Source organism: Budorcas taxicolor, chromosome 7, assembly GCF_023091745.1.
Source record: "Budorcas taxicolor isolate Tak-1 chromosome 7, Takin1.1, whole genome shotgun sequence".
Lineage (NCBI taxonomy): Eukaryota > Metazoa > Chordata > Mammalia > Artiodactyla > Bovidae > Budorcas > Budorcas taxicolor.
Window position 1 is genome coordinate 95,033,403 of NC_068916.1, and position 72,089 is coordinate 95,105,491.

The 72,089-nt window shown below is 40.5% G+C and overlaps 1 protein-coding gene across 1 annotated transcript; it reads right to left on the reverse strand.

The window, feature by feature from the left end:
- Positions 1-3,839: 3,839 nt before the first annotated feature.
- On the reverse strand, positions 3,840-54,549 carry PCSK1 (proprotein convertase subtilisin/kexin type 1). The gene is made up of 14 exons (XM_052643657.1): positions 54,370-54,549; positions 51,149-51,253; positions 47,075-47,185; positions 44,765-44,911; positions 42,719-42,795; positions 36,331-36,419; positions 32,974-33,146; positions 31,738-31,950; positions 29,182-29,282; positions 12,237-12,470; positions 9,796-9,953; positions 8,339-8,472; positions 6,435-6,596; positions 3,840-4,217 (listed from the first exon to the last, which is right to left on the reverse strand). Exons 1-14 carry the CDS (start codon positions 54,547-54,549, stop codon positions 3,840-3,842), a joined length of 2,262 nt encoding a protein of 753 aa, XP_052499617.1.
- Between the last annotated feature and the right edge of the window lie 17,540 nt (positions 54,550-72,089).

The window sequence follows — 72,089 nt, forward strand, 5'->3', positions numbered from 1 at the left end:
CTGGACAGCTCTGCTTCAGACTGTGAGTTGCCTGGATTTAGTTCCAGAATGTGAGTTTGCCTCGTATACATTTGTTCTGGAAACAGGCAGAAGGGGCTGTAGCTCCCAGAGACATGCTCTTCTTCTAGCACTGACGCACTGAAAAGCAAGATTTAAGATCCTTGATCACCTCCTGTCTGCTAATACTTCACTGACCAAAGCAGATCAAGCTTAGCATCCATAGGCCACGAAAGTACACTGTCCACCAGGGCAGAGAGAGTAGCGTGAATAATAATCACCATCATGTGTATTAGTGCTATAGCCTTGCAAAATTATCATCAGGCGGTTAGGGAATGCTCTTCCTTCTTCTGGGTTTAAATTTATATTTAGGAATTAATGTCTGTCCTTGGGACATGTGTGTGTATTTGTGTTTATACTTGCAGCCTGCACATGGTTAATCCAGGCCTTACTAAGTAGACATTCGAAAGAAATCAAACTATCTTTAATCCCCCTGGTGGAAAGACTTTGAAGATGGCTAGATGTGGAGAACAAAAACCAGTTGAACAGTCCTTCTGGAATTCTTGAGAAATCGTTTTGGTTTTACTGAGTATTTATAACTTAGGAAGGGGTAATGGAGTCTAGGGAGAAACCAACCTCTGCATAGGAAGGCGTCACATTCTGAAATGGTGGGTGGAAAATCCTGGAATAAGGGTTTGGAGCAGGAGAGAAAATGGGCTGAGAATAGGAAGTCAGAATTAGAAATTGGGGGGCTTCTGACAAGGGGCCGCTGGGAAGAATTTAATGCTGAGTTGCTGTAATCTGGCCGATAAACAAAGTCACAATTAGTAGACTGTTGCAAATGACTGCTCTCACATGCTGTCCCTGTAGGTTTTTTTTTTTTTTCCTCAGCACTTCAGTTAATGCTCAGTCACACAACTTTGTGTGTTGTCACTGAAAAAAAAAAAAATAAAGTGAAAGACTGTCCTATAAAGCAAGGTGAAATATACCTATTAAAGTAGATTCTTAAATTGTCTTTAAGAAAGCCCATTGAACTTAATGTAAACCTTCACCTTTTAGTTTTTACAGTTCATTTAGGAAATATAATAAGAGAAGGAGATCCTGTTTTTGTTGGAAACATAAGCTTCTATTTTCTTTTTGACTTAGTGAGGAACCATTTATTCTTCAGATTTATAAGCATATTGTACATATTCTGGTTAATACATCAAGCGTATAATGTGGGAGTTCCTTTAAAAATGCTAAGACCACACATGTTAAACTCAGCTACACATTATATTAGGTTATGAGACAAATGTCATTTTTAATACCACAACATAAACATATTACACCTTTTTTTTTCTCACTGACAGAGGAACATGCTTTTCAAAAATATTTTATTGGATGAAATGTTCTTACTCTCAGGAAAATTTTGGTTTTTAATATAATTTATTATGCCTTTTAAAATTCTGTCTGATAAAAGCATTTGGTAAAGCATTACAAATACCTGTAAAGAAAATATAGTTTAAAATTCTGAGGGAAATATTATATAAGTTTCCTCTTTTTACATTTTCACAAAAATCCACACAGGCACTAAGAAAGACTGACGAAAATATTTCAAGTCTGAACAATATGTTCCAGGTTGGAAACATTCAAACATGACTTTATTTAACTATTAAAGCTTCTCTTGATTGAACCTTTGGCTATGGTCCAATGGTTGGTTGGGGTTTTAACCAGAAAAAGATACGGTTAGAAGGATGAAAAAGAAAGCTTCATACAAATTAGCACTAGTTTGGGAGTTTTCATCTGTAATTTTTTATTGCCCTCTTGGGCCTTAGCTTTATTTTTTCACTGATTTATTTTTAACTCATTGAAAACTTAGTTATTTTTTTATAGTAACTCTCTGATGCTTTTCAGCTTCATGCAATACCTTTGGATGTGCTGCAATTTTCCAAAATTCTATTTAACACTGTGAATCATACAACATGTAATACCTCCATGATAGAGAGATACTGCTATTCCTTCAGGGGGACATCCTCAATACATCGTGCATATTGCTCTAGAAATACCCTCATTCTGCACAATCGGGGGTGAAAGTCTGTCTTACCAAATTCACTTTAAAGCAAGTGACAGACCCTAGGGCTCTCCTGATCTAGTTCAATGGAGTTCTCTTCCTGGTCCAGCGGCCTAAGGAAGTTCAGACTTCATGGAAGGATCGCAAACAGCCGACTGAGTGGGAGAGTGCAGGTACTGTCAGTGACTGGAGCCTTTGTGAGAGCGGGAAGCTAGGGGCTTGGCAATTCGTGAATTAGAATAAGTGAGCATCTGGGTGAGGTGAGATAAAACATGTACGTCAAATAAGATTTCAGAGGTATTTTCAAGGGTCTAAAATACCTTTTCTTTTTTGGCCAATAAATTAGATCGTGACAAATTCTTGTAATTATTATCATACAGTTCCTATCTGAAAGAAGTTGGGGATATTTTTTTCCTAATGCTTTTACACTGTGCATATTCATTTAGTGCAGGAATAGGCAAAATCAAATGCCTATTGAATGCGCACCGGTCAGGTGGCTGTGATAAGCAGCATGGGTGAAGAGGGCACCATGGGGACGTGCGTCCAAGTCTATAACTGCTAGGCAGCTGCTACTCAGCTCCGGCCAGCTGTTGCTACGAGGGAAGATGCACTAACAGTCAGGTTTTATGTGAAATCTCATAGTTTCAATAATCACTCCCATTTTTAAAACATTTAACTTGACAAACAAAATCTAGCTGAGGGTCAGATGCTGCCTGTGGGCGGCCAGCCTGTGTCCTCTGAGTTGAAGCTTGGAAACAATTTGAGAATTTGGAGACTATTATCCATAAGACTGGAGAAGCGCCTTCGGTGTCAAGGAAACTCAAAGATCCAGAAAAAACTGCTCTTTATGCAGTTTAAAACACAACAAAACCTTCCATTGGCTCTCCCTGTGATGAACACGTTCCTGTTATTACATTCCTTTTCCATGTTATGAGTGGTGGTTTCCTGTTATGACTATTTTAAAAAAAATTATGACTAGGAATTGGCCAAGTCCCTAATCAAGTTTGTTCTAAGAAAGCGGTATCAATAGCTCTCTCAGTATTTAGTTTGTGGCTGAGAAAGGAGAAGGCGGGGGGGAAGAGGGGAAGGCCAGCGCTCACAGCCTGAGTCGCAGTCACCTTCAGATCCATGGAGGCCTCTCCATGGTACACCAAGCAAAGAATATTCTGAAACTGCTCACACCAGCCAGTGCAGGGTTTGAGGCCTGTTTCTGGATCTGAATAACCCAGCCTTTCCCCAAAATGACCTAACGGCCTCTTCCTGAATGAGCAGCACTTTGGAGCAGAAAAGCCTGGGATATGAATCTAATTAAGAGCTCCTTCATTAGAGACTTTCCAAGCCCTTCTTTGGCATCAAAATTTGAAGAACTGTATGGCAAAGACAGGGAACAAGCTATTAGAAACTGTCTTCCTTCCTCTCATTTTTTTGCAGGTTGCTTTTTCAAAGTAATCTGTTGCCCTGTGTACCTTTTATTCTGATACATGAAATGGGAGGTCTGAGTAGGCGTTCTCGTGTGGTATGAGAACCAGGTGTGAACTGTGGCCCCAGAAAGAACAAAACATTTGACTTGTGCAAGCAGGGAAGACGAGCTTTGTGCAATCAATTCAGGAAGTTGGATTTACTGCATGATCTCCTAGCTTTCAAATATCCAGTTTAGGGAGAAAAAGAAAAAGTACTGCAAAGGATATTAGAAGCAGAAGAATCAAGGACAAAACACCCACTTCAGACACAGGCAAAATCTAAGGGGGGAGGAAGAAGCGTGACTATCTCCAGCTTTGGACCAGCACATATTTTAATTTTCCTCCCTCAGAAGGTCCACCAGGGCTTGGAGCAGCCGGTCGTCCCTGTGCTTATAAGGTTTCGTGTTGTAGAAGCCATCAACATAGTCGTTATACAGACTGTCCTCAGAGTCTTTAAGCTGGGAAGGTTTGTTCAGCCTTTCCAGGGCTTCATAGAAATTTTCGTAAGGGATGTTGGGCTTCGCACTTGGGGGCTTCTTTGGTGATTGCTTTGAGGGTGAGTTTTTGCTGAAAGCGCTCTGCAGAAGTCTCAGCATGGCCTCAGAAGGGGCACTCTCTGCCAACTCATCCCTTCTGCCCCCGACTCTACTGCTGCTGGGGCTTTGGGATGCCTGAGCGTTCTCATTCAGGCCCTCTTGTGTAGGCTGCTCCTGAAACACAGAAAGCCACCGGACAGGGAGAGAAAGCTTGTTATTTAGGAGCCAGCAAGGCAGCTACAACACACATCCACTGCCTGTGCCTCGCAAGGCCGTCTGGGGAATAGAGAGAGTGCAAAGCTTGGACTCACACTAACTGGGGTTTCAGTCTGCATTTTCCCATTCACTAATGCACCTTTGAGGTGAAGTGAAGTGGAAGTCACTCAGTCGTGTCCAACTCTTTGTAACCCCATGGACTATCCAGTCTATGGAATTCTCCAGGCCAGCATACTGGAGTGGGTAGCCTTTCCCTTCTCCAGGGGCCTTGGCACCTCTTTAATCTCCCCATCATATGGCAGGAAGAATTCCTCCATTTCTTGTGGGTTTTGAAGCCTGAATGGAATGATGTAGGTGAGTGCGTACGCCTGTTGGTTTCCTTTGCTTTTCAGCCTGCTATAGTAGAATGCATGTTAGGAAATTTGATAACATTGAATTCATTCACTTTAATGTCCTAAGTTCTGGATGGAAAAGTTAATTGTAAAAGATAGTATGGTCTTATCCTATGGAAAATCCACAGTTTGCCACTCCCTTTCCTCCCGTCCGTGTTTTGGGAAGGAGCTGCTGATAAGACAGGCAGGAACTTCCTGCAGAGGCACCAGTAATGCTGTCGTGTGGCAGCTCTCTGGAGGCCTCTTGCTCTGTTAGGAGCTGCCCTTTCAGCTGCTGAATTGTCAGAAAGGGTCTGGGAAGAGACTTGGGCAGTGGTCCAGGAAAGGGGGACACTGGAGAGATCAGAGAAATGTTTCTTGGTCACCTGTTGTGGAAGTATTTCACTATTTTAACAATCAAAAGAAAAGTGAAACTGAGGTCGCTCAGTTGTGTCCAACTCTTTGTGACCCCATGGACTATAGCCCACCAGGCTCCTCCGTCCATGGGATTTTCCAGGCAAGAGTACTGGAGTGGGTTGCCATTTCCTTCTCCAGGGGATCTTCCTGACCCAGGGATTGAACCCAGGTCTCCTGCAGACATTTTACCATCTGAACCACCAGGGAAGTCCTAAACAATCAAAGGGTTCTGTTAATACCCCTTAGGGAATCTTGGAGGAAAAAGTTCCTGCAGGGCGCCCTCTGCCTCCAGGACTGTGCCGAGGAAGCCTCCGGGGTAGGGCCCCAGTGGAAGCTATTTTGCAGAACGTAAACGGGGCCGGAATATGAGCTGAGGCCATCACACAGCTAGTTTATACATTTCTTGAATGAAGAATGTCTTTGTATCTTCCAAAACACCCGTCACAGAGCCAGGCCTGTTCAGGGAATGTTGTCCTGGAAACTCTGATAACCTACCTGCTACAATCTGAGGCAGAGTGCCAGAGGCGTGGGGGACACATAGATAAAGAAAATGTGTTTTCTGCCCACCATCTGATAAGGGAGAAGCCAGTGGCTTCCGGCTGAGACCCGGGAATGTAACTGACTGACTTCAGCTTTCCTCAGCAAGTTTCTGAGAAAAACCGAGATTCTGTAGCTCCCCTTGGAGTTGCCAAGAAGCATCAGTTAAGGAATTAGTAAAGAGAAGCATGCATGATTTGGTCATTTGACCTTTGGTCTTCTTTCTGTAAAATGGACATACTGAGATCTATCCTTTTTAGGTTATAAGCATTATAAGTTAAATGAGACAGTGTGGAAAATCCTTTAAAATTAGGTGTAATACAAACATTAGGTATATGTGAGCATACAAAAAGATAGCTTTCTTTAAAATTTGATACTCTTGTAAATGGAGAAAATTCATGTTTGAGAATTGAATAATATTGAATTCATTCATTTTAATTTCTAAATTTTGGATAAAAGAGGAGGTGAGACAATTTTCTATCAAAAGTAAAGTTCACTTCTACTTCCTTTCCTCCCAACCCATTTTTTAACTCACGTCCTGCCTAAAAGTTAGGGGCAGGTTCACCCACTACACTGTTGATTGTGTGTGCATACTAAGTCGCTTCAGTCATGTCCAAGTCTTTGTGACCCTATGGACCGTAGCCCACCAGGCTCCTCTGTCCATGGGATTCTCCAGGCAAGAATCCTAGAGTGGGTTGCCCTGCCCTCCTCCAGGGGATCTTCCTGACCCAGGGATTGAACCCACATCTCTTATGTCTCCTGCACTGGCAGGCAGGTCCTTTACCACCAGCGCCACCTGGGAAGCCCAGTTCAGAGAAGAGCATGCCAGGAAGAACAGAGCCACACAGACCTCCCTGGGATCCACCACCTTCTCCACCCCTCTTCGGTCGTTCTGCACAGTGTTATAGGACGTGTACACCCGGGGCTCTTTCATGTGCTCTGGCTGGGAAGAGGTCCCGTGCAGGATCAGCTTCCAGTTCACGATTCTTCCTTCGTTTTGCATTCTTCCAGACTAACGAATAAGCATACATAATGTTAGTGTGTGTTCTGAGCAGTATAAAACACACAGCTTCAAGATAGCTGAGAGATTTTATAGTGAAAATCTAATTTTCAAATTCTGTGCATTCCGTGTGTAGAGGTTTGTGTACAAAGACGTAAATCACTAGACTCACTCTTGCTATGAAAATGAGTAGTTGACAGGTTCAGAGATTTACAAACTGGTCGTTTTTAATTTGGAAAGGAGAACTCTCTGCGTGAACCTTCTTTTCTATATTGGGTGTGTTCTTGAAAAGTTGACAGTCCCTTATATAATGGGAATTATATTTACCAATTATCAACTTGTAGAAACATTCCATTGGAATGAAAGTCTGGAGTATTATAAATAGCCTTCAACACTGAGCAGTCCTTAGGAACTGTATATTTGTGGGAATAATAATTTTTACAGGCTCAACAATTATGTTAAAAATAATATGCTAAAATCTAAAATATTAAAAAAAAACTACTCTAAAACAGTAGTCAGATTTTGCAAACTTGATATAAAACAGTCCCATCTTGGTTAACAGATTTTCTTAGCTTCCTTGTGGTGACGCTGAGTTAAAGAATGGAGGCCAGCTTCAGGAACAGAACCATCAACTAAAAACGTTTTCTTCTTCCCCCTGTGAGAGCAGAAATTTTTACCACTTCCATGGCTAAATCACAATTTTAACAGTCTTTAGGTGAAAGCTGTTCTCAGAGAAAAAAGTAACAATGACTGTAGAATTTGTATTAATTTAATTGACATCTTCAAGGATTTAAAATCATTTATTTTTGAAAAGTTATCTAGACATTAAATCTGGTGCTACTGATCCTTATAACACTGCTAGCTCTGGAGAGCTTGAACCCAAAACACCATTCATTTATATGTTCACCTATAGAAAATGCTGGAGAAATGATATAAAAATAAATGAGTCAACTGAATTTGAATTTTGCTCCGAAACTATTTTTAGGGACTGTGTTACAATTATAGAAGAATATCAGAGTGTTAGCAAACAAAGAAAACTGAGAAATACTTTTGCTTGTTTCATAACTGAAATAAAACAAAAAAATCATATTAAATAAAATATTTTGTCTAACAAGTAAACTACTTCTAAATAACCACTGTAGTAAATATTGTTAAGAGTTTCTTTATATGACCCCAGCAGATATTAGTTGCTCAGTCATAACTCTTTGCAACCTCTTTGCAACCCCATGACCTATAGCTTCCCAGGCTCCTCTGTCCATGGAATTTTCCAGGCAAGAATACTGGAGTGGGTGGCTACTTCCTACTCCAGGGGAAGCTCCTGACCCAGGAAATGAACCCCCATCTCTTGCATCTCCTGCACTGATAGGCAGATTCTTTACCACTAGCACCACCTGGGAAGCCTTGACCCCAGCAGAGTGTCATAGTTAAGCTGGTGTAGCATTCACAACCACGCTTATGAATACAGCTGATTCTGGTGTCTGAGTAGCTCATGTGGCTGGCTGTGTTCTGACATGGAAACATTTGTCCCACAGTCTGTCATGATGTGTAGCAAAATGTTTTTTCTTCCTTCGTACATGGCTGGTGCCTAAGTTTTTTAAAAAATTATTATTTTTATAGCCAAGTGGGCATAGCTTAAAACATATATACCTTCTCCTTGGCCTCTCTAAGGAGTGATCAAAGTTCCTTTGGGTCCTTACTGATGCACTAACTTTACAAGTGAGCTTGTGGTTCAGTATCCTCTCATTCATACTTACCATGTCTGTAATTCTCAAAGTCCAAGTGCCTATGGGATTCTCTCCCCATGTGTGAACAGACATGAAGTCCCAGTTCTTAAAGCCATTGGGAGACGTGTCCCGCTCTCTTTCAGCCAACAGTACGGTGCTGGTTCCTGTTTTCATGCAAGAAACACAAGCTAATGAGTGTCCTGAGAGAGAGGATAGCAGGGCGCACTCCAGTGTTCGATAACTGAGAGTGAGAGGGGGAAGACGCAAGCCTTCTGAATTTCCCCTTTGAATAGAACGCCAGGATGGCAACATGCCCAAGGGAAAAAAAGTTTTATTCACAGTCCTTAGTGCATTTCCTGGCATATAATAAGTTTTCAGTAAATATCCTAGAAAAATACATAATGGATGGAGATATTGAATAAGGTTTATTTGAATAAGGAGAACTCAGAGAACTATGCTTATGAACTACACTAAAGAAGAGAGTCAGAGACCTAACATACATATTAATGGAACTACCACTTTGAAATTTAAGAGAAAAATTTTAAAATTTAATAGGTTCCTGAGTCTATAATGCAGCATAGACCTAATAAAACCATGTATAATTTACTAATATCTTTTGATATAAAAATACCTAGTAAAAGTTACTGTAAATTTTCACATCCAAGTTCTCTATAGATCAGTTAATAATATTTTCAAGAGAAAATGTCAATGAAAAAGCATTCTACCAGTATTTGGGGCCAGTTCCCAGATATTAAGAAAGCACATTTCCAAAATTAACAGAGCCAGCTCCAAACCTCTAGTAAGTTCATGTTCTAGAAGGATGTTATACAGATAGCTCATCTTTTTCATACATCATTTATGGGAATTGAATTTAGTCAGTTGAATCCTATTAAAGTATAAAAAAGGATTGGGACAGCTTCTCCTAGTTGGATTGTAGCTTATATTTCACAAACTCTTTACCACCCATGATCTTGTTTGATTTAGTAACCTTTCAGGAAAGGACAAATGTCAATATATCATACCATATACGCTTAATCATGTAATTGTGGAAAATTTCTGTAGTCTTCTCAACTCTCATAGATCAGAATTCTTGGTTTTTTAATTAATTCCTTGGATGTGTCTGATGTATCTGTCAGTTTAATTATTAGACTAACTTTCACTAATGAGAGAAATGAATGATATAGATCAGTGACTTGGGAAAATGAACACAATTTGAAAATGCATAACTCAGAGGGTTTATTAATTGGTATTATTTGAGTAAACGTCATTCTTTGCTTATCTAAGGATCAGTTGAAATAAACAAGGTAGATAGAGTTCTGATGCCCCAAAAAATTAAGCATATTTTTTAAGACCTGAAAGTATCTATTGAAAGACTTAGGCCTATATAGAAGCAAATATCAATCATTGATTTGAAATCATTTAATTTATGCTTAAAATTTTAAACACATAGTTTAGAATAAATTGAATTTTTTTTTTTTTAAACTTACCAGCGGCCGAAGTGAGGGTGACATGAAGGTCTCCTCTGCGGGAATATTCAATTGTTGCTTCAAATTGCACATGTTCCAGTGACTTGATAGCATTTTCTTGACCTTCACAAGCTCTTGTTGGAATTTCTATGATGACTTCTCCATTAGCTTTCAGGGCTCTAAATACATTAAATAATCATCAGTGAACAAAGTTGTATCTCTTCCTTACATTTTATGGAAATGTGTACACAGCACTCTTAAGTAGATACTCAGCTAGGCGTGTTACCTCTGTTATGAGAAGAACCCCATGAAGACAGGCTGATAAATCCCTGGAGGAGGAAATGGCAAGCCATTCCAGTAATCTTGCCTGGAAAAGTCCAAGGACAGAGGAGCCTGGCGAGCTATAGTCCATAGGGTCTCAAAGAGCCAGGACTGAGCATGCAAGCATGCATACATACAGATAAACAGAACAGAGTGGAAACCCAGAAATAAACCCACCCATTAGACCTGAAACTGCAAAACTTCTAGAAGAAAACATAGGGGAAAAGTTTCATGACATTGGTCTTGGCAGTGATTTAGTGGATATGACAATCTAAGCACAGGCAGCAAAAGATAAATAAAAATAAACAAGTAGGACCACATCAAAGGAAACAAACTGAAAAGGCAACCTAAGAACAGTAGACAATATGTAAGAAATGGTTAATCTCTAAAATACATAAGAACTCCTATAACTTAATAGCAAAAATCCTAACAATATGATTCAAAACAATGAGCTGAGGACCTGAATAGACATTTCTCCAAAGAAGACATACAAATGGCCAATTGATATTTGGGGGGCGGGGACAAAGTTCACCATAATTAATCATCAGGGAAATTCAAATCAAGACCCAAATCAAGATACCCATCAAGATCAGGATGACTATTACTTTAAAAAAATACAGATAAAAAAGATAAGAAAAGACAAGTGTTGGTGAGGATGTGGAGAAATTGGAGCTCTTGCACAATTGGTGGGAATGCAAAATGGTGCAGCCAGTATATAACACAATATAAAACTTCCTTAGAAAATAAAACTACCATATGATCCAGCAATGTCACTTCTGGATATTTATTCAAAACAATTGAAATTGGGGTCTCAAAGAGTTACCAGCATCCCCATGTTCATTGCAGTATTATTCTTAATAGCCAAGATAGGGGGACAACCTAGATATTCCTCAATAGATGAATGGATAAGGAAAATATGATATTTATATACAATGGAACGTTAGCTTTAAAAAAGAAGGAAATTCTGCTATATGTGACAGTATGGATACAATTGGAAGACATTATGATGGGCAAATGAACCAGTCACAGGTAGATAAATATTGCGTAATTCTATTCATACAAGATTTCTAAAATAGTTGAATTCATAGACTCAGACAGTGGAATGTTGGTTTTCTTGGGCTTGTCGGGGTGGGAGATGGAGAGTTACTAATCAGTGTGCATCAAGTTTCAGTTAAGAAAGATGAGTAAGTTCTAAAGATCAGCTATACATTGTACCAATAGTTAACAGTTATGTATTGTACACTTAACAATTTAAGGGGGTAGATCTCATGTTGAGTTCTGAACATAAGGGGAGAAAAGCAAATGGTAAGGAACACAAACACAGATATTTGAATGCAATAAATCATTTGTTATGGCATCAAATTCAAACAGGTTTGTCTTATATTAATCCAAAAATGGTCCATTACTGAAACATAACTTTTTCAGAAATGATTTTATCTCCCTAATGCATGCCCTCCAAGCCTCCCACCCTTGGATATTTTGTGTGAGTGTGCCTTCAATATAGTTGTGGTTGTCTTGACACCAGATTCTGCTTCTGCACCTAGATGTAGTGGGACAAGTATATTCTAAATGAAAGCCTTGGGGCATAAAGCAGGGTTCTTTTGGAAGTCGGTTTTGGGTAACACTGGTTGGCAAGTGCTGCATCTCATCAATTCTAAGATGCATTAAAAAAAAAAAACTTAACATCTTTGAATTTGGGATGAATTTTAATAAACTGATGATTTGAAATCGTTTAATTGGCAGTGATTTTTCTTAGTGGTCTATAGGACAGTGGAGCACATTCAGTTCGGTTGCTCAGTCATGTCTGACTCTTTGCAACCCCATGAACTGCAGCATGCCAGGCTTCCCTATCCATCACCAACTCCCGGAGCTTGCTCAAACTCATATCCACCGAGTTGGTGCACATTAGCTTACTGCCATATTGTTGGAGATGGGCTATGAAAGGAAAATACAAGTGTGTTGTTAACATGATTTGCAAATCTTTGGTCTCTGTGACCTCTCATGGAGCCATGGGGAACACTGGAAAATGCCATCCCCATCTGCTTCAGAAGGGTAGGGGAGAAAAATTAGGCAGAGTGACAAGCATCATTCTCAAATAGTGCCATGGCACACAATTGTTTAAAATTCCTGGAGACACTTACCTGGGCTCAAAGTCATTGTCCTTGACAACACATTCCTTCTTCTCAGGCACACTGCTCCAGGTGCTGGGATCAGCCAAATCCACCAGAGCTTTGGCATTTAGCAGCCCGAATCCAAATCGACTGTTCACCATCAAGCCTGCTCCGTTCTTTTTCCATCCAGGGTTATTGGCCAGCGGGTCATACTCAGAGGTCCATACAACCAGGTGCTGCATATCTCGCCAGGTGAGAGTTGGACTGGACAGGAAGCGACCGAAAGAATGTTCAGGGACAAAAAGGAGTGTTCTTGCAAAAGCAAGTGTTGAAAACAAGCATCTCCATTCAGAGATGGCAAAGTGTCTTTTGCAACTGTGCCTCCGTAATTTTAGTGTGTATCACTATTGGTATATCTTTCATTTAGAATTAAAAATTCAGTCTTATAAATTATTAAATTTTGGTTTTCAGTACTGTAGAAATGTAGGACCAAGTTCTAATGACTTACGCTTGACTGGAGCAAAAATTTAAAATGATGACACTTCCTTTGTGTCCTCCATTCTTATGCAGTCCATTAACAACCTTAGAATTTTCAACATTATGAACCCACGGTTGAGGTCTTGACTTCCTTCTTAGGAAGACTCAGATTTAGACATGGACTGGTTACCCACTCCTACATATTTTTTTGTCTCTCTTTTTATATGGCAAAAGTGTCAAGAAGCTCTTAGCGACTTGAGCTCATTCTTACAAGGCAACTTGCTGAACAGAGCGGGAATATGCAAGGAAGTAGTTCATGTCTTTAAGAAGCTTCAGTCAGTTCAGTTGCTTAGTCATGTCCAATTCTTTGAGACCCCATGGACTGCAGCACGCCAGGCTTCAAATCCAGTAAAAGAACTAAGTCTTTTTAATAACTGTATCTATTGAATCCTGCATTCATACCATAATGTATTGTTGGACTTTGAAGGAGAAATAATTCTTTGGGGATGGAAGGGTTCTAGGAAGGCTCTTCTAGGAGGAAATATTTTGAGATGAACTTTAAAGAATGGGTAGAACGTTAAGAAGTGGAGAGCGGGAATGAGAGAGATTAGTCAACGAAACAAAACCTCTGAGCAGGGGAAGTATAGGATATGCCCAGAGTACGGTAACCATCTGGTTTACCGGAGAAAGGAAGAGGCGAAGAGGAATACTGAGCCAGGTGGTGAGGACCTTGAATGCCAGGAAAAGGAACTTATACTTTATCCTTTGTGCAAGGGGGCGCCATAGAGGATTTTTGAGCAATGAAATGGTATAATCAGAAGTCTTGGTAAAATTAATTTAATAGCAATATAAGGATAAATCAGAGGTGCGTGGGTGTGTTGGGTCTGTTAATAATGAAGACAAAGCCTTCCCTGATCACCTTATTTAAGATTTCAACTCCCCCATAATACTCCTGTGCTCTCTTATCTTGCTGTGCATTGTTTTTCTTTTATACTGCTTATCATCTTCTAACATACTGAGCAACTCATTTGTTTTGTGTGTTATTAGCATCTGTCTCCCATCCTAGAATCAGCAATGAAAAGGGCTGAGATTTTTCTCCTTGTTCTCTGATGTGTACCAGCCACTCAGAAGAATGCCAGGCACAGGGTATTTGCTGGGTAAATATTAGCTGGTTGGATGGTTGAACGTGTCTAAGTGTTAACTAGCCTTAAATACAATTTTAAAACTTACTGCCGTTAGTCATTAGAAGTCTTTCGTGATCTCAGGCCTTTCCTTAGCTCTGAGACCTGCATTGTTCCTATCAGGCCAGTCAAGCCTTATTTAGATAAAGAAATGCCTAAATTGCATCCTCCAGGGTTCTATCTTGCCACTAGGTTGTGAAACAGCCAACAGGGGAGTCTGGCTCAGTTGGGTGTTGTCTCCCCAGAGCTGGTCATGGACTGGTTTAACAATCCCTTAGTGACAACAGGGGGCAGTGCACGCTCCTAAACATGGAGGAGTCTGCTCCTTGTTGAAATCCCAGTCCTCATAAGAAGCTTTACAAAGTCTGTAGCTGGTGGCCTCATGGGCACGCTGCCCTCTGCATGCCAGCCTGGGTGCCAAGCCCACGCATCACCCTCTCTGAAGGAAGCTGTAGTAGTCAAGGACTCCAGTCCTCCTCTCCCAGCAAGCTCTTTGCATATTTACATTCCTGGGCCTTCTTATCTGAGGTCATGGGCACCTCGGCCAAGGCTTCCTGATGGGCGGAAGAGGGGGAAACCTTGAAAATACCTCTCCCCACTCTGACTCAGTGCCCAGGACTTCTCCACTCCCAGCCTCCCCCCTTACCCCCACCCTATCCCAGAGTCCAGGAAACTATCAGAGGCTTGCATTGGCTCCCTCAACAGTGAGACAACAAGCCCCCATGTCCATACTTTTAACCTGACCTTCAACTGGTGCACCTTTCCATGGGAGAGGGTGGGGGGAAATGGAACAGGGAAAGTTGGTGTTTCCTCTGGCTTATACCATCGTGGTAAGTGATTGAAGGCTTAACTCTTTCATTTTTGGTGTGTTACTTTAAAGCTGCTCTGACACCTAGCAGCTTAATATGCCCTCTCTCTGCTCAGCTGAGCTCCTGGCAAATGGCATGCTTCAACCCAGGGAGTGACTGGTGGAACCCTTGGAAAGACTCTAGTTCAGTGATTCTCCAAGGTTCAAGGCTGCTTGCATCATAATCACCTGGCACACTTGTAAATAATGAACATTCTTGAGTCCCACCCTGAACCTACTGAGCCAAAATACCTGAAGGTAGGGAGGGATTTTATATCTGAAAAAGCTGTCTAGCCAGTTTTGTGTTACAGCTACAATAATAGGAGTTGAAAGAAAGAATATAAGTATCTACCTAATTAAGGTAATTAGAAGTCACTGGGGTCAGAATCATGGCATCAGAATAGGGAGTTAAAAAGCACATTAAATTATATTCTATTACCAAGGACCTGTGTGACCTTAAGCAAGCCACTTCATCTCCCTGGGCCTGAGTGGACTCACCTCTAAGATGAGAGGTCGAGTATGACAGTCTGACCTCCTATCTGCCCAGGATCATATATATTATCCTTCATTGTACATCTCGTATCCACATTGGCCATCCCACGTTGACGAATAATTAACTAGGTGAGCGGAAATGGCTGTTTTCTCCATGTGGAAACTAATTCTGGCCTATATAGCATGTTATTGAAATTCTTGCTTCCTTCTAGTCTTTTAAAAGGAGTTTAGGCAAAAGCTTCTTACCAAAGGTGGACTCACTGAGGTAGTCTGTGGGCCACATGCCAGTTTACCCCTTGGACTCTCGTGTGTGTGTGTGTGTGTGTGTTGGGATGAGGGTAGGTACCAAGGAGGTAAAAGTCATGGTCTTGATAATGATTCTAATCAAACACGAAGCAGATTTCTATAGTTAGAGCATTGGTTTTTATTCACTTGCAGGTTTTGTTTTATTTTTGATTATTTTCTTTTACCTATTCTTTGCAAAATATCCAAAGAGGCTTCATTGTCAGGCAGTTAGGAAAATTAAGGCTATTTCTCTAACAGAGTTATTTTTCATTTGAGTGATTGCATTTCCTAACGTGAAAAGGACCTCCTTCCAACAGCAGTGCATCTCTTTCCTGACAGCCTTCCTCTGTTAATTAGCATCTCGCTCATCAATGGCATCCACAATAATTAAATTTTTAAAAATCTGCATTGGGTTGCTAATCAAGGATATGTTTACAGAAAATAAGGGCTGTGGAATTAAACATTGAAATTAAGCATTGCTTCTAATTAGGAAAATGTAGGTAAAGTATTCTGGAGACAAAATTCTAAAATGAAAAAGTCTTAGAGGCTACCTGGTTTAGCCTCTAATCACAACTAGGTAAGCCTGGCTGTTAAAGATTTTAGTCATTTCTTGGTTACATTTCCCAACCTCTCTAAGCCTCAGTTTCATCCTTAATAAAATGCAATTAATAATTTATATGTCACAAGGATGTTGTAAGAATTAGAATTAGCATTGTATATAAAGAGATTAGCACCGGTTATGGCCGATAGTAGTAGCCTGATCAATGCTGAATGCTGTTATTGATGATAAATTTAGCCCAGAGTTGCTCTTCATTCTCCATAGTTGTTACTTAAGGAAGAACAGAGGGTTAAATGATTCTCCCAATCATGTTTGTCTAGGACTCTTCTAGAAATTCTGGCATTCAGATTTTCTGAAGTAAAATTAGGCATCTGGTATAGACAACTGAATAGAGCAGAGAAAACTGTCCATCTGAGAACAGACATCTCAATATTTGTATGTACTTTGGCAGGAAGTTTATAAATGTTAAGATAGATTATGTCCATCTTACTGATGACTGAATCAAAATTAAAGGAATTAAATTCTTATTACATACACCAGGGAGATCATAGACTCTTAATGTCTCTTAAATCATGAGCAGCATAAGAATCTGATGGAAGCGCAAATGATTCTCCCCAAAATGCCAGACACACACTTTTAAACATTTCTGCATCTAGTTGCAAAGAAGTTCTTGGACCTCATATGTTTTGTAACAATCTGTGGAGCCCCTGCTTTATAAAGTGATCCATTAGGAATTAGCTGAGATTAATGAGGCTAGATCATCCTTAGGTAATTTTCTCTTTATACTGAAAGAGGAGGTTTGAAATTTTAGAAATCAGATATGACAATTTTAAAATTTCAGTTCTTAGTCAAAATAACATTACATCTGTTCAGTTAGATGAATGTTTCTACTATTCTGGTCACTAGACAAGATGGCTAGGTCTGGCTGGTTATATTTGTATGCATCTGATAGGTGTTGGATAGGGAAGACAAGATTTTTAAGGATAGTTTTCTTCTAAAAGCTCCCTGGAGCTAAAACTTATATCCTAAAGTCATAAATGACATGATCTTTTTTCACCACCTGTGTAACTACTTGCCTTCATAAGATCTTACTTCTTCCACTCTGGACCTCTTCCCACCAATCTCAGCAATTCATGTTAGATGATCTGTATAAGCTGACACTTCAATTTCAAATTGGAGGATCCTTTTAAAAGGAAAAGGCTAGGGAAAAAAAATGATCTGATCTGGCCCCTCTATTTTATAAATGATAAATCAAGCACTCAATTGGAGGTTAATTTGCCTAAGGTCACATAGCTAGTGGCATGCCTGTTCCCTGCCCTCTTCACTGCTTAGATGATCTTCCCTTACATGTGGTTTGGGGCTGCCGATGCTAGTCTTTGCTTGTGCCTGTAGACTTTGCTCTCTGTCCATCCTCTACCTGTTAAAACTGAGCTCAGATTCTGAGCACAGCTTTTCTGCTGGACCCAAGAGCTTCAGATTTGCTTGTTTCTGGTTGAGCATCTGGATTTGCTCTTCCCTAATCAGATACCTTTACAGCTCCTCCAAGTAGGTAGGCTTTGGTACCAGCCTCACTCAGCCTGTCTTGCTTAGCTGCCGTGGCATCATAACTGAGATACCAGAGACTAAACCGCAACTCCACGGGTGGTCCCAGGGCTCCTGGAGTGATGCAGTGCCCATCTAGCAAGTGCACATCTTTTCCAGCTATGGCCCAGGCCAAGGCGTTCTGTTCTTCTGCTACCGCGAACCTCATCTACTGAACATGACATGAGGGGACTGCTTTGTCTTCTCTGTAGAGAAGATGGATGGTATTCTAGGATTACCTGCTTATTAGGAAGGATAACAGTAATCTGTAAGTTTAAACACTTCCTCTATCACTCAACCATAGCACCCGACTTAACATTTAAAGATTTCTCACCACACAACATCAGAAAGCAGAAATAAGGATGAATAAAAAGGTGTGGGCATACAGTGTGAGACAGACGATTTTTCCTCTGTATTAAGTATTAGACTATTGAATAACTATTTTGAAGGGGAAATGTTGCTAAATCCCTACTTGGTAGCATACACTAAAATAAATTCCAGGGGGATTTAGAAAATAAATATCTAATAAAAGACACATAAATGTATATTTATATACTTTGGGGTTGCAAGGATTTCCCTGAGCATAAAAAAAGGAAAAAAAAAAAGAACTTAGAGACTGATAACGGTAACTGTATACATAGTAACTTCATTAAATTAAAAATTACATGTAAATAAAATTAAAAGGTAAATGTCAACTAACTGAGCATTAGTAGCTTTTCTAACTAAGACCATAAAACAAAATCAATGTCATAAACAGCAATCACAGATGATAAATGGCAAAAGAACATAAAATATTGAGCTTCATTAGTAATAAAATAAAAGCATATAAAGATGAGATGCCATTTTCACCTATCAAAGTAGCAAACATTTTAAAAGATAATAAATATAGGTTTGATAAGGCTTTAGGAAACTGACACTTTCACATGTATATTGCTGATGGGAATATAAAATGGTACAGTCTTTTTAGACTAACTTGACAATATGTATCAAGATCATTAAAGCATGCATTCCCTTTGACACCAAAATTTCAATTGTAAATGTTTATCTTAAGGAAATTATCAGAAACAGTAACTGATATCAATGGACAAGGGTGTTTAAGCATGAATGGCTTTAGTAAGATTTGCATTTATATAATGGTATATATATGCAGGACAGGAAGCAGCAGTTAGAACTGAACATGGAACAACAGACTGGTTCCAAATAGGAAAAGGAGTACATCAAGGCTGTATATTGTCACCCTGCTTCTTTAACTTCTATGCAGAGTACATCATGAGAAACGCTGGACTGGAAGAAACACAAGCTGGAATCAAGATTGCCGGGAGAAATATCAATAACCACAGATATTCAGATGACACCACCCCTATGGCAGAAAGTGAAGAGGAACTAAAAAGCCTCTTGATGAAAGTGAAAGAGGAGAGTGAAAAAGTTGGCCTAAAGCTCAACATTCAGAAAACGAAGATCATGGCATCCGGTCCCATCACTTCGTGGGAAATAGATGGGGAAACAGTGGAAACAGTGTCAGACTATCTTTCGGGGCTCCAAAATCACTGCAGATGGTGACTGCAGCCATGAAATTAAAAGACGCTTACTCCTTGGAAGAAAAGTAATGACCAACTTAGATAGTATATTCAGAAGCAGAGACATTACTTTGCCGACTAAGGTCCATCTAGTCAAGGCTATGGTTTTTCCAGTAGTCATGTATGGATGTGAGAGTTGGACTGTGAAGAAGGCTGACCGCCGAAAAATTGATGCTTTTGAACTGTGGTGTTGGAGAAGACAATTGAGAGTCCCTTGGACTGCAAGGAGATCCAACCAGTCCATTCTGAAGGAGATCAGCCCTGGGATTTCTTGGAAGGAATGATGCTAAAGCTGAAACTTCAGTACTTTGGCCACCTGATGCAAAGAGTTGACTCACTGGAAAAGACTCATGCTGGGAGGGATTGGGGGCAGGAGGAGAAGGGGACAACAGAGGATGAGATGGCTGGATGGCATCACTGACTCGATGGACGTGAGTCTGAGTGAACTCCTGGAGTTGGTGATGGACAGGGAGGCCTGGCGTGCTGCGATTCATGGGGTCACAAAGAGTCGGACACCACTGAGCGACTGAATTGAACTGAACTGAACTGAATGTTATACTACAAAAAAGATAAAAGTCCTGTTTTTAATTCTTATGTCCCCTGATGTGTTTTGTCAGTTCTATGACTGGGCTTATAAAACCTAAAAAGAAAAGAGATAGTTTTTAAAACATGTTATTCCTAATACCACCCACAGGAGACTATCTGGACAAAGTCTGTCTCGGTGGGAATAACCAGAAGTGAGAAGGCCTTAGAGCTGAGTGGGAGGAGGGCATGTGTTTCTAAAGGTCAGGGAAGATTGATTTGGATGTGAGAAGGTGCTCTTAATATAGCCGGACTAAAAAATTTACAGCATAGGGGGCGGTCCTAAGATGGTGGAGGAATAGGACGGGGAGACCACTTTCTCCCCCACAAATTCATCAAAAGAACATTTAAATGCTGAGTAAATTCCACAAAACAACTTCTGAATGCTGGCAGAGGACATCAGGCACCCAGAAAAGCAGCTCATTGTCTTCGAAAAGAGGTAAGAAAAAATATAAAAGACAAAAAAAAAAAAAAGACAAAAGAGGTAGGGAGGGAGCTCCGTCCTGGGAAGGGAGTCTTAAAAAGAGAGAAGTTTCCAAACACCAGGAAACATTCTCACTGCCGAGTCTGTGGCGAGCCTTGGAAGCAAAACGGCAACATAACAGGGAGGAAAAATAAATAAATAATTAAAACCCACAGATTACAAGCCCAACGGTAACTCCCCCAGCAGAGAAACAGTGCAGATGCTTGCATCCGCCATGAGCAAGCAGGGGCTGGGCAGGGAAGCACGGGCTGCATTGCTTTTTAAGGATCGGGCCCAAATGCCCTGAGGGTAACCAGAGCGAACTAACTTGGGCTAACAAACCAGACTGTGGGATAGCTACCACGTAAACCTCTAACAGAAGACACCACCAGGACCATGCACAGAACAAAGGATGGAACAGAATTAGCCAGCTGCAGATCATCCCCCTCCAGTGACAGGCAGCCAGAGCTGGAAGGGCCAGAAGGAGGCAATCACAGCCCCAGAGAGACATTATCTACCAAACTGCAAGCAGGCTTCTTTGCTAACTAAGACTTCTTGGGGTTTTGGACAGTCATCATCTGCCGGAGAAGTTGCGTCAGTTGTACACCCAGAAAACTGAGCAGCAGGGACGGGAGAGGCAATAAGTCACAGCGACCACGCTTGCCAAACACCTGAGCTACTCGGACCTGGCAAGGGCACAAAACACAGGCCCAGCCGAGTCTGTGCCTCAGGACTACATGAGTGCCTGAGCCTGAGCGGCTTAGACCTGGGAGGTGCATGCAGCCCAGGGCTGGCCTCAGACAGTTCCTGGAGGAGCAACCTAGAGCCTGAGCTGTGTGCACAGTGAGCGGTGGCAGGCCCAGCGTGGCTGGGACACTGCGAGCACATGCTAGTGTTATTTGTTTGCAGCGTCCCTCCCTCCCCACAGCGCGACTGAATAAGTGAGCCTAAAAAAAAGTGTCCACCACCGCCCCCCTTGTGTCAGGGCGGAAATCAGACACTGAACAGACCAGCAAACAGAAGCTAAAACAGAGGGAACCACCTTGGAAGTGACAGGTGCAATAGATTAAAACCCTGTTGTTAGTACCGACTACATAGGAAGGGGCCTATATATCTTGAGAAATATAAGCCGGACCAAGGAACTATCCGAAAATGAACTGACCCCACACTGCCCAAAACACCAGAGAAAGTCCTAGATATATCTTTACTATTTTTACGATCATTCTTTTTCTCTTTTTTTTTCTTTTTTTTAATTAAAAAAAAATTTTTAAGTCCTGTATTACTCCTTTAATTTTCATTTTTATAACCTACTGTTACTTTTCCAAAAAAAAGACTCTATTTTTAAAGCAAACTTCATATATATATATATTTTAATAATTCTTGTGACTTTTTTTTCTTCTTTTTTTCTTTAATATTGTGTTTTTGAAAATCCAACCTCTACTCTAGATTTTTAATCTTTGCTTTTTGGTATTTGTTATCAGTTTTGTACCTTCAAAAACCCAATCTTCAGTACCTATTTTTACTGGAGAGTGAGATTACTGGCTTGACTGCTCTCTCCTTTAGACTTTCTGTTTTTTCCCACCAGGTCGCCTCTGTCTCCTCCCCCCCCCCCCCCCCCCCCCGCCCCCTTCTCTTCTCTACCCAACTCTGTGAATCTCTGTGTGTTCCAGATGGTGGAGAACACTTAGGGAACTGATTACTGGTTGGATCTGTCTCTCTCCTTTTCATTTCCCCCTTTTACCCTCCTGGCCACCTCTGTCTCCTTCCTCCCTCTTCTCTTCTCTGTATAACTCCATGAACATCTCTGAGTGGTCCAGACTGTGGAGCGCACATAAGGAAGTGATTACTGGCTAGCTTGCTATCTCCTCTTTTGATTCCACCTCATCTCATTCGGGTCACCTCTAACTCCCTCCTCCCTCTTCTCTTCTCCATATAACACTGTGAACCTCTCTGGGTGTCCCTCACTGCGGAGAAACTTTTCATCTTTAACCTAGATGTTTTATCAATGGTGCTGTATAGAAGGAGAAGTCTTGAGACTACTGTAAAAATAAGAATGAAAACCAGAAGCAGGAGGCTTAAGTCCAAATCCTGAGAACATCATAGAACTCCTGACTCCAGGGAACATTAATCAATAGGAGCTCATCAAATGCCTCCATACCTACACTGAAACCAAGCACCACTCAAGGGCCAACAAGTTCCAGAGCAAGACATACCATGAAAATTCTCCAGCAACACAGGAACACAACCCTGAGCTTCAATATACAAGCTGCCCAAAGTTACTCCCAAACCATTAACATCTCATAACTCATTACTGGACACTTCTTTGCACTCCAGAGAGAAGAAATCCAGCTCCACCCACCAGAACACCAACACAAGCTTCCCTAACCAAGAAACTTTGACAAGCCACTGATACAACCCCATCCACAGCAAGGAAACTCCACAATAAAGACAACTCCACAAACTGTGAGAATACAGAAAGGCCACTCCAAATGCTGCAATGTAAACAAGATGAAGAGACAGAGGAATACCCAGCAAGTAAAGGAACAGAATTAATGCCCACCAAACCAAACAAAAGAGGAAGAGATAGGGAATCTACTTGATAAAGAATTCCGAATAATGATAGTGAAAATGATCCAAGATCTTGAAATCAAAATGAAATCACAGATAAATATCCTGGAGACAAGGATTGAGAAGATGCAAGAAAGGTTTAACAAGGACCTAGATGAAATAAAAAAGAGTCAATATATAATGAATAATGCAATAAATGAGATCAAAAACACTCTGGAGGCAACAAATAGTAGAATAACGGAGGCAGAAGATAGGATTAGTGAAGTAGAAGATAGAATCGTAGAAATAAATGAATCAGAGAGGGAAAAAGCAAAATGAATTAAAAGAAATGAGGACAATCTCAGAGACCTCCAGGACAATATGATGCTCCAACATTCGAATTATAGGAGTCCCAGAAGAAGAAGACAAAAAGAAAGACCATGAGAAAATACTTCAGGAGATAATAGTTGAAAACTTACCTAAAATGAGGAAGGAAATAAGCACCCAAGTCCAAGAAACCCAGAGAGTCCCAAACAGGATAAACCCAAGGCAAAACACCCCAAGACACATATTAATCAAATTAACAAAGATCAAACACAAAGAACAAATATTTAAAAAGCAGCAAGGGAAAAACAACAAATAACACACAAAGGGATTCCCATAAGGATAACTGCAGATCTTTCAATAGAAACTCTTCAGGCCAGGAGGGAATGGCAAGGCATACTTACAGTGATGAAAGAAAATAACCTACAGCCCAGATTACTGTACCCAGCAAGGATCTCATTCAAATACGAAGGAGAAATCAAAAGCTTCACAGACAAGCAAAAGCTGAGAGAATTCAGCACCACCCAGCCAGCTCTCCAACAAATGCTAAATGATATTCTCTAGACAGGAAACACAAAATGGTGTATAAACCAGAACCCAAAACAATAAAGTAAATGGCAACAGGATCATACTTTTCAATACCTAAAATGTAAATGGGTTGAATGCCCCAACCAAAAGACAAAGACTGGCTGAATGGATACAAAAACAAGACCCCTATATATGTTCTCTACAAGAGACCCACCTCAAAACAAGGGACACATACAGACTGAAAGTGAAGGGCTGGAAAAAGATATTCCACGCAAATAGAGACCAAAAGAAAGCAGGAGTAGCAATACTCGTGTCAGATAAAATAGACTTTAAAACAAAGGCTGTGAAAAGAGATAAAGAAGAATACTACATAATGATCAAACGATCAATCCAAGAAGATATAACAATTATAAGTGTATATGCACCCAACATAGGAGCACCGCAATATGTAAGACAAATGCTAACAAGTATGAAAGGGGAAATCAACAATAACACAATAATAGTGGGAGACTTTAATACCCCACTCACACCTATGGATAGATCAACTAAACAGAAAATTAACAAAGAAACACAAACTTTAAATGATACAATAGACCAGTTAGACCTAATTGATATCTATAGGACATTTCACCCCAAAACAATGAATTTCACCTTTTTCTCAAGTACTCATAGAACCTTCTCCAGGATAGATCACATCCTGGGCCATAAATCTAGCCTTGGTAAATTCAAAATTTGAAATCATTCCAAGCATCTTTTCTGACCATAATGCAGTAAGACTAGATCTCAATTACAGGAGAAATACTACTAAAAATCCCAACATATGGAGGCTGAACAACACGCTTCTGAATAACCAACAAATCACAGAAGAAATCAAAAAAGAAACCAAAATATGCATAGAAATGAATGAAAATGAAAACGCAACAACCCAAAACCTGTGGGGCACTATAAAAGCAGTGCTAAGGGGAAAGTTCATAGCAATACAGGCATACCTCAAGACACAAGAAAAAAGTCAAATAAATAACCTAACTCTACACATAAAGCAACTAGAAAAGGAAGAAATGGAGAACCCCAGGGTTAGTAGAAGGAAAGAAATCTTAAAAATTAGGGCAGAAATAAATGCAAAAGAAACAAAAGAGACCACAGCAAAAATCAACAAAGCCAAAAGCTGGTTCTTTGAAAGGATAAATAAAATTGACAAACCATTAGCCAGACTCATCAAGAAAGAAAGGGAGAAAAATCAAATCAATAAAATTAGAAATGAAAATGGAGAGATCACAACAGACAACACAGAAATACAAAGGATCATAAGCGACTACTATCAGCAATTATATACCAATAAAATGGACAATGTGGAAGAAATGGACAAATTCTTAGAAAAGTACAACTTTCCAAAACTGAACCAGGAAGAAATAGAAAATCTTAACAGACCCATCACAAGCACAGAAGTTGAAACTGTAATCAGAAATCTTCCAGCAAACAAAAGCCCAGGTCCAGACGGCTTCACAGCTGAATTCTACCAAAAATTTAGAGAAGAGCTAACACCTATCCTACTCAAACTCTTCCAGAAAATTGCAGAGGAAGGTAAACTTCCAAACTCATTCTATGAGGCCACCATCACCCTAATACCAAAACCTGACAAAGATGCCACAAAAAAAGAAAACTATAGGCCAATATCACTGATGAACAGAAATGCAAAAATACTTAACAAAATTCTAGCAATCAGAATCCAACAACACATTAAAAAGATCATACACCATGACCAAGTGGGCTTTATCCCAGGGATGCAAGGATTCTTCAATATCCGCAAATCAATCAATGTAATTCACCACACTAACAAATTGAAAAATAAAAGCCATATGATTATCTCAGTAGATGCAGAGAAAGCCTTTGACAAAATTCAACATCCATTTATGATAAAAACTCTCCAGAAAGCAGGAATAGAAGGAACATACCTCAACATAATAAAAGCTATATATGACAAACCCACAGCAAACATTATCCTCAATGGTGAAAAACTGAAAGCATTTCTCCTAAAGTCAGGAACAAGACAAGGGTGCACACTTTCACCACTACTATTCAACATAGTTCTGGAAGTTTCGGCCACAGCAATCAGAGCAGAAAAGGAAATAAAAAGAATCTAAACTGGAAAAGAAGAAGTAAAACTCTCACTGTTTGCAGATGACATGATCCTCTACATAGAAAGCCCTAAAGACTCCACCAGAAAATTACTAGAGCTAATCAATGAATATAGTAAAGTTGCAGGATATAAAATCAACACACAGAAATCCCTTGTTTTCCTATACACTAACAATGAGAAAGTAGAAAAAGAAATAAAGGAAACAATTCCATTCACCATTGCAACAAAAAGAATAAAATATTTAGGAATATATCTACCTAAAGAAACTAAAGACCTATATATAGAAAACTATAAAACACTTAAAGAAATCAAAGAGGACACTAATAGATGGATAAATATACCATGTTCATGGATCAGAAGAATCAATATAGTGAAAATGAGTATACTACCCAAAGCAATCTATAGATTCAATGCAATCCTTATCAAGCTACCAGTGGTATTTTTCACAGAGCTAGAACAAATAATTTCACAATTTGTATGGAAATACAAAAAACCTCAAATAGCCAAAGCAATCTTGAGAAAGAAGAATGGAACTGGAGGAATCAACCTGCCTGACTTCAGGCTCTACTACAAAGCCACAGTCATCAAGACAGTGTGGTACTGGCACAAAGACAGAAATATAGATCAATGGAACAAAATAGAAAACCCAGAGATAAATCCACATCCCTATGGACACCTTACCTTCGACAAAGGAGGCAAGAATATACAATGGATGAAAGACCGTCTCTTTAACAAGTGGTGCTGGGAAAACTGGTCAACCACTTGTAAAAGAATGAAACTAGAACACTTCCTAACACCATACACAAAAATAAACTCGAAATGGATTAAAGATCTAAATGTAAGACCAGAAACTATAAAACTCCTAGAGGAGAACATAGGCAAAACATTCTCCGACATAAATCACAGCAGGATCCTCTATGACCCACCTCCCAGAATATTGGAAATAAAAGCAAAAATAAACAAATGGGACCTAATTAAAATTAAAAGCTTCTGCACAACAAAGGAAACTATAAGCAAGGTGAAAAGACAGCCTTCAGAAAGGGAGAAAATAATAGCAAATGAAGCAACTGACAACTAATCTCAAAAATATACAAGCAACTTATGCAGCTCAATTCCAGAAAAATAAATGACCCAATCAAAAAATGGGCCAAAGAACTAAATAGACATTTCTCCAAAGAAGACATACGGATGGCTAACAAACACATGAAAAGATGCTCAACATCACTCATTATCAGAGAAATGCAAATCAAAACCACAATGAGGTACCACTTCACACCAGTCAGAATGGCTGCGATCCAAAAATCTGCAAGCAATAAATGCTGGAGAGGGTGTGGAGAAAAGGGAACCCTCCTACACTGTTGGTGGGAATGCAAACTAGTACAGCCACTATGGAGAACAGTGTGGAGATTCCTTAAAAAATTGCAAATAGAACTCCCTTATGACCCAGCAATCCCACTGCTGGGCATACACACCGAGGAAACCAGAATTGAAAGAGACACATGTACCCCAATGTTCATCGCAGCACTGTTTATAATAGCCAGGACATGGAAACAACCTAGATGTCCATCAGCAGATGAATGGATAAGAAAGCTGTGGTACATATACACAATGGAGTATTACTCAGCCGTTAAAAAGAATTCATTTGAATCAGTTCTGATGAGATGGACGAAACTGGAGCCGATTATACAGAGTGAAGTAAGCCAGAAAGAAAAACACCAATACAGTATACTAACACATATATATGGAATTTAGAAAGATGGCAATGACGACCCTGTATGCAAGACAGGAAAAAGACGCAGCTGTCTATAACGGACTTTTGGACTCAGAGGGAGAGGGAGAGGGTGGGATGATATGGGAGAATGGCATTCTATCATGTATACTATCATGTAAGAATTGAATCGCTAGTCTATGTCTGACGCAGGATACAGCATGCTTGGGGCTGGTGCATGGGGATGACCCACAGAGATGTTATGGGGAGGGAGGTGGGAGGGGGGTTCATGTTTGGGAACACATGTAAGAATTAAAGATTTTAAAATTAAAAAAAATTAAAAAAATAAAAAATAAAAAATAAAACTGAAATCAAAAAAAAAAAAAAAAAAAAAACAAAGGAAACTATAAGCAAGGTGAAAAGACAGCCTTCAGAAAGGGAGAAAATAATAGCAAATGAAGCAACTGACAACTAATCTCAAAAATATACAAGCAACTTATGCAGCTCAATTCCAGAAAAATAAACGACCCAATCAAAAAATGGGCTAAAGAACTAAATAGACATTTCTCCAAAGAAGACATACAGATGGCTAACAAATACGTGAAAAGATGCTCAACAACACTCATTATCAGAGAAATGCAAATCAAAACCACAATGAGGTACCATTTCATGCCAGTCAGAATGGCTGTGATCCAAAAGTCTACAAGCAATAAATGCTGGAGAGGGTGTGGAGAAAAGGGAACCCTCTTACACTGTTGGTGGGAATGCAAACTAGTACAGCCACTATGGAGAACAGTGTGGAGATTCCTTAAAAAACTGCAAATAGAACTTCCTTATGTCCCAGCAATCCCACTGCTGGGCATACACACCAAGGAAACCAGAATTGAAAGAGAAAAGTGTACCCCAATGTTCATCACAGCACTGTTTATAATAGCCAAGACATGGAAGCAACCTAGATGTCCATCAGCAGATGAATGGATAAGAAAGCTGTGGTACATATACACAATGGAGTATTACTCAGCCATTAAAAAAAATACATTTGAATCAGTTCTAATGAGGTGGATGAAACTGGAGCTGATTATACAGAGTGAAAAACATCAACACAGTATACTAACACATATATATGGAATTTAGAAAGATGGTAATGATAACCCTGTAGGTGAGACAGCAAAAGAGACACAGATGTGTAGAACAGTCTTTTGGACTCTGTGGGAGAGGGAGAGGGTGGGATGATTTGGGGAAATGGCATTGAAACATGTATAATATCATATAAGAAACGAATTGCCAGTCTAGGTTCGATTCAGGATACAGGATGCTTGGGGCTGGTGCACTGGGATGACCCAGAGAGATGGTATGGGGAGGGAGGTAGGAGGGGTGTTCAGGATTGGGAACACATGTACACCTGTGGCGGATGCATGTTGATGTATGGCAAAACCAACACAGTATTGTAAAGTAAAATAAATAAATTTTTAAAAGGCTTAAAAAAATTTACAGAATAGTGTGTGAATTAAGATCCCAATTTTGTAAGACAAGTGTGCATGAAACCTACCTCAAGATGTTAACTGGAAGAGAACTTATTATTTTTGGTAGTTTTCTTCTAATACCATTATTCAGAAAAGAATATATGCTATTTAAAAAGAAGGAAAAGCAGCTTTTTACAGGTGATTAGAAGCGTTCTGGGCCTTACTTTGCTTCCAGGGCTAGAGCGAAGATGCCCGCGGCCAGGGGTGCAGAGGCTGAGGTGCCCGTGTGGGTCTCCGTGCAGTCGTTGTGCAGGTCAGCGCTTGTCTGGGGGGTATCAGGAGAGAAAGAAATGTGGGAGAACATGTGAGGCGTGTGATCCTGTCCCTGGGGGTTAACCCTACCAAGGGCTGCATCTGCTCTGATCAGGAAGGCCAGCTGATTCGATTCGCTACTTCCTCTTCTGGGCCACAGGCGGATGTTTGCCATCTGCTGATATTTTAGCTCCCTCTCCTCTATATGCAACTTGTCTATAATTCTGGCATCAGAATGCCTTTTCTGGGGATGAAGTCCTCCTACTGTGAATTTTTTTTTTCTCTACTGAGATTCCCAAATGAAATGCTGTCTGTAAAAAGGACTGTTTCAGAATCGCTGTGAATCATGCTGGCCCATTAATCATCAGGTCCATTGTGTTTGGCCTGGCATATTTAGAAATTTTGCCTCATGCCCAATTCCCCATTACCTTCAGATTGACATTTGACTGCCTCTTCAGCAAAAGGAAGTTGTGCTGATTTTGGCCACTTGAACTACTTGCGCAAAACGTGTTGAGTGTGTTTCGCTTGCACTCACTGTTGATGTCTTCTGATGGCCGGGAGTTAGCATCATGTTTTTACTTTGAAAATGGTGAGTTTTTCAAATGAAAGTGTGCTAGACACAGATCAGGGCTCAAATTCTAAACCTGCCACTCAGCAGATGTGTCCCATGGCAAGTCACTTGGTTGTCCCTGTCTGTCAAGTGAGGTTGACATTTCTTGACTCATATTCTGAAGCTGAAATGAGATCCTGTCTGTGAAAGCAAATTTTCACACAATGGCATTGCACGTAAGGAATTACCCGGGCTAATTTTAGCTTACTGAAGAGGTTGCTGAAACGAAGGGAAGAAACCAAAAAGACTTCCAATTTGTCTTCCTTAAGGACCACAGTATTGTTGGTTGAACCAGAAGTTGGGCCAAAGGATTGCTAGCAAGACACCCACCCAGGCTCTTGCACTGTGATTTTTAGCTAGAGATTTCAATGTGTGGGAGAGAAGTGTAAAAAAATAATTTGTTCCATTATCACCTCCTTTAGCTTCCCACTTGGAGTCACTGAATATCTCCAGTGATAGTGGCTCTGTTCCTCCGAGGGCTACAGAAGCAAGTTTGCCCTTTTCACCTGCTGACGTAAGTAAGCCCCCAGAGATGACTGTGCTGAGGAAAAGGTTTGCGTAAGACAAAGGCTGCGTTACTGCAACTGTCTCAAATAGAAGCCACCAGCTGTCTCTTCTATGGCTTGTGTACCTAAAAAGAGGGATCTTCATGAAGATGCAAATTCTTCCTCCTTCTTCAGAGCAGAGCAGCTCAGATGAGGTCTGTCTATGAAATGGTGACTCTGAAATGGACAACAGGCCATTTTTTTTGAAAAGCTACTCTGGACACCCTTGGGTTTATTAAGAGCTGGAGGCTGTGCATGCAAGCCGGACACATGTCTCATAGGCTTCTTTCAAAGGCTCTAAGTTATCTCTGCTGTCAAGAGTCCATGGGTAGAATGTCACTGTCTCTTTGAGTAATTGAAACTACCAGAATGAGAGGGAGGCCAGGGCTTCCAAGTTGAGACCCCAGTTTTACTGTCTTAACTAGAGTAGGTTGCAGAGTGGTCCTGCATGAAGATCTTAATTCTGACAATTGTGTTGAGATGTCATTAATATGAATTTTACACACATTCCAAAGGCTAATTATTAGGGGGTTGACCCACAATCTAATTAGATCTTGACCTATTATTTTATTAAGATCTACATGCTTTAGCTAGTTGATTCTTCTCTGTGTCAGGAGTTAAGTTTGAGGCTTTCCATTTTTAAATTAAAAGTGCCTCTCTTTGCTCTCAAAGCCCCCGAATGGCCCTTCATCATCGTGCCCTTGAAGGGAAATCCAATAATTGCCCTTGGCAGTCTGACTCATGGAAGAGAAGGCACAGCCAAGCGTGGGCTGGAGATGCTCTCTGAGCATATAACCTTCCTAAGCTGCTTATTCGGATGCTGAGAAGTTCACCTCAGGGGAAACTTAGGCTGTTATTTTCCTGTAGGTCATCCGTTCTTAGGAGACATAGCTGGTGCATGCTCCATACTTTTATCATCCACTAAAGGGCAAGTCAGACATTCTCCCTGCTATTAAAGGATCAACAAGTACCAGGGTGATAAGCCCCCACAACCCTAAAATCTCCTTTAAGGCTGTTTGCAGGGAGGCATCACACAAGCTGAAGAGCCATTTGGAGTCTCGGTCATTGAATGACAAGTTGGTGGCTTCTCAGGGCTGAGTTTAGACATGACCGAGGGGTAACAGCATCTTAGCAGATGTATCATTATCCCTGAGAGAGAAGACTTCCCAATACACACCCACCCTTCAGGTGAGTAACGTGTGAGTCTCCCCAACTGAGACAGGAAGTTTAAGCAAATCCATCTGACCCAAGGATCCTTTGGAAGGCAAACCGTGCTCTCCTACCTAAGCAGAGAGGCGGAAAAAGCAGCTTACAATTCGCTGGTCAGTGTAGTCCCCGCTGCTGTACGAGGTGGCCAGCGTGGAGGAGCACTTCTCTGCGTACCAGGGGGATAGGCCTTGCTGCGAGGCACTGCTGATGGAGATGGTGTAGATGCTGTCCGTGTACCCATCGCAGTCACAGTTGTCTCCCTGACGCCCCCCGTTCCCAGAGGCCCAGACGAAGATAGAGCCCTTTCCTTGTCTGCCCTAAAGGAAAAGCCAAAATTTACCATGTCTGTTATCATCTGCTGAGATCGCTGTCATCTCCCAATAAAATCCCTGAGAAGTATATAAATGCGTGCATGAAGTTCTCAGAGACAGGAATTTGTGATCAGTTTTGTCTCCAGGTCCTCCAGCAGGAGGACTCTCCCGAGACTGTGTGTTACAAGCCCCTGGTGGGCTCTGGCGTGCTGGTCCTCCTCCATCCTCCTCTCTGGGATGGTGTGAAGTGAGGACTTTTCTTTTTTTCTTTATTATGTGGATTCATAATCTGGCCTTCAGCACTCACTCATTATTATTATTATTATTATTATTATTATTATTATTGGCCATTCCCTTGGCTTATGTCACTCCATTTGAGTCTTTGAACTTCCTCTCTTCATTTCTGGTTGAATCTTCTGGCTGACAGCGTGACAAAATCAGGCATTATTCAGATCTGCTTTGCAGCTGCGTTAAAAGGGACTCTTCAATTGAATGGAACTCGTCAAGGCTACTCTTTCTATGGTTTTTCAATTTGTGCTCTCCAAAGTTTCTACTTTTGTTTCATCCTGTGCAGAACTGGGCCTTAGAATCTTGGCAAGGATGCCCTCAAACCCAGTTTTAGAGCTACACAACCAAGGCACAAGTGTCCACCAGGCATGTGTAGAGAGGGAGGCGGCACGTTCCTGAATTAAAGGGTGCCTTTTCAGAGTATCTGAAAGAAGTCTGGGGAGTAGTTTACCTAGTGTAGACATTCAGAAGCAGCAGGAAAATGAGAAAGGACCTATCCAGAGTACTTTTAAGTAAATATTCTAAGAGGAATGAATATCTGTTGAATGTCAGGCCCAAATGGGGAAAACATTAACTTCCATCCCTCTGAAGAATGATTTGGCCCCTAAATGCAGCTCAAATCATTAACAGCAGCAAGAAATTCACAACCATTTCTTTGCACATAAGCTAAGCGTTCTTCCCTTCTTTTCCTTTTCCAGTGATCAGGTTTCATTTCACTTGGGTCTGTGTTAAGTATCTCACCTGTTTGACACCATATTCAAAAGCCTTCTGGGCCAGTCGGCCAGGCCCCTCCACAGTTTTCCCATCATCATTAGGGCCCCAGCTCGCACTGTAAATATCCACATGCCCAGGATTAAATCCAATTGAGCTGGCTTCAATAGCATCGGTCACTATGCCATCTAGCATTCTTATGCCTGAACAGCAAAACAGACAAATACAAAATATGTTGATGTCAGTGTGTGCATGCAGGATGGCACAAGGCTCTCAATATTTTATTCTTCAAAGGACTCTCCAAAGAGTCAAAAACAGGGTAACCATTGTATATCCCAAATGCCTGTGACCCAGCTGCTAACAGCACCATGGGAAGATACAAGTCACTCCCTCCAGAAGCTTTCTTTATCTGCCCTTTAGAGGTAACTATTTGTGCTATGCAGTGGGCATGGTTGTTGTCAGTTATAAAAATGTCATGGGCATGTAGACACTGCTGTATTTAAAATGGGTAACCAACAAGGACCTACTGTGTAGCATGGGGAACTCTGCTCAGTGTTATGTGGAAGTCTGGGTGGGAGGGGGGTTTGGGGGAGAGTGGATACATGTATATGTATGGCTGAGTCCCTTTGCTGTTCATCTGAAATGATCACAACATTGTTTGTTAATTGGCTATACCCCAATACAAAATGAAATGTTTTTCAAAAAGCTAAAGTATAATCAGTAAGAATAGAGGCTTATTTTTCCACTGGGGAAAAAAAAAGTCTCCCTTCCCCCTGCTGACCTAATAACCTGAAAATGACGGGATAGTTTTCAGAAAGAGGCATCAAACAACCCTCTGTCAACATGCCTGCTCATGACTATACCATGAACGGCTGTGGCCCAGCCAGCGCTTTACAAAGGGCTCTGTATGGGAGCCCGGGCAGCTTGAGAAGACCTACCACAAAAGGAGACTAACAAATAGGGAAAGAACTCCTGTTTCTAAGCACTGATTAAAAATAACCCACAGGCCATTCTTTTATGTGTTTGCTAAGAAACATTTGCAAAAGAACATGCTTCCTTTTCTCCTAAATAATTTCAAGGATGAAATCATTGCCATGGATTTCACTCCTGAGGGGGAATCGTTTTTCATCAGGAGAAGGCAGGTGCAGTGGCTCGTTGTGCTTTCCAACAGGCTGTCACCCATCATCAGACTCATGGACGCAAGAGCCAGGAAGGCAAAAGCAGTTTAGACAGATACCGGCAGCTACCTGGTTATTGCTGGCTTCAGGCTAATGATGCGATGGAGTGCACAGCCTTAGGTTTTCACACTACTGTTTACGATGGAGCATAGGTAAAGGAACGTGGAGCTGACATGACTAGTAGAAGTCATATTTATTTTTTTAAGAAAATTGTTTAAAATGCATTTTTGGGGAAAAAAAGTCCCAGCTTTACTCTTTGCTAGTTCTGTGATCTTGGGCAAGCCACTTCTTTGTGCCTCAGTTTCTTCAACTGTAAAATGGGTTTGATCACAATGGCACCCCACTCCAGTACTCTTGCCTGGAAAATCCCATGGACGGAGGAGCCTGATAGGCTGCAGTCCATGGGGTCGCTAAGAGTCGGACACAACTGAGCGATTTCACTTTCACTTTTCACTTTCATGCATTGGAGAAGGAAATGGCAACCCACTCCAGTGTTCTTGCCTGGAGAATCCCAGGGATGCGGGAGCCCGGTGGGCTGCCATCTATGGGGTCGCACAGAGTCGGACACGACTGAAGCAACTTAGCAGCAGCAGCAACATGTGCATTGAGGATATACTGTATGCAGCTACTATTACACAGGCCTTAAGTGTGTGAACTTATCTATCCATATGAGAACCATTTGAGGTGGATGCTGTAATTTTTCCCAGGGAGAGAGACCGAGGTCAGAGAGGGATGGGGACTTGCCCAAGGCCACATGGCTTGCAACTGGGGAGCTGGGACTTGAAGCCCAGAAATCTGGCACTCAGATCCATCCTGTCTCGGGAGTTAAATGATGGACACACAGTAGGTATGTTTTAGTTTCCTTGAGGATCTTGCTTCTGATTCCTCCTCTGTAAAATGAAAGGGTGAGATGATTCTCTCACAGACTATAGCTACTTTGTTTATCACTCCTTAGAAAGTGCTTTCTTTTTGTAGGTGATTATGTAATTTGTGCTCCTGCCTTCATTTTCTGTAGATTAACGTGTCACTTTGACAACACTGGCATCAAAGGACTCAGGAAAGACCCCTAAAACCTAGGAGTATGTGCTGTGTTAGTGAGAGATGCATTCTGTATGCTAGGATGTATATTTATTTGATTTCTGAAAAGGATTACAAAACCACATTCAAGGTATGCTCATGTAGAGCTTGAAAGAGTCTCACCTTCCTGGCCATATTCTACAATGAATCTTTTTTGTTGTGGTTTTAGAAAACAAATTAAATGCAAAGTTAATAGTGTATCCATGAGCTCCAGAGAAAGGGCTAGTGTGAAGAGAAGAGGCAAGCGCTTTATTCTCTCTGACCCCCTGCAGATCCAGAGGAACGTGGATGGCAGCAGTGGGCTCCCTTGTCTTCAAGCTGGTGTCTGCCGACTGACAGGGCGGCAGGAGGCTGGGGGGTGAGGGGAGAAGGAAGTGCTCCTTTCAGGATCCTCCCTGCCTCTAAGCAGCTCTGCTGTTGTGCTCCAGGCCCCAGCTCTTGTCCTGTGGCTGTCTCTTGTGGCCACAGCTTTCTCTTCCCAGTTTCCATGACTACTTCCTCCCTTGGCTCCACTAGGTCTGAAGGTGGTAACATCTGCTTACAACAGTCACATGGCTGTTCAGTTCCCTTGAACTCTTGTAAATAGTTCCTTTATCAAATTGTGCTGATGGAACTTACCATATGCTTACCCATAAAGACATTGAAACAACCAGAGATTCTAAATTCTTGCTACTACAGATAACCTTTGTCTTCTTTCTGTAATACATATGCATTCTTTTTATTTATTTTTTGACTGTTCTTTGTTGTGAACTGAAGGACTACAGAACCCAGAGGCAGGGAAAGTCTTTGCCTAAATTTACCTTTTTCCTTCTGTTCTCTTAGCCAGAACTCAGTAACAAGCCCTTCTAAATCAGAACACAGAGAAAATCAGATTTGCTTTGAAAGCTATTCAACATTTCCATCCTCCCCCTCCTCCCCCAAAAGAGATGTATGGGCTTTATTCAGGTATCATTTTCTGAGAACTCAGATCCATTGATTTGTACATTTCAAATCACACTCAAGTTCTGTAGCAAATTTTGCATGGGGTTCACTTCTTCCTCTGGTTGTTGAAAAGTCCCCTCAGCCTACCCCATTTACACCAGTTTACACAAGACTCAAAGCGTGAATCTATGGGAACAACCCTCTGCTTTACCTCCAACTTTGGAATTGTATGCAACTCCGACCCCACACTTGTGATTATTTGCTTGCATCGCAATTTCTCCTGCACATCTGGTCCCATGTCTGAGGATGAGAAAATAGAATTTATAAAATGTAAATGAGGGCAAACATTGGTTTTGCATACAAATCGATGGTCCATGGATATACTACTTTTTGTCAGCCTTGTTGCCAGTTTTTATCCCATCAGTGTTAGATGACATGTAGATAGGTGAAGGGAACAAGTACCTGAGCCCAAGTATATGAGTTTAAATTCTAGCTTCTGCCACTAATTAGGGATATGACCTTGGGAAAGTGACTGTTCCTCCAAAAGATGTGGTATCCCATGAAATACTAAGTATGCAGAACACTTAGAACAGTGGCTGGTATACAGAAAGAACCAGGAAGTGTTAGCTATTAATACTTACTATGAGCAGCTCTGACACTTTCAGAAACCACATGAAGGAAATGGTTTCAGTCCCATGTTTTTGGTGTTGAAGTGACCCCTTCCCTCCCCCCTCACTGGTGACTTCCTTGGATCAGGTTAATCTGGACCAGTCTTAGGGGGATATGTAGAACAGAGCCCCCTCTCAAGACCTCCTCTCCTCTTCTAACCATACACCAGACTAAAACATCCGAAGGTTTCCTGGTCCCAAGGGGATTTCAAAATTTTTAACAAGGCACTCCAGGCTATTTGGGATGCCAGGGTGCTCCTGCAACTCTAATTGGGACCAGCAGCCTGAACAAGACACGTTTTGCAACCAGACGATGAGGGTAATTTACAACTTCAGAACATTTGGGGGAAAAGAAAATCCATCTCTTAAACAGACCGAAGTCTACTGTTAAAGTATCATTTCTGAAATTCTAGAGTTAGTGATTATCTTTTCCTGTCACCTTCCTGACCTCAGGAAGGTCAAAAAGTTGAGGGAACTTTAATGTGAACTTGGTTGCTTCATGCCTTTATTCCATTGTGAAAGCTCCCAGGAGCAGCATGAAGGCTGTGGACGCCTTTGGAGGAGCCGCTGACCACATATGCTGACACAGAGGGAAAAGAGCAAGGGTTAGGTCTGAGCAAATGTCAGCCGGCTCCTTCTGATTACTACTCTACTGGACATCTATTAATTTAGGCCAGAATGAAATAGAAAAATTCTTAATTGACTGGTCTTTTAAAGTAAACCTGTGGGGATGACCCACAGAGATGTTATGGGGAGGGAGGTGGGAGGGGGGTGCATGTTTGGGAACGCATGTAAGAATTAAAGATTTTAAAATTAAAAAAATAAAAAACCAAAAAATAAAAATAAAATAAACCTGTTTCACTTTTCTTTTTTTACCTAAAATACCAAAGATGATTTCCTGGTCTCCTTCCACTGAATGATGGCCTCCTTTATTTTAATACTGAATAGGAGTCCTAAGTCAGAACAATGCAATTCACAGTCTTCCCTGATGAAGCAGGCACCGACTTTTTTTTGGTTTTCCAGCATTTTCCCATTTGGGGAAGTAACCCTCAGCCACTCACTGTGAGTCTCTATCATGAGATTTGTCCTCCCAGACAGCTTTCAAGAACTGATGCTTTAAGTTCCATGTGAGCCTTGTGGATCTTGCTATGAGGCATTCTCTGTTGAGAATGAAGCTAAGTAGAGGTGAGCAGCGCTAGGAGATGGAAATAGAGTAATAGGTGTCCTCAAGGCATATTATTTGAGTTTCTGGATCTTGCCGTGCTTGCAGCTGATCGTCTCTTGGGTAAAAAATATTTTAAAATCTCCATTTTCAAGTTAGGATTCTCTCACTTGCAACTGAAGCTGTCCTGACCAATATACATTCATTCTCTGCAAAATGCATGCATATTGAACATGAAGAAGGCATCTTATGCTTCTTTGGGGGCTTAGCCCTCTCTACCTTTGTAGAAGGGAAAATTCAGTTGCCATCCTCTGAGAAATATGCTACCAGAAGTCACTGCCACCTGAATTTCTGTTCATACAAAATGGAAGACAGGGTCCAAGATAGCAAGGTCTCTAGGTGGATAGATAGAGCTTACAGAATCAGCCTGTGGGCAGACATCTCCAGCACTATACCTCTGTCCTATAAATGATGCAACATGACACTACCCATTATTTATCTCTCTTTACATGCTAAGGACTATTTTCTTTAAAAAAAATGTAGGATCATGTACAAATAGGAATTGATATCTTTCCCTCCTCTTATCCTCACTTCTCACCTCCGTACCTTGAGAAAAAGAAGACTTTATCAAAGTGCTTCCATGTCATTCTTTTTAGACATATGGCTTTCTTCCCTTAAATCAGCCTCTGGGGTAAAAGCAACCTCTACTATCTTAGAACACAATGGTTGTAACTGGCATTTAAACACATTTATTTTTAAAAAATTATTTCAGATGGTAATTTAAAGACTACCATGGCACTTGTTAAATATCCTTGCCATATATGTTACATAGCTAGAAAAATAATCTGAAATTTTTGAAATATTGATTACAAATTCATGCTAGATTACTAGTAAGAGTTACCTGCACTTTTAAGATTTTGTTATTTAGTGATGCCTCTCTTGATTTGCAGAGAAGAATTCAAATGCAGCTTTTATTAACTTCATTTACATAGTAATAAAGAACAGCAGCAACACAGATAGTTTGGAGAGATAAAGCCCTTGGAACTGGAAGATAATAGGTCTCTAACTGCTATGATGGCCAAAACAAAATGGGGCAATTCATTTTCTAAACCTAAGGGATTTATTTCTGACACTATGCTGGAAGGGTAACTAACTCTATTTTTTATTGTGCCTTTTGATAAATGATGGGGATGTTAGCTTTTTGGTTGATGATCAAGAGGACCCTGAGATATAGTTGCTTTTTGTGTAATTTTCAAATAGCAGATTCTGAATTGACTCAGAAAATTGACTTGTCTCTGCTTCTGCTCTTATCAGATGATATTATTCTTGTCATGCTTTTTTCCTCACTGAAAGGAGTTCTACCTTAGTTGCTAAATGAGAAGCCTTAATCATCATTATCATAGTACATGTTTAACTTGTTCTATGTACCAGACACTATGCAAGTCAATTATATATATAAACCTATTTAATCCCCACAAATCCCCAATGAAATAGGTACCATCATTATCTCTTTGGCTGTTGTTCAGTCGCTTAGTGGTGTCTGACTCTTCGTGACCCTATGGACTGCAGCACAACAGGCTCCCCTGTCCTTTACCATCTGCAGAAGTTTGCTCAAACTCAAGTCCATTGAGTCTGTGATGCCATCCAACCATCCCATCCTGGGTCATCCCTTTCTCTTCCTGCCTTCAGTCTTTCCAGCCCCAGGTCTTTTCTAATGTGTCAGCTGTTTGCATCAGGTGGCCCAAAGTTTTGGAGCTTCAGTATCAATCCTTCTAGTGAATATTAAGGATTGATTGCCTTTAGGCTTGAGTGGTTTGATCTCCTTGCAGTCCAAGGGACTCTCAAGAGTCTTCTCCAACATCACAGTTCAAAAGCATCACTTCTTCGGTGCTCAGCTTTCTTTATGATCCAACTCTCACATCCATACACGATTACTGGAAAAACCATAGCTTTGACTCTACAGATCTTTGTCAGCAAAGTAGTGTCCCTGCCTTTTAATATGCTGTGTAGGTTGGTTATAACTTTTCTTCCAAGGAGCAAGTGTCTTTTAATATCATGGCTGAAGTCACCATCTGCAGTGATTTTGGAGCCCAAGAAAATAAAAGTCTGTCACAGTAGAAGATAAAACTAGTCACAAAGAAGTTAAATAATTTGCTCACGGTCACTCAGCTATTAAGTGAAAGATCTAAGAATTGATCTAAATCTAACTGCAAAGTCTGTGCTCTTAAGTGTTTGGCTATGCTACCCTAACCCTATACTATGTGCATGGCCCATGGTCTGCTATGCTCTAGAAGCTCATAGTTTTCAGGCACAAATTAAATCAAATTGTATAGGCTGCTACCTTGGGGCCTTTGAAACTCTGTGAATTGGCTATCATCAGTACCATGATTGCAAGTCTCTTTTGTTTGGCAGTGGGAAAGAAGGACATCTGAGTTCCCCTTTTCACAAGTACAAAACTCCAAGAATATCATTCACCAGGTATTCACCTATCGTGCATCTGCCACACGAATCATCACCCACGTTGGATCCTGGACCAGACCCAAGGCACACTGCCTAAGAAAGAGGCTGGCCTGACACCTCCAGCTAACAGTCTCCTCAGCTGAACCCATGTGGGTGAGAGCAGATTTCCCTCTTAGTCTTGACCAAGGGAAAGGAATGAGAGTTGTCACTTCTAGTTCATTCTAGGAAGAATGCCCTTTTCTTCTCAGCACTTATTGCCCATTTCCTTAGGTTGTTTCTTTTAGGACAGTAGGTAAACAGGGATCTTGTCACCTTGTTTTGAGACAAAAAAAATAAAAAACAAATAGAGGCAGAGTGAGGTGAGCGACTTCCTCAAAGCCATCCTCCTTTCTGGTGATTGGCAAAGCTCTCACTATCAGCCAGGCTAACATTGCAAGGTACTGCTGTAAAAGGATAGAAGTTCCTCCCAGTCCCACACTGCTCTCACTCAGAAATATGGCTGAACATTTTTCTGGGGGAGTCCTGCTCTAAGTTTCTGGGACATCCCACTTTCCTCCAAGGGGGCCCCTCCTCATGGCTCCTATTGTGTTGTTACTGGAATATTCTAACCTCTAGGGCTGCTTGTGGTTGACCCCTTTAAAAGATAAATGCTAGAAGAAATAAATGGTACTGACGGAAAGTAAATGGTACCTCCCCAAGCCTCCCCTTTCCCTAGGAAAGGCTTCCCCTTACCATAGGAAGTTGTAGGGATTTCTTTCCCCCAAGGGAAGAAATATCCACCCAGAAGTTGAAGCCCAGACTCCCTTCCTGGGGTTTGTTAGCCTTCTGGAGGAGGAAAATCCAATATAACAGCTTTCAGTCAACAGTACCACACCAGCCACGTGGGAATTCTGAGACAATCAGGGAGAAACTGGGAGTGAAAGTGAAAGCGAGAAAGAGAGAGAGCTGATTGACCCAAGTTGGATACTAATCCAAGAGGGAGGAAGAAAGGACAGGGAAGTACATTATATGACAGCCACAAAGAGCTTTTCCCTGTTTGCTTTTTCCCCCACTTGTAGCTGTGCTCATTTTCCTTGACCTTCTCTTTTGGTGTGAGTTTCTTTTGGGTGAAGCAAATAAAGAGGAAAGAGTGAAATGTCTCTTTCAAGTCTGTGAGAGATGTCTTTATGCACAAAGATGAGTTTTCCCATGGGCATGGACACGGGGCTGTGTGACTAGAGGGTGAAGTTCCTTTGGAGCTAAGAAAAAAGGTTAAAATGTCTCCTGCCTTTGGGTCTTCATTTGCTTTGTTGCTTTGCCAAGTCTGGCTCTTAGCCTCACTCATTACCCAGTGGATACTATGGAGAGTTAGTTTAGGAGTCATAAGATGTCCTTTGCTTCTTCCTTTTAGCTTTAAAATACCCAGAAGAAACTCTGGAACAGACTAATTAGCCCAATGCCCTGAAGACTGTGATGGATTTGAGTGCCAAGCCTGACGGTATATTTCTCTTGTCTGGTGCCTTGCCATGCTCTTCTGAGGGGACTAGTGAGCATGGTTGTGGCTACCATAGGAAGTTGTAGGGATTTGTTATTTTGGCCATCTGTATTTCTCTTCATGGCTAGCAACAAGCTAGTTGCTAGTAGTGAAAGATTCATAGAGGAACTAGGTGCAATGGTAATGGAGTGAAGATTTTTATTCTTTAGTGCTTTGAACTGCAAGCAAATCAAACCAATGAATTCTAAAGGAAATCAGCCCTGAGTATTCATTGGAAGAACTGTTGCTGAAGCTGAGGCTCGAATAAATACTTTTCCACCTGTTGGACAGCTGACTCATTGGAAAAGACCCTGATGCTGATAAAGACTGAAGGCAAAAGGAGAAAGGGGCAGCAGAGGATGAAATGGTTAGATAGCATCATCAACTCAATGGATGTGAGTCTGAGGAAGCTCTGGGAGATAGTGAAAGACAGGGGAGCCTGGTGTGTTGCAGTTCATGGGATCTCAGAGCTGAACACGATTTAGCAACTGAACAACAACAATAAATGTCCCAAATATTTCTTCTAAAGCCATAGATATTCAGTAACATTTTGAGGGGAACATTTCATAGTATAAGAAGAAAGTTTAATTGAAATATAGTCCTATAAGCCAAAAGGAATATAAAAATAGAAGCTTCTGTTTCCTGTTTCAAAAGCAACAAAATGTTGTAGTATGGATGGTGTACATGAACATTTTCTGAGAGCAAAAATGTGGATCATATTTATAGTGTAATTTTCTCAAATAAGATGAAAGCATTTTAAACCACTTACCCCACCCCCAAATCCACATTTACTTACTTGTTCTCATTTGTGGGATCATATCGGGGAAATGGATCATGGTCATTATCGTTAAAATCATAGCTGGCCTCCGGATCCTAAAGAGAAAGCAAAAATAACACTGTACCATCAAAAAAAAAAAAAAAAAAAGCAGTGCTTTCCAAGTCTTCTTCAGTTCAGTTTAGTCTCTCAATTTGTGTCTGACTCTTTGCAACCCCATGAACCACAGCACACCAGGCCTCCCTGTCCATCACCAACTCCCGGAGTCCACCCAAACTCATGTCTATTGAGTATGTGATGCCATCCAACCATCTCATCCTCTGTTGTCCCCTTCTCCTCCTGCCTTCAATCTTTCCCAGCATCAGGGTCTTTTCAAATGAGTCAGCTCTTCGCATCAGGTGGCCAAAGTATTGGAGTTTCAGCTTCAACATCAGTCCTTCCAATCTATTCCCATCCTGGCTGATGGCTTGAGACTCTGCAGTTTAGTTTCTGGCCCCATTTTTGATCATTCATCATAGCCAGAAACCAGGCAGAGATGACGTGCACAGAGAAGTGAGCCAACAATTCTCAGTGAATGTTTCCAAACCTATAGAATCTCATAGGCTATTAGAACAGGAGGAGTCAGAGTTTATTTAGTTCAACCATGTCATTTTCCAAATGGGAAAATTGAGATCCAGAGAAGTGGAATGGTTCAATTGGCTGTAGAGCTAGTTAGTAACACTTTGACACTCATCTTTCCTAAGGATACAGGTGCAAAGAGCTGGCTGTGGGGTGGGGCTCAGGTCTACAGTGAGCTCCTTCAGCCACCCCAGTTACACTAAATAGACTTAAAACAGACTGCTATTCTCTGTATTTCTCTGCTGCTGCTGCTTAGTCACTCAGTCACATCCAACTCTTTGTGACCCCATGGACTGTAGCCTGCCAGGCTCCTCTGTCCATGGGATTCTCCAGGCAAGAATACTGGAGTGGATTGCCATTCCCTCCTCCAATAAAGAAGGCTGAGTGCTGAAGAACTGATGCTTTTGAACTGTGGTGCTGGAGAAGACTCTTAAGAGTCCCTTGGACTACAAGGAGATCCAACCACCTTTTAATAATTGTGTCACCACTTGGGCTGTTCTTTATGTTTCTCTGTCTTAATAATTGCTAATTGTTTTCGTCTCTTCTTTTCCACCCCATTTCCTTTGTTCTTTAGCTTTGGAACGTTGGTTGAGTAGAAAGGCTGGGATAAAAACAGAAGGTAGTATTCAAGATAAAACACAGATCTGTAAATCAAGACCTGAAATATTTTGAATTCATTAGTTTGCTGGGTTTCAGGTGTGGCTCATTGGGTCTTCAATCTCTGTTGTGGCGTGTAAGAGCTTTTAACTGTGGCCTGTGGAATATTCAGTTGTAGTGTGCGAGCTCTTAGTTGTGGCATGTGGGATCTATTAATAGTTCCTTGACCAGGGATCGAACCCAGGACCCCTGCTTTGGGCGCATGGACTTTTATCCACTGGACCATCAGGGAAGTCCCCTAAAGACCTAAAATATTATGGAGAACTTCATAAACAAGTAAATAATTTACTTACTTCCCATTTTTGGCAAACTTTTCTCAGCTTGTTATTTTTGCACTATGAAGTACATGCTCTGATTTGCATGGATGGAGTCACATTCATATAACTTCACAATGTGAGAGCTATTGACCCACAGGGAATGTGAGGAGGATGACTGTGCAAATGACCTCAGACGTGAGGCTTGATCTGATTGCTTTCATGTCTCCCAGTACTGAGTGGCATAGAATTTGAATGGCTTTTTAATAATCTATCCGGTGTAAGTGCCTCCTCCAACCACAACACACATAACGTTTGTACAGTCCTGGTTTCAGTGAATCCTTTCAAAGTCTAGTGATACAAAAAAAAAGAAAGAAATTTATGTGCACTGGTAGAGGGGTGAAGGAAGTAACCAAAGCTTGGCTCATCAACCCCAGGGCTCACTCAAAGGACCTCCTGCTTGAGGGAAGTGAAGCCCTAACTGTATGTCTGTGTAGACAGTTCCCTAAGCTGCAGCAATAGGAGGGCTTAGACTCACATAGTTGGCATAGATGTCTGTGTGGTTCCACTCCAAACCATCATCCAGTACAGTGATAACAACGCCTTTGCCTGTGATGCCTTTTTGCCAAACAGGTATCACATGGAGATCCAGCTTGGGCAGGGTTGCAGTCATCCTTGTATCTTGCTGGTAAAAAAGAACAAAGAAGCGTTGGTAAAATCATAATTCATTTGCTGCACAATGAGAACTGAAGCTCCAGTCTTGAGACCCATCTTTCTTTTTCCTGGGGTCATTCTATTCTTTAGAAGCAGACAATTAGGTGAAATAAAAGACAAAGTTGAGGGGAGGACCAAGTGAATCATCACAGTTCTGCTCTTTTTCCAGTTGTTCCAATGGAAAATCACTCGAAAAGATGAATCACCCTGTGCCCCTTGTCTCTGAGCTGTGTGGCTTTGAAGAAGTTTATCCCTAAGTTGCTTTCATTTATAATTACATGCTCAAGCTTTTCATCTACTGAAGCTTTATATGCTGCCCTAAGTTTCTGTCTCCCCCAAATCCTAAACCTTCACTGCCACATTGAACATACTTTATTTTGTCTGGTTCACAGTTACTCGTGGATTTTTTTTTAATATATATAAATTTCTAAAAAAAAAAGCAGAACCTGGAATGCCCACGAAGCTGTGGTCTTACCAGGACTTGTAATTGAACTGCCTATTCCCAAATATGAGTGATTTAGGGAGTCAGTATCTGTGAGAGGTGATTTAGGATTTTTTTTTTCCAGGTAACTTTTCTGAGAGTTACAGTATGTGGGGCTGTAGGGAAGAGAAATTGGACAGCAAAGGAATACAGATATGAGCACATCCCCAAGCATTCAAGAGAGATGCATTAGAAGAGAGCCAGGTTTTTAGTGAAGGGATCAACAGGAAACTTACAAATGACAGCAATCAAAAGTATCAGTGAATGCATTGCCGCCTGGCTGATGCCCATCAGAAAGAAGAGGAGCAAAACCAGAATTTTCTAGGCCAACATGAAGCCAAATCCCAGGAGGCTGGAACTGCACACAGATCGTTGGCCAAAGCCAGAGAAGGACTCTCTGTCAGTGGGAGGAACAATCGGAGACTGTGGCTGTTAAGAGTATGGTCTCTGGAGCTATGAACTATGGTCCCACCACAAGAATCATGTGATTTTTGGCAAGTTATTCAACTTGCCAATGTCTCTGTTTCTTCCTCTGTTAAAAGGGAATACTGATTATATGAACAACAAAATGTAGCGTGAGAACTAAATGAGTTAATTCATGTCAAACAGGATAGTATTAATATTTGGCACATGGTAGATGCACGGGTGTCAATGAGTGTCTTCTGCAGTGAGCAAGCGTCGCTTAGGTTAGGAGAGTTTCAAGAGGAATTGATCTCCTTTCCTGTCCGTTCTGCAACAAGGATGTCTAGCCCTCAGCTTATGGCTTTCATGAAATTTTATCTTTTACAATATTCTCAACAATAAACACGTCTATTCCCATGTGTTACTACAGTAGAGGCTTAATGTGAAAACAGAAGGGAGAGCACTCTGCAGGCAGGCAGGCAGGAGCATGCACAGTTTCTCCACTCACTGCCCACATTCCTGTAAGGATTTGGTAAACTGTCTTAAAGGTAGACTAAGTGTGTGTTAGTTGCTCAGTCGTGTTCAACTCTCTGCGACCCCATGGATTGTAGCTTGCGAGGCTTCTCTGTCCATGGGATTCTCCAGGCAAAAATACTGGAGTGCGTTGCCATTTCCTTCTCCAGGGGATCTTCCCAACCCAGGGATTGAACACATCTGCATTGCAGGCAGATTCTTTACCGTCTGAACCACCAGGGAAGCCCCTTGAGGTAGAACTGGTTTGTAAGTCTAGACATTCACAGATAGATGCCTTTTGTCTTTCCTCATGTTCCTTCCTTTAGCCTAGTTCAGAGATTCTCACCTGGGAGCATGTAAGAATTATCATTCAGGGCTATATCTACTGAATCACGTTCACTGTCCTCTTTGGGTAATTTAAAGGGTTCTCAGGAGTAACCTTGAGCAGGTCTGATTTTTGCCATGAATGCTCTTTTGCAACCCTAGCTTATAAAACCCGATTCTTCCGTACTTATTCCAGATAAACGTAAGGAGACTTCCTCTTGTAGAAGCTAAAGATCTGTGTTTTCAGACGTTCTCACACAGAGCCAAACAGAAGATCCAGATCATGGAAGGTCCCATTCACCCTGATCTCTGGGTAACACAGCCCTGTACTGAATTATCTGTTACTTAAAAATATCTATTGTTCAGAGATAACAAGTAGCCCAGGGCCTATGCAGTCCTCATGCAAGTACTTACCAAGTACCACTGCTGATTCCACATCGGATCGTTGAAGAGATCTAGTGCTGAGTCTCTTAGAACTGAACGTTTACTTCTTTCTTTTTCATACTGTTGTTCTGCCCATATCACCTACCAGGAGTTTTATAGCAAGAAAATCAACAGTTAAACAGCCACCTCTGGTGTAATCATCTTCACTCTAACTAGCTCTAGTATTCTCTCCATCAGTGTTTTCACCTGACTACAGATCACACTGGCAGCTCAGTGAGAATAAGGGCTTGCCCTTTGCGGAGATCACCATTTCCTCTATTATGGTAAAGTGTACCTTTACGAGGAGGAGAAGTAGTCAGTGAAGTGATGGTTCCCTCAAATTATTGACACTGTGATTTCAGTGGAAGTAAAAGTTCAGCCTGCTTTCATCAGCAAATGGACCATAATACCCGTTTTTATATTGAGGTTCCAGGGTTCCATAGCTGAAAATTTGTCCATTTGCACAGAATGAGTCAACAAGCTAAGAGATCTCAGAGATTGCTGTTATGTTGCTCTTACAGCCTAATTTCTCTTTCTTTATTCACAAAAATAGAAATTGCAGATGTGACAAAAGACGGGAAAGGTGCTGTGTCTTTGCCGATTCAAAATTCTGGCTCCCCTGTGCTTCAGCCTTCTGCTTAAGAATATTTAATATGAGAAACAGATCTGGGATGATGGATGAGCCCTGCTGACCAAGCACACTTATCATTAATTTCGTTTCATGTATTATGCAAGGAGATCTGACAATACAAAAATTACCTTTCCAACATTTATAGCTTAATCCTATTACACTTGAGGCCCCAAGAGGTGAGGGGCTGCCTTGTGGTTATATTCATTATGAGATGCTACTGTGCTCTGATTCTGCTGAGCAACATGACTGTTTTCTACCCAAAACATATCCTTTCTTTCATACACATGCTGATAGTCCAGTGTGTGATAGGATATTGCTAATGTGAGAATACTAATGAGTCAGATCCAAAAATAAAAACTGAGAAATAATTTGCAGCTAAAGGATAAAACCGTCCAGTAAGACCATCCTGAATTTCCAATTAGAAAACATACTGCAAAACTATTATAAACATTGGGAGGGACTTGAGGGTTGGAAATTAGTCATTATAATTTATTTTTAAAGTGCCTGTATTTTCAAGCTTAATTTTTTTGGCTTAAAATACCTCAATGCTTGGAATATACTGCCTGCCATCTGAGTTGGTCTTTGGAAGCTGGCTGCTGGAGAATAAGTACTAATCTTTGAGGGAAAGAGTCACTTACAGTTAGAGGTTTCATTAACAGACTTACGGATAGTGTATTGGCACACTTCAGAGTGCTAATTTGGAAGAATATTATCCCTATCAAAAAAAAGAGCAATAAAACGAAAATCAAGAGCATTTGTTAAAAACTGGAAAAATAGAAGAGGCACTCTGCCATCTGATCAGGTAAACAACCAATTGGTGGAAACAGAGTTATGATTAATGTCATTAACCCCAAGTCTCATATTAGTCTCTGTAAGAGCAGACCAAATGGAAGAGAGCAAATTGTATATATAGTAAGTATCATGTACTTAAGGAGAAGGCAATGGCACCCCACTCCAGCACTCTTGCCTGGAAAATCCCATGGATGGAGGAGCCTGGTGGGCTGCAGTCCATGGGGTTGCTAAGGGTCTGACATGACTGAGCGACTTCACTTTCACTTTTCACTTTCACACACTGGAGAAGGAAATGGCAACCCACTCCAGTGTTCTTGCCTGGAGAATCCCAGGGATGAGGGAGCCTGGTGGGCTGCCATCTATGGGGTCACACAGAGTTGGACACGACTGAAGCGACTTAGCAGTATCATGTACTTAATGGTAAATAATCTTTTTGGGACTTAATGCCCTTTGAAAAGGGCATTAAAAAGCATCTAGTCCAACCTTCCACTTCAAGCTTCAATGGGTTCTAGAATTTTTCCTGAAATTAAATTATTCTGGGGATAACTTTCATAGGATTATATAGACTCCCTTCTAATGAAGTTATGCTAGAGAGTAAATTCTTAGCTCTTCTTCATTGTTTTGCGATTTCTCCCCCAAGTCAATTACTAAGGAATTACAAATCAATTATCTAAAGAATAGAACTGGGCCATGTGTTCATTTTAGTGAGATACTTTGAATAGTAACAGTTATATCTGCTTCACTCTATCCAGTTTTCTCCTGTGAAGATGAGAAGGGAGCTCAGTTTGACTTCCTTGTCCATTAATGTCAGGCATGGATTTAGGCAGACAAGGAAATAGTTCTCGTTTTTTTGTCCAAAGACTAAGCCTAGCTAGAGTACTGGAAGTTGTCATACTTTCAGAGCCCATATACAATTGACCATCTGCCCTGGGACAGTGAAGGGAAGATTTTATTGGACAAGAAACTTTTAAAGTGATGTTAAGGACCTCTGCTTAGGTCTGTCTCTTCTAATCCATTCACTTGAGTAGAAGCCAGCAATGGTTGTTTCTGAGCTGCAGGTTGCTGCCCATGGTCCTGATACAACGTTCTTGGTCTGGGTTAGGTTGCTGCTTTCATGTTGGGACACTGGTAACCCAGGCCCAGTCATTTCCTACTCTCGTTATTTGTCTTCCTTTTCCTCTTCTTCAAAAAATTCTATCAGATGCATAACAAAGTAGCAAATTATTTTACAGCGATTGTGAATTCCATGAACTTTCAACAATTTTAGCCCTGTTTTGTCACTTTTACTTTTCTTTATGGGAAGTTGAACATATATGTTTTATCTCTCACAAAGCTTTCATAATTCTTGAGAATGTCCTAGGCAACAGAAAGCAGATATCAGGCTTCCCAGGATAAATTTTCATCAGTATGGCATATTATTGGGGAAAGGCAAATTTTTCTCAAATTTTACTTCAAATTTTTATTTCATATCAGCATTTCTATTGATGTTTATGACCTCAAAAACAGACTTCAAAAAGACCCTGAGGGATGGGATGGGGAGGGATGTGGGGGGGGGGGGTGGTTAGGATGCACATGCACACCTGTGGCTGATTCATCTCAATGTATGGCAAAAGTCACTGCTGCTGCTAAGTCGCTTCAGTCGTGTCCGACTCTGTGTGACCCCATAGACAGCAGCCCACTAGGCTCCCCCGTCCCTGGGATTCTCCAGGCAAGAATACTGGAGTGGGTTGCCATTTCCTTCTCCAATGCAAGAAAGTGAAAAGTGAAAGTGAAGACGCTCAGTCCTATCCGACTCTTAGCGACCCCGAGGACTGCAGCCTACCAGGCTCCTCCATCCATGGGATTTTCCAGGCAAGAGTACTGGAGTGGGTTGCCACTACAATAGTGTAATTAGCCTCCAATTAAAATAAATTAATTAATTAAAAAAAATCAAAAGGTACATTAGATATACATGAAATTAGCCCCACACTTTACCTGTGTTCATTCTAGACTCTTCCTGCTGGTGCCAAATCGTTGAATATGTATACAAACCAGAATAAAAGGAGATCAAATACTCTGGGTCAGATAATACAATACTTATGGCAACATTTGCCTCCTGAAGACATCGATTTAAAACTCTCTCAAAAACACTAGTTCCCTATCTAACCAAATCAGATAGAAACAGCAGAATGTATTTTCAGAGAACACTGAAGTGTTATTAAGAATGGAGTTTCTGTATTATATTTGTTTGGCATCATTACATTGGATATCAAAATGCTTGATGCATAGATAGCCATATAATAAAAGGATGTTGATTGATTGTATTGTCAAACAGTTCATTAGTGCTGCCACTTGATTCTCAGGATTCATTTTCCTGCTCTTAGACTGAATTTGTGAACTGGTATTATGTAGTTCATATATATGTGTGTGTATGTGTGTCTGTATGTGTCTGTACGTATATACACACATACACCGTAGCCAACCAATTAGATTCAGTTATTATTAGGTGCATTTATAACCCTATGGAAATGATAAGAAACACTACAGATAAATAATTGTGAGAACAAGAAAAAAGAATAATACTCGCTTTTGTTCTCGTTAGCAAGCACAAAGAAAGCAGATAAGTCAGATTACTGGCTTGAAGACAAATGTACAACACTTACACGATCATCATCGGACAATCTCTTAGTGATGTGAAGGGCACTCCTTCGAGACCTCTGAGGATGGTTTCTGTGTTTGAATAAGTAGTGATTTTCAAGGGATCCAATCTATAAAGGAAAAAATTAAAATAAACATCCTCTTTCCAAAATAAGTGTGTATAGGTCAGATTGAAACCCAGCTAAGTTGCAAACAGGCAATTTTTATTAAGTGCATTTCTTGTACTTGAAGGTAACCTTTTTCTTGATGAGGAAGACAGTGTTAGAAGCCTTCCCTTTCTTCTTAGTCTGTTCAGTGAGATGAGCTTCCCAATATTATCACTTGGGGTCACAGCATTCTTAAGGGCTGATGATGCTTCTGTCTTTCATATTTCAGAGAAACCACATTTTCTTTTCTAGGTGATGTTATTGTGTAGAAAGACATTTCTAAAAAATATATTCACTTTATAAAATGTATCCTGTCAGAGAACGATACTGTGTGGAAAGCAGGAAAACTCTTTGGTACTATACATGTGTAATGCCACACTCAGCTAGAACAATTTGTTGTTATAAAATACAGCGATTGAATCCATAGTGATGATTGTTATAAGCTACTAGTAATGACTACTTGCTTTCCAGTAGTTCAAAGCTTTGAGCTACATTTAGGACAGGTATTCCACCTTAGAGTGTGTAAATTTCTCTAGATGACTATTAATACATTTGGTATCAATACAAATGGTCCATTTAGAGCTAAGTTCATTATTCTTTTAAGATAATTTCCCTTTATTCCAAATAGTATTTAATTTGAACCTACTAAATTCTCTAGATGCCCTGTATTTTTTTTAATTGAAACAAGCAATTGACAATGGGTTATTTCAGAATTACTTTCTTTAAATTAATGTTTCTCATCACCTAGAGACTTTTTTCATGAGATGCTTAGGTCCTGCTCCAAGCCTGAATCTCTGGGAGTGAATCTGCTATAAGCTTTACGTGGAGTTGGGGAGAGAGAACAGCAGCCTTAAGAAAGATCACCAGTGCTTAGCTCTGTTTCTACCATCAGTTGGTTTTGCCTTTTGTCATCCCCTCCCTATCCTAGCTTTATCTTGAGGCCTTAAGAAGTTCAAGATGGTGATGCATCTAAGTGTAAACAAAGGAAGAAATAAACAGAACCAGGAAAGCACCATCGGTCTTTTATAAGGAATTATTATTTTAAAAACATTTATTAGTAATGTCATTTAACTGGAAATATGTGTATGCAAGTCATATGCAATTTTAGGTAGATTTTCTCACTCTTTTCTAAAGTTTCTTGTTACTATGCCACCCCTTCCTTGAAGATCCTACCAACAGTACTGATTTACTGTTATTTATTTGTTTCTTGGGACTTGTGATTTTAAAAAGCAGTTCCCACAATGAATGGTCTGGGTTTTGATGAATGTCTGAGGCTAATAGGTAAGAAAAGGAAGAGGGAGTTATTTTTTGCTCTCTCCTCCAGTCTCCTTCCACACAGTTACCAATGTTATTTAGCTTCAGCCCAAAGGATTAAGTTCCCAGGTGTTTTTTTCCCTTCATAGGACACGTAAGATGTCCATGGTGCCCACAGTGCCCACCAGTACAATTCTACCCATGACTCACTCTCTTTTTAGACTCCAAGAATTCCTTGCAGTTTCCTGACTTCTAAATAAGTCACTTTCTTTGTATCTCCCTGGTTTCCCACAAGCTGTTTTCTATGCCTTGAGTGCCTTCCCCAATCTCATAGTATTCCCACCTTTGACTCTTCTTCCTAAACCCTGTGCAAATGTTTCCTCCTTGGATTGTCTTCTTTCCCCTCTTCCCAATTCCCTTCCATCTTCAATCTTTCAATCAAGACTCCAGGAACAGTTTCTGTTGCTATACCAATTACTTGCAATTGCAATCATTTATTTTTAAATCAGTCTCTAGACTCTTGGTTCCCTGAAGGTTTGTTTTCCTCCTATGATTCCTTAGCCCCCAACATGGAGCCTAGCACAGAATAAGGACTTGGCAAAAGCAAAACTATTGGTCTGCTACTGGTACCCAGAGAAGAGAAGTCAATATGGGCATTGACTTTCATGCTGGGCATTTCAGGCAGTTTGGCTCCTAAAGTTGGAGCATGAAGCCTCTGGCAAGGGAAGCACATTCTCCAGAGGATTTGAATCTATGGAATCGCAACGCCCACACCGATTACTCATCCCTGACTTCAACTGCATCTCTACCACCACCTCTAGAAAAAACGCGCCAAAATGTTTTACAACTCCCTCGTCCCTCATTTCAATGAACAACTTACAGGGCAAGAAATAAGGGCTTGATTCTGAGCCAAGGGAAAGGAAAGCTTCCATGAGAACTCACAGACCCCTACATAATGGCTCAATGCCCGTACCTCCCAGATATTTATTAACCCAGTCCTCACTTGAGCGGGCAACAGTTTCTTTCCCCCCATCCCCCCAAATGGAAACCCCTGGGAAGCTAAAACACATTTGGCTGAGGAACAGAAAGAAATCCTTTTCCCACCGTCACGTCGGCAGCCTGACCCTTCAGGTAAACTGACCGAGCGAAGTTGTGAGGCTCGGACTTTGCAAGTTTCCAGTGAGAGCCCGGAGCTTGCAGTAGAGGGCTGGAGAGTTGGTCCCATCCCTCTCACCCACCTCATCTACCACTCCGAAACCCCCAGCCCCGGGTTGTGAGTCGAGGCCACTGGCACTCTCCAGAGAGAGCTGAGCCGTGGGCGTATCTGAGAAGCCTGCAGCGAACATCTCCAAGCCTACTTGGCCTCTTGCAGCAGGACTTGGATGTGATGCTGCCATATTGAAAAGAAGGAAACAGCCGGCTCCTGACGCAGACCTGCTGAGACCCAGGGGGACTGAGCGCACTGCCTCTCCCAGTCCTGGTGCTGGTTGGTACGAGCCTGCACGCATCTCAAGTTGCGTGAATGACAGTGGAGGGATTTTTCTTCCAAACCGCGCGGGAAACGGATTTCAGTTCCAGAATGGACAACAGCCAAGACTAAGCTGTACCCAGCTGCAGCGGCTGGGTTCTGCCTGGCTGCGCCCAGCCCAAACAATAAATAATGCAAGGCTTCTGCAAGCGCGCCAGGGGCGAGAGCCGGGAAAGCTCCTGCTCTTTGCCACTGGGCTCAGGAGAGTGCAATCTGGGACTCCCACTTGGGAGATGGCGCTCCAGTCCCTCCAGTCCCTTCGGGCCCCAGAAAGTTTCTTGGAAGTGCAAACTCTTACCTGACCCAAAAGGTCATAGCCTAGCTCCTGGGCTATCGCCGAGGCTGCCTCAGGTCCCCCGGGGATCTCCGCCGCCCATTCATTCACAAACTGCCTCTTCGCTTTTACACTGTTCATTGCACACCAAGCGCAAAAGAGAGTGAAAGCAGTGCACTGCAGAGTCCAGGCTCTTCGCCCCATGGCTCTCACACCAGCTCGCACCCAAGTGGGGAGGGAGGGGAGCGAGAAGGAAGCCAGAGAAGCCAGAAATGACCACCCCTTCCACTGCGGGGCTCGGGACCACTTTCGCCCCGGCTTGCTCTGCGATGAGATAAGAGACGCGCAGGAGACGCTGGGCGGTGGCGAGCGCTCAGCGCAGCGTTTCGGTCTCCCTGCCGAGTGGAGCCCCAGCCCTTCCGAGGAGGAATGGAAATGAGTGTTTACACGTCAAATCTACGAAAGCCATCTCTTGACGTCAGATCTACCTGGACTGAGATCTGGATGGTATTCCCGGCGGGGTGGAGAAGCTGCTAAAATAAGCAGCGAGGGATTAAGAAAAGGAAGAAACATTTGCTGGTATTGGTTAAGTCGGCTCTCTTTCCGACTGTAAATTTTGCAGCCGCGAGAAACACCTTCACTTCTCTTTGAGAAGTGCCCCCCATTTGAATATAACTACCAAGAATCAAAGACCTGGAGCGCAGCACACTTTCCTTCCCTTTTGTCCCTTTTGTCCATTTTCTTGACCTTTGCTTGATTATCTCCTGTGTGGGGGAAGGGAGAGAGGAGGATTTTTATAACGACCCTGTGGATATCAGCACCTGCTATGAAGAACAGGGCCTTTCCGTCTTTCAAATGGGACAGTGGCTGGGAAGGCAGAGACCAGAAGGGAAGCTTCTGACCTAATTTGCCCAAGAGGATGAGCATCTCTGGGAAGACAATGTTAAAGCAACATTTTAAAGAACATATTTTTAACCATTCAAGACACCTTAGTTAACAAGTTTACATCCTTCTCCCCTCTGTTTCTTAACCTCGGTAAAACAATATCTAAAATTCTGTCTCAGATATTGCAGCACCCACTACCACCCACTTTACAGTCTTTATCAGAAAAAAAGATTAATCACATTATTTTAAATTTTTATTTATTTTTATCGTACAATTTTTAAAAATTTTTCCTTTATTTATTAACAAGGAAGTGTACCCAAGTAGTATTGTGTTAATTCAGAGAGAGAGGAAGAGTAGGTTTCATTGACTCTGAAATTTCCATTCTTCCTTCAGGAGACCTTTTCACTTTGGTGTTGAACTGAAACTCTGCCATTACTTTCCCGTAAGAGGCACAGTTTCTTTTGGTGGATGAGTGTTTTCTTATGGAAAGAGAATAAGAAGATGTCTAAATGGTCCTCTATCCCAGAAAAGGGAAGTGGGTACAGTGTCCTGTGGCTGAACCTTTTCTGATCCTGAGAAGTTGAGCCTGGTGGTAAATGCTAGGGTCTCTCTGCATTCAGCACCAAGGAGTGGACAGCGCCACCAGCTCTTGCCTGCGGGAGCTCGGCTTCTGAGTTCCAAGAATCGCCGTCTCCCCAAGAATCAAAATATTTCCGTTTGACTGGTACCATCCCCCTCTTTAAAAAGGAAAAACAGGAACTTGACCACAAGGGGAAAGTATGGTTAGGTCATGATCGTGACTAAATTGCACTGGAATTCTCGGGAACACAGTGCACTCAGCCCCAAAATAAAATTGCAGGGGATTCAAAGTCTTGCCCGAGAAAGGTTTTTTCTTTCTTGTTTTTCTTTTTAAAGCTCCCAACCGCTGGGGGGCGCAGCCTATTCTAGAGAAAAGAGAAAAGTGTTAAGAGTGGGAGAAAGCATATGCGCTTGTGGAGAAAGGAAGCAAGAAATAACTCTTGACAGAAAGCAAATGAAATGGAGGCTTGGTGGAGGATAAGGTTAATAATGATTTTTCATTTGCCTCCATGTTTTCAGAAATGTGGAGGAGATCAATACTTTCTTTAAACATAAAGCTTCTTAATGAGAACAAATGCCAATGTTAATAAACCATGTGATGCAGTTAAGTCTATTACAATAATGTAACTCTCACATGAAGTGCTGTAGAATGGACTCAGATTGATAGTTTTTCTGTTGGCATTGTAAATTCACATGTGTGAGTATTGATGGCTAGATGAGCTGTCTTTTCATATCTCAGCTGAGTTGTGGACTCAAGCTGTCTAGGGTATTTCATTCTTACAGCAGACAGATGCTAACTGTGTGCTAGCAAAACATGAGAAATTTGTTGCAGATGTTTAATAATGGTAGGAATAGTTCGAGCAGGAACATGTTTGCCCTTATTATTCTTCAAGTAAATCAGTTGGAAGTTCAAGTAAATCATTAAGGAGGCCAGTGTCTCATTAATGAATCATTTATCTTAAATGGAGCAACCTACACACCTGGAATAAACATTCGGTTGATATACTTAAAAGTGCATACTAAATTCTCACAGTAGAAAGATAATATCCATCCAAATATATATATATATATATATATATATATATATATATATCAGTAATTTATTTTGAAATTCTCTGAATTTTATCTGATGGACCTTAATTGCCACAGTTTCTGGGATGCAGAAGGGATGAAAGTTTGTTGAGGCTAGGGGTGCAAATATAGATGCAGGAGTCATCTTAAATTTGTCATATCAAGGGCTAACCCTGTCCTGCTATATAGATCATAGTAATAACCTCCAAGCCTATCACTGTCATATTTTATATCATGAATTAGAAGTCTCAATTATCACCCTTAAGTTGGTTTTAATAGCATTTGGTTCATCTGATTAATTTATGTAGGAAACAGGATAATTCAGAAACTGCAAAGGACTGTTTCTATTATGAATTATCAAGTCTCATGCCTTTCATGACTGCTCCCAACTGCCCAGTGATACAGTTAATCATTTATTAGGTATTCTTGGAGGGTGGTGAGGTATTATAAACAGGAGGTAAAAGATGTTCAGAGATCTATAGATCACCATATCTCTTTAGTATTAGAAAATAAAAACTTCAAACCTTTTGTTACAGTGAAATAAAGTAGGTATACTAGAGTATACAAAACCATGTACCCAATGATTTATCACAAAGTGAATACCATATAACCATTCAGGTCAAGAAAAAGAGTATTGCCAGCCCTTCAGAGTAATTTTTCAGCTTTTTTTTTTTTTTTTCAAGAAGCATAGTGGAAGGAGTGAGGAAATAACTTAGGTCTAACATTTTCCAATTGTTATGTAGACTTATATGTTTTCTTTGGGTAAATTTCCAGTTTTTAAAGGAATCACCACAGTGTTCTCCATAGTGGCTGTACTAGTTTGCATTCCCAACAGTGTAAGAGGGTTCTCTTTTCTCCACACCCTCTGCAGCATTTATTGCTTGTAGACTTTTAGATAGCAGCCATTCTGACTGGTGTGAAATGGTACCTCATTGTGGTTTTGATTTGCATTTCTTTGACAATGAGTGATGTTGAGCATCTTTTCACGTATTTGTTAGCCACATGTATGTCTTCTTTGGAGAAATGTCTGTTTAGTTCTTTGGCCCATTTTTTGATTGGATTGTTTATTTTTCTGGAGTTGAGCTGCAGGTGTTGCTTGTATATTTTTGAGATTAATTCTTTGTCAGATGCTTCACTTACTATTATTCTCTCCCTTTCTGAAGGCTGTCTTTTCACCTTGCTTATAGTTTCCTTTATTGTACAGAAGCTTTTAATTTTAATTAGGTCCCATTTGTTTATTTTTGTTTTTATTTCCAATATTCTGGGAGGTGGGTCATAGAGGATCCTGCTGTGATTTATGTCGGACAGTGTTTTGCCTATGTTCTCCTCTAGGAGTTTTATAGTTTCTGGTCTTACATTTAGATCTTTAATCCATTTTGAGTTTATTTTGTGTGTGGTGTTAGAAAGTGTTCTAGTTTCATTCTTTTACAAGTGGTTGACCAGTTTTCCCAGCACCACTTGTTAAAGAGACTGTCTTTTTTTCCATTGTATATTCTTGTCTCCTTTGTCAAAGATAAGGTGTCCATAGGTGCTTGGGTTTATCTCTGGGTTTTCTATTTTGTTCCATTGATCTATATTTCTGCCTTTGTGCCAGTACCATACTGTCTTGATGACTGTGGCTTTGTAGTAGAGCCTGAAGTCAGGCAGGTTGATTCCTCCAGTTCCATTCTTCTTTCTCAAGATTGCTTTGCTATTTGAGGTTTTTTGTATTTCCATACAAATTGTGAAATTATTTGTGCTAGCTCTGTGAAAAATGCCGTTGGTAGCTTGATAGGGATTGCATTTGAATCTATAGGTTGCTTTGGGTAGTATACTCATTTTCACTATATTGATTCTTCTGATCTATGAACAGGGTATATTTCTCCATCTATTTGTATCCTGTTTGATTTCTTTCACCAGTGTTTTATAGTTTTCTATATATAGGTCTTTAGTTTCTTTAGGTAGATATATTCCTAAGTATTTTATTCTTTTTGTTGCAATGGTGAATGGAATTGTTTCCTTAATTTCTTTGTCTACTTTCTCATTGTTAGTGTATAGGAATGCAAGGGATTTCTGTGCGTTGATTTTATATCCTGCAACTTTACTATATTCATTGATTAGCTCTAGTAATTTTCTGGTGGAATCTTTAGGGTTTTCTATGTAGAGGATCATGTCATCTGCAACCAGTGAGAGTTTCACTTCTTCCTTTCCAATCTGGATTCCTTTTATTTCTTTTTCTGCTCTGATTGCTGTGGCAAAAACTTCCAGAACTATGTTGAATGGTTCACTTGTGGTGAAAGTGGGAACCCTTGTCTTGTTCCTGACTTTAGGGGAAATGCTTTCAATTTTTCACCATTGAGGATAATGTTTGCTGTGGGTTTGTCATATAGTATGTTCCTTCTATTCCTGCTTTCTGGGGGTTATTTATATCATAAATGGGTGTTGAATTTTGTCAAAGGCTTTCTCTGCATCTATTGAGAGAATCATATTTTTTTCAATATGTTAATGTGGTGTATTACATTGATTGATTTGCAGATATTGAAAAATCTTTGCATCCCTGGGATAAAGCCCACTTGGTCATGGTGTATGATCTTTTTAATATGTTGTTGGATTCTGTTTGCTAGAATTTTGTTAAGGATTTTTGCATTTCTGTTCATCAGTGATATTGGCCTGTAGTTTTCTTTTTTTGTGGCATCTTTGTCAGGTTTTGGTATTAGGGTGATGGTGGCCTCATAGAATGAGTTTGGAAGTTTACCTTCCTCTGCAGTTTTCTGGAAGAGTTTGAGTAGGATAGGTGTTAGCTCTTCTCTAAATTTTTGGTGGAATTCAGCTTTGAAGCCATCTGATCCTGGGCTTTTGTTTGCTGGAAGATTTCTGATTACAGTTTCAATTTCCATGCTTGTGATGGGTGTTGGAGAAGACTCTTGAGAGTACCTTGGACTGCAAGGAGATCCAACCAGTCCATTCGAAAGGAGATCAGCCCGGGGTGTTCTTTGGAAGGAATGATGCTAACGCTGAAACTCCAGTACTTTGGCCACCTCATACGAAGAGTTGACTCATTGGAAAAGACTCTGATGCTGGGAGGGATTGGAAGCAGGAGGAAAAGAGGATGACACAGGATGAGATGGCTGGATGGCATCACCGACTCGATGGATGTGGATCTGAGTGAACTCTGGGGGTTGGTGTTGGACAGGGAGGCCTGGCGTGCTGCAATTCATGGGGTCCTAAAGAGTCGGACACGACTGAGCCACTGAACTGAACTGAACCGAACTGATGGGTCTGTTAAGATTTTCTATTTCTTCCTGGTTCAGTTTTGAAAAGTTGTACTTTTCTAAGAATTTGTCCACTTCTTCCAAGTTGTCCATTTTATTGGCATATGGTTGCTGATAGTAGTCTCTTATGATCCTTTGCATTTCTGTGTTGTCTATTGTGATATCTCCATTTTCAATTCTAATTTTATTGATTTGATTTCTCTCCCTTTGTTTTTTGATGAGTCTGGCTAATGGTTTGTCAATTTTATTTATCTTCTCAAAGAACCAGCTTTTGGCTTTGTTGATTTTTGCTATGGTCTCTTTTGTTTCTTTTGCATTTATTTCTGCCCTAATTTTTAAGATTTCTTTCCTTCTACTAACCCTGAGGTTCTTCTGCCATATGACCCAGCAATCCCACTGCTGGACATACACACCAAGGAAACCAGAATTGAAAGAGAAAAGTGTACCCCAATATTCATCACAGCACTGTTTATAATAGCCAGGACATGGAAGCAACCTAGATCTCCATCAGCAGATGAATGGATAAGAAAGCTGTGGTACATATACACAATGGAGTATTACTCAGCCATTAAAAAGAATACACTTGAATCAGTTCTAATGAGGTGGATAAAACTGCAGCCTATTATACGGAGTGAAGTAAGCCAGAAAGAAAAACATCAATACAGTATAATAATGCATATATATGGAATTTAGAAAGATGGCAAAAGAGACACAGGTGTATAGAACAGTCTTTTGGACTCTGTGGGAGAGGGCAAGGGTGGGATGATTTGGGAGAATGGCACTGAAACATGTATATTTTCATATGTGAAACGAATCACCAGTCCAGGTTTGATGCATGATACAGGATGCACGGGGCTGGTGCACTGGGATGACCCAGAGGGATGGGATGGGGAGGGAGGTGGGAGGGGGTTTCAGGATGGGGAACACATGTACACCCATGGCGGATTCATGTCAATATATGGCAAAACCAGTACAATATTGTAAAGTAATTAGCCTCCAATTAAAATAAATAAATTTATATTTAAAAAAGAAAAAAATAGTATCTATATACTAAGACAAGTATGTGATTAATTAGTCTGTAATTATACTAGAGATATTTGGTAACAGAACATATTATAGAGGGAAATCTACCTATAGCAGTATTTTTACCCCAAATAGAAAATTATAATATTTTCATGACACATGGGGTAAGCTGGAAGACATTTGGGAACATCTGTACAGCACTTACTAAAGCTATTTTTTGCATTTTTAAAAATGTGATATAGTTTTGACAAGAAAATACAATATATTTGGAGCAATATATTAAAATTGAATATAGATAATGTTAAATTAAAAACTGTAAATGTACTTCCACCACTGTAACCATTTAATCTCAGATTTTATGCTTGAAAGCCTATATCATTTCTAATCAAAACATTCCAGTGTCAGTCTTCTTGAATTGTTTATGGCTGCTGTCAATTAAAAAACAATTTTGTAGAAGAGAATAAAAATTTTGAAACAACTTTTACAATCATTAAAAATTTGCAACATTTTATCTTAAATATAGCAATTCTTCCCCTTAGCTCCTTGCTAAATTTACCTTAGGAATTTCATAAGAGGTTGCTGTAAATTTAGAATTCACCTAAATTTTATAAAGTATTACAAAATCATTTTTCTAAATTGAAAAATACATGTGCCTTTTAGAAATGTTACCATGAACCTACTTTGCCACAAATGGATAAAGGTATTTAATGCATGGGAAGACTGACATTGGTGCCATTGCCTAAAGATATACCTGCCAAAAGCTTCTTTCTCATTGTCTAACCTCCCATGGCCAAATTTTGGTGGGGCTGCTATGCTAATTAAGCACTTAGGACATGAACTTCTCCAACAGATCCATAGTTCCTTCTCCTAAGATAAAAAGAGACGTGCTTGCAGCAAGTTGCTGAAGGTGATAACAAGATAGAAGCTCAGCTTGGCTGAGCTCACTCTCTTGAGGCCAGACCAATGAGTGCTAGGTGTCACTCAGTAATCATGATTGACTAATTGCCGACCTGGTTGAATCTTCTCCCCAGGAGCCCAGGATCAGGCTGCTTGCCTGGCTCTCCCAAAGGATGAAAAGACCAAATATCTTGAAGCACATCTATAATCCTACAGGCTAGGAAGTTCTATCTACAGGAATGAAGGTAAGAGGATAATAAAGCAAAGTCTGTACACTGAAAGGCTCCAGAGTGGATGAGTAATTATAAAGGACTTATTGAGTGAACTGGACAAAGTACTGAATTTAATACAAAGTTGAATTATTAAAATTGAAGAAATGAGTGCTATTAATTCCAATTATTGAACATGACTTGTCACTTCTAGTGAAAGTAGATAATTAAATGTAGTCATGTACAAATATTTATTAATACTTCTTTTTTTACTTTAGAATGGGGTCCTTAAAAATTTGCATTTACTGAGAAAGTTTTGAATTCCAGGCAATACTCTTGCTTCTTCTGTGCTCTCAAACACTACCATTTTCATATGGAAAACACAGAATATAATTGCTTTTGCTGTTCCTGAAGTGTATTTTTTTATTTTTTCATGAAAATTATAGACTGTCAGTATCAAAAAGTAACCTTAACAGTTATCTGGTTCCTTGCTTCTCAGAGTGTGGTTCACATACTACATGATAGGCATCACTTTGAAGCTTTTTAGAAATTTATTTGGTCTATCAACCCCCACACCAACACTACTGAATCAGAACTGTTTTTTCTGAGTCCATGTTGATTCATATACAATTAAAGTTTGAGAAGCATTGATCTAGTTAACACATTCTTAAATATATGAAACTCTAAGGAATATTCCTTTTTACCATTGAGAATGACATTAACAATGGCTTTGTCATACATGACCTTTTTTGTGTTGGGATAAGTTTCCTCTATTCTCACTTTTCGGAGAGCTTTTTATCATGAATCGGTATTGAATTTTGTCAAATGCTTTTTGTGCATCTGTTGAGATGATCATATGGTTTTCATTCTTCACTTTGTTAATGTGGTGTTTCACATTGATTGATTTGTGGATATTAAGGAATTCTTGCATCCCTGAGATAAATCCCACTTGATAGTGGTATATGATCCTTTTAGTGTATTGTTAGATTTGGTTTTGTTGAGTATTTTTGCGTCTATGTTCATCAGTGATACTGGCCTATAATTTTATTCTTTGTGTGTTATCTTTGGTTTTGGTATCAAGGTAATGGTGGCCTCATAGAATGAGCTTGAGTTTTCCTTCCTCTGTGATTTTTGGAAGAGTTCTAGAAGGGTAGGAGTTAACTTTTCTCTAAATGTGTAATAGAATTCACCTGTTAAGCTATCTTATCCTGGACTTTTGTTTGTTGGAAGTTTTAAAATCACTGTTTCAATTTCAGTACTTGGGATTGGTCTGTTCATATTTTCTATTTCTTCCTGGTTCAGTCCTGGAAGGTTTTATCTTTTTTAAGAATTTGTCTGTTTCTTCGAGGTTGTCCATCTTTTGGCATGTAGTTATTTGTAGTAGTCTCATGATTCTTTTAATTTCTGTAGTGTCAGCTGTAACTTCAAATTTTACCAATTTGAGTGGATAAAAAATACATGGTGCCAATAAACAATGAAATATTACTTACCTATAAAAATAAAAAAACACCATGGGTCTAGAGATTATCATAACATGTGAAGTAACTCAGAGAAAGACATGCATGTGATATCACTCATGTGTGGACTCTAATAAACAAATGAAGATAAAAATGAACTTATTTACAAAACAGAAGCAGACTTACAGATAGCAAGAACAAACTTACGGTTACCAAAGTGGAAATGGAGAGGGTAAATCAGGAGCTTGAGATGAATGCATACACTCTACTATGTGTAAGACAGAGAACCAGCAAGGACCTACTGTGTAGCACAAGGAACTTTACTCAATACTCTGTGATAACCTATGTGAGAAAAGAATCTAAAAAAATAAATAAATGTGCATATATCACTGAGTCACTTTGCTGTACCACTGAAACTAACACAACATTGTAAATCAACTATATGCCAATAAAATTAGAAATTTTTAAAAAGGAATATTTCTATCAAATAGGTAATTCAGAGTCTCTGCCAAAACAGCCTATTCTTTGGTTTGGGTTAGCTCAAATGGTTACAAAACCTTTCCTTATAATGACATAAATCTTTGCTCATTTTTTTCCTCCAGTCATGCTAATTTTTCCCTACTGCACCACACTGGTAGGCATTAAGCTCTTTTTTTGTGTGACAGCTTTTCTGATTTGGAAGACAGATTTATTATGTCTTGTCTAAGTTTTCTTACTTTAGGTTAAACATTCTCAATCTGTTTTAATGATTTAGCATTCTGGTTACTCTTGTCTGAACAGGATCTTTCAAAGATACTTTTGAAAATATGGCACCCAGAATTAAATGTAATATAGTCAGCCAAACCTGTGTTGATTAGAGCAAGAATTTCATCTCTTTCTTGAAACTATCCCTCTGCCACGATAGCATAAAACTGAGTTAGCTTTACTTTTTCCTTGTTGAACAAATAGTTTACAATAATCTCTATTTATAGTCACATGTGCTGTTAAGCCACATTTCCACCCTGATTTGCACAGTTTTTGTGTTCTTGTTATCTGTGTATATGGATGCAGGATGTTTGGAATCTTGATTTTATCATCCATTGATTTGCATGAGCTTTATGGTATATACAAATGAAGTCAGCTTTCTATTAGTAGCTTTGTTCAGGTTATTAATAAAAAGATTTCAGTTAGTTAATTTATTGAAAGAGAAAAGATAGAACTACTAGAAACTTCCTTACAAGTTAATTTAATAATAGTATACTTTAGAAGCAGTTTCAACTTTCCCTCACCAGTGACTGTTCCAAAGAGTAGCAGAGGACCTTGTTACATGTTATGTAGAGGTCTAGATATACAGTTTCTATAGGATTGACTCTCTCTATGTCATGCTGCGTGTCAGTGATCCAAATTTATTGTGTGAGTAATTCAAACCAAAACTTTAATAACTTGGAATTGATGATTGCCCATTGATCTAGTTCATAAAACTTACTTTCTTTTCATTCTTGGAACTGAGAATTTTTGACCAGTTCATCTTTCAGCACTGATCTTTATTCTGCCTTCTAATATTCCTCAGTGATCTTTGACGCTGGTTCAGGTGTCACCCTTTTATAATGAATTTATTCTTCATTGACATTTACCCATATTATCTGTCCCCTCCCCTTGAATTAGTCCCAGGTAATAGTGGTATACAACAGAAGACATCTTGGATGAATCAAAATTATTTTTGTTTCAAAAGACAAATAGCTGTGTCCTAACTAAAACTAGCTTAAGCATGAGAAGGAAAATATATTGGGTTATGTTATGAAAGCATGAAAAATGAAATATAGAACTGGCCAAAGGGACTGGAATCAGAGACTTAAATAGCTTTTATCAAGTGCCCTCCTCATCCCCTCTCTCATTTCTCAGCTTCTACATCATCATAGTTCTCATTTCTCAGGCTTTTCCACAGGGTGACACATGTGACCATTGCCACTTCTGCGATCACAGCTTTTGAGTTCATAATATAAGGGGGAAAAGAGGATTTCCTTTCAGTCCTCAATGTGAAAGTCCCAGAGCAAAACTATGGGTGCTAGGCTTCACTGATACTGATACCTTCACCCTGGGCCAGTCAGTGTGTTCTGATTGGCTAGATGTAGACCATGTGACCAACACTGTATTTGAAAGTGTAAGGAGGGTATTAGTTTTAGTACGACTTGTAGTTACATCATTATTTCAGTGGTTTCAGTAAGGAAAGAGCAATTCCCCAAAGAAAGGGTGAAGTGGAGGTTTGTATAATAAAGAAAGGAAAAGTGTTTAGAAACAAAAGGAAGTTCCCATAATTAAAAGAGAAAAAAAAGTCTAGAAACATAAACAATCACCATGCCCTTCAGCAGACAGAAAGTAAGTAAAAAATAGTCACTGACAATCCATATTTTCCCATTCTGTGGTATTATCTCTCCTGTGGTTCATGCATTTAAGCATCGTTCAACATTTAAAAGCAAATACTGATGTAGAATTAGTTAATTTAGACAATATAAATATAGCATGTAGTGGATTTAAATCCTTTAAAATTGTTTAAAAAAGACTTAGGGGTGAGGTTATAAAAACAAGATCTTTTCTAGCTTTTCATCTTGAAGTAATTTTAGATTTACAAAAAGTTGTAAAGACAGTATATACGGCTCATTTATCTTTCATTCAGCTTTCCCATGTCATGTATCTATAGTACTAGTTAGCTTAACCAAGACATTACCAATGGTATACTACTATTAGATATTCTAAAGAGCTTCTTCAAATTTCTCATGATTAGGTTAGAATTATGCTTTTTTTTTTTTTTAGTAGGAAGTGATGTTATGTCATTTTCACTGCTGGTGTCAGGAGGTACCGATATCTACATGTCTAAATTACTAGAGATGCTGTTTCTGATCACTTGAATAAAGTGGCATTGTCCAGATTATTCTCCACTACAAAATTACTGTTTGAGAAAAAAAATTTCAGTACAAAAATAATTGTTTAAGTCATGATGAAAAGAACCAAAGTATATTAATAATATCCAATTTGAGGAAAAAAAAATAATTTCACTTCCACAGGCCCTTGTATCTTGTGATCCTCGTTATTTATTATTCCACAAGCCAGGAGATGGCTTTTCAGTCTTACTGAGTGTATTTCTTACTTGTCATATCTGGAATCAGGGTTGGTCCACTCTTAGAACCACAGTTAGAAACAATTGTTTGAGGCCTGCTTTTTCTTGCCTATTTACAACAGCTTCAGTCCAGTCCTTCAAGGATTACGTTTATTTAAACAACAGGCAGATTAATCCCAGCGTTCACTGGAAGGAGACGAGAAGCAAAGGAAAAGTTCAATTCAGTTCCGTTAATTTCAGTCGCTCAGTCGTGTCCGACTCTTTGAGACCCCATGAATTGCAGCACGCCAAGCCTCCCTGTCCATCACCAACTCCCAGAGTTCACTCAGACTCATATCCATCGAGTCGGTGATGCCATCCAGCCATCTCATCCTTTGTCGTCCCCTTCTCTTCCTGCCCCCAATCCCTCCCAGCATCAGGGTCTTTTCCAATGAGTCAACTCTTCGCATGAGATGGCCAAAGTATTGGAGTTTCAGCTTTAGCATCAGTCCTTCCAAAGAACAGCCAGGACTAATCTCCTTCAGAATGGACTGGTTGGATCTCCTTGCAGTCCCAGGGACTCTCAAGAGTCTTCTCCAACACCACAGTTCAAAAGCATCAATTCTTTGGCACTCAGCTTTCTTCACAGTCCAACTCTCACATCCATACCTGCCCACTGGAAAAACCATAGCCTTGACTAGATGGACCTTTTTTGGCAAAGTAATGTCTCTGCTTTTGAATATGCTATCTAGGTTGGTCATAACTTTCCTTCCAAGGAGTAAGCGTCTTTTAATTTCATGGCTGCAATCACCATCTGCAGTGATTTTGGAGCCCCCCAAAATAAAGTCTGACACTGTTTCCACTGTTTCCCCATCCATTTCCCATGAAGTGATGGGACCAGATGCCATGATATTTGTTTTTTGAATGTTGAGCTTTAAGCCAACTTTTTCACTCTCCTCTTTAAGTTAGGTTCAATCTATTGCTGTTGTTTATCCCTCAGTGGTCCTGCTAGAAATAGAACCTGAAGATGACCAATCCTACAACTGACGCTGGGGGGTCTTAGATTGCTTCCCACCCTGGCACAGATGTCTCAGTCCTCAATTGCCTTCCCAGGCCTCTTTGAGCACCACTAACTCACTGCAAAGGGCAAACAGGTCTGTGAAAGTAGAATCGGTCCACCACACATTACTTTAAAATTCTGAGTTGATTTCTGACACTTAAACTTGGGAGTTGTTTAATGCAAATCTGGTTTTCTGGCTTCTTAAAAAAGACATTAAAAAAAAAAAAAAACCTAAGAAATACAGGTCTGAATTCCCACCATTATCAGACACTGAGACAAAGGGTAAATTTCTACAATTATGTTGACCTCCGCTTTTTTTTTTTCTTATGATAAAGTTCAGGTATCCTTGACTCTGTCAAAAGTAGGAAAACAAAGCATAGCAGGAGTCAGAGATTTAAAGAACACTTTGTCTTAAGCTTGACTTACACAATCAGTTGTGGTATCTGCCTGTCTCCTCTGAGCATTTGTGTCTGTACCCTTTTCCCTGAAGCCTCCTGCAGACTCTTTCCTGCGTTGTCCAAACCCAGTCACACTGCAGCCATGGCTGTTTACTCACAACAAGGAAGAGGACAGCAGGTCCAATATCTTAAGCAAATGTGTATTGGCCAGGTCTGGGTTGTTACATCCCAGGGAGAAAGTTATATCCCAGGAAGTAATGGTATGTCATTTTCACTGCTGGTATCAGGAGGTACAGATATCCACATGTCTAAATTACTAGAGATGCTATCTCTGATCACTTAAGTGGCATTGTCCAGATTATTCTCCACTACAAAATTACTATTTGAGAAAGCATATTTTGGTGCAAAAATAATTGTGGCCAAGAGTTCCTTCCCAGCCCACAAATTTGGGAAAGAGATGGACTTGTGTGTGTGTGTGTGTGTGTGTGTGTGTGTGTGTGTGTGGTGGTGGTGGTGGTAGGGAAGATGGAACAGATGTTAGCAAGGTGAAGGAGTCAATTTAGGCTATTGACTCAGCTTCAGTCCAGGTTAATCAGGATTCTGGGGTGGGGCCACACCTATACTTGGGGAAATATGGGGCTTTGTCACTGGGAAAGCTTGGGGAAAATAGCTTTGAGAAAGTGGTTTGTGGAGGGTGGTGGCTGGTGATCCAGTTTCTTCTTTCCTGGTGCTTTATCACTAGAAAAAGCAGAAGCAGTGCCTTTAATTTTATTTGCAAGGTGAACTGAGAGTTGATTGGAAAAATGACAGCATTTGACAAACGGATCCCAAACTCTACATGGACACTCTTTTGAGAAGCAATAAGTGCAGAGGCAAGAGCAGGCTCTGGGGCCAGACTGCCCAGGGCAGAATCCCAGTTCTGCTACTTTTATTCTCTCGGGATGTTTGGTCATGGTGTGTGCTTTCGTTTCTTCATATGTAAAAAGGGCTGTAATGGTAACTTACCTGATGCAGTTATATGATATACCTAGTGCAAGTTAATGAGTTACTTTTATTGAGAAAATAGCACCTTTAGTTATGCCACAGTTTGCTGTCAAAGCGTTTTTCCAGCGGGGAGGATGTGGTACCATTTTGGAGGCACATTGGTTGTGTGATTCCCAAGCTTAAACCTGCCTGGCTCTGGTACCCAATTCACACACTATTCTCTTCTCTTCTTCTAGTCCAATATGCTCCCCTTCCTCTTTTCTTTCGACCATAGTCTTGAATATTCTCAGTAAAATTTCCCTGTAATCCTGCTGAGAGAACAAGACAGGTTTGATGGGCTCCAGTGCGCTGAAATGCAGAAGAGTGAAGTGAGTTACCCGTGGCTCATGAAGCTGGTGTGACCAGGGTACCAGCTCCTTTCTCTTTGAGCTCTTGGCATTTGATTTCATGGTGGAAAATAGTCACTGAGTTTAGGCTAATGGGAAGAACTAGAAAGACTAGAAAGGTGCTCCTCCAAACACAGTCTCTAAAAATGGCACTTTAAAAAAATTAGGTACTATGTTGAGTTGATGTGTGAAATATGATGGAAATGTATTGTGAAAGCTATAGTGGATCCTACAGTCAGTATCAAGAGTGGCAGTCAGACCTTGAGGCACACATAGACAACTATCAAAGGAGCACCTTTTAGAAAACTTGACTTCACCACTGCATTTTGCCCTCCTGCTATTAGAACCTGCCTGTGATTCTACTTGTGTGATTGAACAGTAACACAGTCACTTCATTTCTATTTCTTTACTTCATCTGGGAAGGTTTAGATCTGGCCCATGTGTACCATGATTACAGGAATATAATGATAACTGGCACTTATACCGTACTGTATGCTCTTCATAAGGAGTTAAGATTTACTAGCTTCTCACTAGACACGTAACCTAAGTCATAGGCTGAGTCCACCAGAGTTTGCCTAATTGATCTGATAGAGCTAAAAGAACTCAGGCTTGCAGTACTTCTATCTTCATTTGCATGGAATATTTTGATGTTTAGTAGTTTGAGCAGTTGAGGGTATGAGTCCCCTCTGCCCCTTACTAGCACTGTTGTTTTAACCTGAAACTTCAGCTTCCTTATCTGTGCACTAGGGGAAATAAAACAGGCGACTCTTCGTAAGAACTGGAGGTGACTCAGTCATGTGGATCTTTTAGAACAGGGCTTGCCACATGCTCAGTAAAGGCTAACTGTTGCCTCTTTGTCTGCCCTGGTCATTTTCGTGGAGTTACAGCAAAGTGAACTGTCCACGGTTTGAGATTAATCCTAGAAACACCATGCTCCTGAGTTTATATTACCTGAAAAAATGATTACCCGTTGTTGCTCTGGCAAGACTGGGAGCTCAAAAAATAAATTGGTTAAATTGAACAGCATCCCTGACCGTTGGCACTAGGCATATCTTGAGGCCAGTAATTTTCAAACAGTTTATTTTGCGTAAAGCTTATCTCGGGTGCTTGTCTAAAATGCAAATTGCTAGGTGTCCCTCTTCCCATTCTGATTCTTGGATGACATGGGGCCTAGGAATCTGCAAACTTTAACCAATACCCTTGGAGGACATAGGAAACTCGGGAAGCCCCTCAGCTAGTGTTGGCTCCTCTCCTGCTGTTGTTTCTCCTACTCCTTTTCCTTCTGTTCCTCTTTTTTGTTTGTTTTTTGTTTTTGTTTTTGCCATCATGACCATTGCCCTCTTCATCACCTGTCTTCTCTGTCTTCTCATTGCTTGCTTCTTCTCCCCCCTCCCCGCCCCCCAGCCCCGCCTTTCACATAGACTGCCTGTTATTTTCCACTATTATGCTAACTCTATTATTATCTCTCTAGAGAAAATGCCACTGAACCTGGGGGAAAAATACAGAGTAATTACTCAAAGGGGAAATATATATATATAAAACTTCCCTGGATCCAATTAGGAAGACAATCATTAAGTTGAAGTGATCATTTTGCCCTCACATCACTGTAAGACTCTGGCCCTCTCACAAAGAGTAAAATAGCCCATGTTTGTTTCCTGAGCTTATCAATGTTAGACCCCAATTGAATGCCCTGACAGTAAATTTTAAAGTCTTTCCCATTAAGATGCAACTAAGCACACCCACACAGGTATAGGATTGTTATCCAGACAATCCAATAGAAATCTTACTTATATTGCTATTTTGCTTTGAATCATCCAGGCATCCCAAGAAAGCTATTCTGGGTTCCTGTCTCCCCATTCCAACCCCCAGCTTATTGCACCTTATTGCTGAGAAACTAGAGAATACAGCCAGGTGCTAGCTATGAAACCACTTTAACAAAGGATGGTCACCTATCTGGACACTATATCTAGATAGCTTCAGAGTAAGTAGATATTTAGCAATTACCAGCTTTGAAAGAAATATAAATAGCTGATCCAAAGCATGAGTTTCCAAGTGATTTTAGCCCAAATTATAGATGTCATTATCAGTGGTTTTCAGTTCTTTCTGTCCATTAGGGTCATTTAAGTAGCTTTTAGACAATATTAATGCCATGGCCTTACACCTAGAGATTGTGATTGAATTAGTGTGTCACAGAGCATGCTACTGATGCTGCTGTTGTTCAGTTGCTAAGTCGTGTCTGACTCTCTGGGATCTCATGGACTGAAGCATACCAGGCTCCTCTGTCCTCCACTATCTCCCAGAGTTTGCTCAAATTCATGTTCATTGACTCGGTGGTGCTATCATCTAACCATCTCATCCTCTGCTTCCCCCTTCTCCTTTTACCTTCAATCTTTCCCAGCATCAGGGTCTTTCCCAATGAGCCAGCTCTTCGAATCAGGTGGCCAGGGTATTGGACTTTCAGCTTCAGCATC

What these genes read in the sequence shown, in the direction of transcription:
- PCSK1 (XM_052643657.1), bottom strand. Translation starts at nt 54,549, where the DNA reads ATGGGGCGAAGAGCCTGGACTCTGCAGTGCACTGCTTTCACTCTCTTT. An exon ending in GATCCCACAAATGAGAACAA is followed by an intron (nt 36,420 to 42,718) that starts GTAAGTAAATGT and finishes TCTCATCCTCAG; the next exon opens with ACATGGGACCAGATGTGCAG. An exon ending in AGGTGGTGGATCCCAGGGAG is followed by an intron (nt 4,218 to 6,434) that starts GTCTGTGTGGCT and finishes TCTGTGTTTCAG; the next exon opens with GAGCAGCCTACACAAGAGGG.